Source organism: Delphinus delphis, chromosome X (assembly GCF_949987515.2).
Source record: "Delphinus delphis chromosome X, mDelDel1.2, whole genome shotgun sequence".
NCBI lineage: Eukaryota > Metazoa > Chordata > Mammalia > Artiodactyla > Delphinidae > Delphinus > Delphinus delphis.
Genome location: NC_082704.1, coordinates 89096404 through 89168492, shown reverse-complemented (window position 1 = coordinate 89168492; position 72089 = coordinate 89096404). Strand labels below are relative to the sequence as shown.

Sequence of the window (72089 nt, the reverse complement as noted above, 5' to 3'; positions counted from 1 at the left end):
TGAATTTGGTAAAGTTGCAGGATACAAAATTAATATACAGAAATCCATTGTATATTCTTCTTCCTTTGTCATAGCATGCCTGATAATTTTTGATTGGTTGTTAGACATTGTAAATTTTACCTTGTTGGTAGTTAGATATTTTTGTGTTCCTCAAAAAAATTTCAAGCTTTGTTCTAGGATGTAATTAAGCTACTTGAAAACAGTTTGATTATTTTAGGGCTTTGTTTTAAGCTTTGTGAAGATGAGACCTGAGTAGCCTTTAGTGAAGGTCTAATTTTTATTTCATGATTCAGTCAATATCCATGTTATTACTCTCTCTGATGCCCTGTGAATTATGAGGTTCTACTCTCTAACTAGTAGGAACAGAAACTATTCTTGACTCTGTGAATTCTGGAGATTGTTCCTTCTCCTGTTTTGGGATTGTTCCATTCCCCAGCCTCTGGTAGTTCTCTCATGCACATGCATCGATCAGCTCTCATTTGAAGGGACCCTATGCAAGATCTCTGGAAAACTCTCTTTGGACCCTCTCTTCTTCAGTATATGTCCTGAAAACTCAACACTAAGCTTCATTGGGGTTCTCCCTCCCTGCATTGCTGCCAGGAAATTCTTTCTGAGCAGCAGGCTCAACTTGCTCAACTCATTTGTTTATCCTCTCTCAGGGATCAGTGGCCTCCACTGCCTGATGTCCAATGTTTGAAAACTGTTGTTTTCATTTATTTTTTTCTATTAAAATTTGTTCTAAGTCCCTGTTATTCCATTTTGAATGGAAGCAGAAATTCAAAATAATAATATTTAACATGCATCATAAAGGTTCAATTATTAAAAGCTTTTTTTTAGATGAGGCAAGAATTCCTTGACAGATCAATAAATCTGTATATCATTGACAGGTAGTCATGTAATGTGTAATAAAGGTGGCACCATAAATCGGTGGTCAAAAAGAGGAATTAATCAGTAAAATGAGCTGGAAAATTACTTAGCTATTTGGGAACAAAATCAATTATATCCTCACCACACAAAATACTTGAAATAAATTTCAGTTGGAGTAAAGAATGACCGTAAATCAAAACCAAGAAAATACAAACAATACAAGAAGTAAATACAAAAAATAGACATGAATATTTATTTAATACTTCCATGCACAGAATTTCTAAGTTTCAATTTAAGACTGTGTTTGGAAACACATCTGATTGATAGAAAGAAAAAACTGCATGTCGAGAATTGTTAAACACAAATGAGAAAAGTTGAGAACATTACTTTCAACAAACATTTATACACAACACGTTAATAAATTTTTGTAAATTAAAGAGAATGGAAATTAACACAAAAATAAATATGATCTCAAAATATAAATGAGTCCATGTTATGAGTATATAGTCCTCAAAATTCTAAATTCGATTACTAAGTAAGCTTGTGATAAACTACTGAAAATGGTAGTAATCAAATAATTGCAAACTAAAAGTAAATATTACAATATTTTTTTACCTATCAAATTAAAGAAGATTAAGAAAAGATGAGGGCTTCCCTGGTGGCACAGTGGTTGAGAGTCCACCTGCCGATGCAGGAGACGTGGGTTCGTGCCCTGGTCTGGGAAGATCCCACATGCCGCAGAGCGGCTGGGCCCGTGAGCCATGGCCGCTGAGCCTGCGCTTCCGGAGCCTGTGCTCCGCAACGGGAGAGACCACAAGAGTGAGAGGCCCGCGTACCGCAAAAAAAAAAAAAAAAAAAAAAAGAAATGATGAAACCCAAAATTGGCAAGGAAGGGGAAATGAAATGCGTGTTTACTATATTGCCAGTGGAAATAAAAATAAGAATTATCTTTGTGAAAGCAATTTTGCAATATTTATCAGCAGTTTTAAAAGTGCTCCTCTCTTCCTATTCTGTAATTCCACTTCTGGGAACCTATCCTTAGCAATAATAATTCTAAATGCAAACATTTATTTGTACATGAAAAATTTCAAATTATAAAATAATGGAAACAGTCTAATATTGATCAAATAAATGATATATCTAAATAATAAAATAGTATTGCATCATTAATAATGTTCACAAAGAATTTAGAGACGAAATATAGTTGCTAAGTTTAAAAAATAGGAAGAAAATCAGATATATAGTAAGTACTCAACCATGTTAAAATTTCATGGAACTAATGACCAGAATGACATTCACAAATATGTTATCATCACTGAAAACAGGAATATAGGCTACTGTGTTTTCTTCCTCATACTTCTCTGTATTTTCCAAATTTTCAATGATGAACATACATTATTTTTATAATCAGCAAAAAGTTAACACTAAAAAATGTCCTCAAGATGTATTTAAAACGTCTTACAGGGTCTGTTTTAAAATGATCTCATGCTTGGTGTCCTCTTACAGATAAAATTTGAAGATCTTCAAATTTCCTGATCTAGAAATCATCATTATTGTCAGTGTTATCAGGGTTTTCATCATCCTGGAGCTGCTGTTAAAACATTACTAGTGATAAAATGTTTGGGCAGTAATTGACTTCTAAGGAAGTAGAGTTCTTCCCTCATGTCCTCATCATGACCTACTTCATTTCTATTCTTTGAGCTCATTTACTAGTCTGCAAGGTCCCTGAGAGTAAGATCTTTGTCAGAATCAGTTCTGAAATAATGCAGCATTAGAAAGAGATGAAGTGCTATCAAGACCGTGATTTAAATTTACTAGCTATGTACAACTGGAAAAACCAATCAACTTTTCTGAGTCTCAAGATTTTTACCTGCAAAATGGAGATAGGGCTTCGCTGGTGGCGCAGTGGTTGAGAGTTCGCCTGCTGATGCAGGGGATACGGGTTCGTGCCCTGGTCTGGGAAGATCCCACATGCCGCGGAGCGGCTGGGACTGTGAGCCACAGCCGCTGAGCCTGCGCGTCCGGAGCCTGTGCCCCGCAACGGGAGAGGCCACAACAGTGAGAGGCCCTCGTACTGCAAAAAAAAAAAAAAAAAAAAAAAAAAAAAATGGAGATAATAAAACCTACTTCCTAGAACTACGAAGTGTTAGAAATTGTAGATACAGAAACCAATCGCTTAGTAGGTATTCAATAAATTGGAGCTATTATTATAGTTATTAGTAGTAATATGTTGTAGAGTAAAGGCTAAATAGACGTTTCTTACTGACTGATGGAAGGGATACACATTGAAATCATACAGTCACTTACACTCTTTGGAAAAACAGCAAACCAATCTTGAGATACATTGTTGCACATTATTAGTTACATACTTGCTCCTCCTAAAAGTAATATTTTAAACAAGATGCTTAGAGGGGCAAGGTCTTCATCCAAAGAAGGCACTTTTTAAAAAATCACTTTATTGAGGCAAGATTAATATAGAAAAATCTGTAGATATTTAATGTATACAATTTAACGCATTTGAGAAAAAGCACACACCTGTGAAGTCATCATCACTATTAATGCCATAAACTTAGGCATCACCTCTGAAAGTTTCCTCCTGTACCCTTTGTTTTCTTCTTTCCTTTTGTCATAAGAGCACTTAATATAAGATCTACCTTTTTAGAAATTTTAAAAGTATATAACACATTATAGTTGATCATAGGGTCTATGTTGTAAAATCGATCTACAGAATTTATTTTGTGTAACTGAAACTTTGTACCATTTGATCAACACCTCCCCACTTCTCCCTCCATCCTGTCCCGGGCAACCACCATTCTATTCGCTGCTTCGACTAATTTAGGTGAGATGGTGCAGAATTTGTTTTTCTGTGTCTGGCTTGTTTCACTTGGCAAGAAGGAACTTCTAAGAGCACAATTTAATAGTGTAATAAGTGAGCTAGGGAGTGATTTGGGAGCAACAGGAATGGTCCTAGAATAAACTCCAATCTTCCTTACTTTGCCTATGGGTACGGTCATAAATATAATTATGAAACCGTGAAATTTCAGGCATAGACAAAATCTTGAATATCTTTTCCACCAACACTTCAGAGAGGAAAACCAAGACCCAATGAGCTGAAGGAATCTCCCCAAGGTACAATGTCAGAGGCAGGACTAGAAGCCAGATCAGGCTTTGTGGTTCCCAGTCTAACCTTCCCTGATACTGTATTTCAAGATAAGGAGGTGAGAGAGAGGGAAGATGGTTACAGTGGTGATGGTGATGCTGCTAAAAAAAGTCCTACATGCATAATGTCTTCTCTTCACCTTGTTTTGCAGAGAGACACTGATTTGCTGTAGCATGGTGTTATGGGCTGAATTATGTGCCCCCCAAATTTATATGTTGAAGTCCTAACCTTCAGAACCTGAGAATGTAACACTATTTGGAGACAAGTTCTTTAAAGAGGTAAATAAGTTAAAAATGGGATCATTAGGGTAAGCCCTAATCTAATACGACTGGTATCCTTATAAAAAGAGGAGGTTAGGACACAGACAACACAAAGGGACTACCACATGAGGACACAGCGTGAAGCGGCCATCTGTAAGCCAAGGCAAGGCCTCAGAAGAAACCAAACTGCTGACACCTTAATCTTGGACATCCAGCCTCCGGAACCGTGGGGCAGTACATTTCTGTTGTTTAAGCCACCCAGTCTGTGGTATTTTACTATGGCAGCTTGAACAAACTAACATACATGGCAATTTTGTTCCTTTTATGAAAGCAATTATTTGCACTAATTCTTCTTGCTGAGTAGAACTGGTCCTGGTCACTCGTGCCCTTCTCATGGGGGAATTTTTTATGACTGAAGGCATGGGAGAAAGGAAAAAAGTGGAAAGATGAATCAACAAAGGAATTAAACCCTAAGAAAGTAGAAGAGGATAGAGAATGAAGTTGATTAAAAACTGACAGACAACATAGGGAAAAGACCACCATTGTTAAGTGAATTTTTCTTGGGTTTAGGAAAATTTCCTTTTGCTCACAGAGATTTCAATGCTGATCTAAATGAATTTCCCTCCCTTGAAACCTTCCTTTCACCCACATCTTCTTAATCATTGTATTTAATTACATAATAACTATACATTTTATGGTGATTTTGCAAGTGGAAAAACAGGGCTTCCATGGTTCAGTGAATATGAAATTGCAAAAAATCCTCATCATACTTGTACAAAATAGATCACATCAACTGAACTATAGCAAGATATTCATTTTGATTTGCAATGACATGTCATATCTAGAACAAAGAAGCCTGTGTCACTTGTGTGCAGACAAACAGCTTTAAGTTGCAAATAAGTGTGTGCTCATTGTGAAAGCAGGTCACTTTTGGACCATTGCATTTCACCAATTAACTGGATGCCTGCCCACTTATTATTTACCTCAGAGATAAGATTTATGCCTCTTGCTCAAATCAGGATATATTTGTTTTTTAACACGTTGATTACAGTTTAACTTATTGCTTGCTTTATTGTTTGCTCTCTTTCACAAAGATAATGATGACCTGAGAAAGAAAAGATAAGTAGTGTGTACTCAGATAGAGACTTGTTTTAGCTTGAAAACCTTTTACAAATAGAGTTATTACTTTTTTAACCTACCTATTTACATGTCCAAGACTTTGTAAAAATGTCTGTACCTTTTATTCCCTATTTACCAGTATTTTAGCAAGAAACATCGAGGCCTGCAGAAGTAAGGTGCTTTTGTAGGGTGTTGTAGATGATTTTTTACTTTTAAATTGTGAGTCCTACTTTGTCATCAAGTGATTTCTTCATGACTTAGACACAACATATATCTCGCGGTGACTCTCCAGTGACTGATTATATAAGCCTCGATGACAAATTTATAATTATGAAGGGTTTTTTTTTCAGACAGAGAAAATGCTTCTGGGATAAGTCTCTTAAGGCTAAGATGTTATATTTCTGGCTTTTTCTTTGAGATCATTTAAATTAAAATTGATGTGGAAAATGGTATGTAAAATATTGTCTGGTGATTTCAAATAGCCTGGGTTCATTAGAACAGCAAAAATACTTACTAAGAATTTATCAGAACCTGAACAAGGTGGTACCTACCAGATGAAGCAAAGTAAATTTAATCTGCAGCTTAATTAAAGAGTAAAATGTTGTGATGATCATATGAATCATATATTTTCATAAGAAAATGTCCACAGAAATCTAGGCCATAATAAGTGATAGTAAAAATCTATTTTAACTTTTGAAATATCCATGAGAGAGTGACGATTTAGTCTGAGTGAGGTTTGGGTGCCAGGAAATTGTATGCACAAAATTTAGATTTAATGATGACTCATTGGATGGCTTTATGTAACTCTTGGCTTTAGTTCCTTCACGCCATGGAGGGAATCACAATTTCTTATTTTCTCACATAAATTTTGGTAAATGTCGGTTTAAGAAATCAATCCACCAACTCAGAATATTTTATTTGGGGCCTTCTAGGCACATGTGATCCCTTTGTTTACATGAGCTTTTTCAGAACAGATGCAAAGGATGATTAAGAATAAGCAATTCCCAGGTTTCGGCACCAAAAAAAAAAAAAGAATAAGCAATTTGCATACAAACATGATGAGGTGGTCTTATTTCCAAAAGGCATTTTATTTTCCAGCGTTCGGGGGCCTGGAATTATGAGGCAGGGGAAATATAGTTCCAAGTGCTCAGACAGAAGTAAGGCATCTGCTCTTTGGGAGTTAAAAAGAAAATCTTCCTTTTTCTTACCACAAGGAGGATGCTTTCTTGAAGGACTAAAAAACCACCAAACAGCCTTTATTTAATGTTGGATTAAGTGCATTCCGCTGGGAGACTGAGACAAATTAATGACACTATGTCAATCCTCGTAGTTAGCAAGGAAAGCAGTCTCAACTATTTTAACAGAAGTTTTGTCAAAATTTAATATCCGAGCGCCTTTATTTGCAAAGTCTCTGCTATCTGTTATAGCTGTACCATCCAGTTATTTAATCTGTCTGCAATCACTACAAGCATAGGACAGAGAAAGACTGATAGATGTTGATAGATTGATAGGTGTGGAACCGTATATATAACTCTTGTGACAAATTGCTCTGTTTTCAGTTCATACATATGTGCAAGGCTATTATGAAAATACACCAATTTCCTCTTCCAAAACATTGTCAAAAGGTAAAGGCAAAAAAGACTGTGCTGTCTATCTCTCTACCTTCATCTAACTTCTGAACCTTTCTTCAGCTGCAGGTTGTTCTCAAACTTCTCTGAGAAACCTTTATGTGACTGTACCAGTTAGTTTTTGCTACCCAGCAAACTACTCCAAAATTAAACGCTTAAAACCACCATTGTTTTTTTTTTTTTTTTAATTTTAAGGCACACAATGTTTCAGACACTTTTTATTTATTTATTTTTTGCGGTACGCGGGCCTCTCACTGTTGTGGCCTCTCCCATTGCGGAGCACAGGCTCCGGACGCGCAGGCTCAGCGGCCATGGCTCACGGGCCCAGCCGCTCCGCGGCATGTGGGATCCTCCTGGACCGGGGCACGAACCCGTGTCTCCCGCATCGGCAGGCGGACTCCCAACCACTGCGCCACCAGGGAAGCCCCCAAACCACCATTGTTTAATTTGTAATTCTATGGACTGGCAATTTGGGCTGGGACTGGCTAGGGAGGTCTTGACTGGGCTTCATTTGTCTAAGGCGGGGGTCAGCAAACTTTTTCTGTAAAGGGTCAGATGTAAATATTTTAGGTTTTGTGGGCAATACAATCTCAGTCATGATTACTCAACCCTGCCAGCATAGCGCTAAAGAAGCCATAGATAGCAGTGAATGAATGCACTTGGCTGTTTTCCAATAAAACTTTATTTACAGCAAACAGGCAGCTGTCCAGCCAACCTCTGCTCTAGGGTCAGTTGCCTGTCTGCTGTGGGCTGGCTGGTCTAGAATGGCATCAGCTGAAATGTCGAGTGCTTTTCAAGCTTCTGTTTACATCCTGTTTGCCAACTCCCCATTAGCCAAAGCAAATCACAAGGCCAACCCAAATTCAAGAGCTGCAGAAATAGACTACCCCTCTTGGTGGGAGGGGAAGAATTTGTGGCTATTTCTGGTCCTTTAGCTCACAGCCAACCATAATTCACTTACCTAATTTATCGTCAGAAATATATACTAAGGAGCCGAGACACAGCTGGGGCTCATAGTAGGCAGGCACAGTCAGGCTGCCTGCACTGGTCCTGAGTGCCACCTCTGCTGGTAGAGCTGGAATTCACAAAATCTCTTAGAAGGATTCTCCTTCCTAGGATGAGATCAGATGGCTCTGGAGAGATTGCCACCCTATGCGTCTTATGTGCATTAAGTGACCAAGTAGCGTAACCTGAGAATGAAAAAACATCAATTCCTACTGATAGCATATCTTTCACCATTAGAACCACTTCTTTGGAGTTAACAAAGGGAGGTGCCTGTCCCCAGGAACGCCCAATCAAAGTGCAGTCAGGCCAGCAGAAAGGCCAACTTATAGCTCAGATTTACTACCTGCCATCTTGCCAAGACCCTTATGACCCCAAGGGCACCATAGTGTCTGCTGGCTGCTCTCACTGCTCACAGTGCTTTCATGTTGTTCTATAATGGTCTCTTTGTGTCTGTTCTGTTTTCTCCTTGTCTTTGAGAGTAGGAGCAGGTCTTATCCACCCAACATCTGTTGAAGGGCCACTCAAATGTAAATTTGGGGTGCTGATGTGAGTATGACGGAGGGGAGAGAAAGTATAGGCACAGAGGGCACATTCTTAGGAAGGTAGATCTTAAGGAGGTGTTGCTCAGGCCTGTTAATGGCAACATGAAAACATCTCAAATCAAGTGCATCCTGTTTCATGGTTTGCATGGAGGAAGGAACATATCATTAACTGGGTGTCTGTCATTTTGTAGGCCCGTCTTTAAGAACCTGGCTTACATTCCCTCATTTAGTCTTCCTAAAAACCCCTTGGCATACGTATTATTATGCCCATATTTCAGATCAGAAAACTGAGGCTTAGAGAAGTTCAATCAATTTCCCAAGGCCACAATTTGATCAGAATCAAAACCCAAAACACGCTCTCGCTCTGACAACTCTAACTGCTTCCTCCAAGACTGGAGAAGTTATGTGGGTGTTTCTTCCATCATATTGTCTCATTCCCTCAAAGCAAACAGCATTAACTTTCCAAATGTTTGATACCTAAGCTTTCCTTTACACTTTGGTCTGATGAGTTTTCCAAACTGCCCAGTGATGGTCAGAAACAACAGCAGTTTGAGTTTGGACACATGACACACTCTCTACTCTGTGTTCAGAATCTTGTCATCTCTTGTTAGAATTAAGAGAGATCCTAAGAAATCATCCATCTTGCCTGGTGCTCTCTTCAAGGACGGGAAATTGCCTCAACCTCTCTCTAATTGCTATGTTCTTCTTTACTCAAGGATCCCCAGCAGAAAATCCCTACTTTTTCTACTGCAGTGTTTTTCTTTTCTTCCAGTGTTTTCTTCTTTTGAAAGAAAAGAATTTCTTTCTAATGAAGATCTAAAGTTATTGCACTTTTAACTTAAATCTCTTATTGTATTTCTGTCTTCTAAGAAGACATTTTTCTTCTAAAGAAAAATGACCCAATTTATCCCCATAAAAATCCTACTATACATTTAAATTAGTAGTAATTATGCCTTCGGCTCCTCTACATTCTTCAATTCATTTTTGGCATCCTTTAGGAATAATAATCCTGATCACAATCATATATTTTTTTATCTTTAGAGACTCCTTATTTACAAGGACCAGACTGACAGTCATAATTCCACCTCTTAGGAGATGAGCCTTTGGACTTGATCATGTGACACAATGAAAAGAACAAGGAATTTGGAGTTAGATATTCTTGGTTTCAGCCCTGGGTCAACCAATGATTAGCTTATTTACTTCTGAGCCTCAGTTTTTCCTTCAATCTATTTTATTCGTTCTCTTTCTTTTTGGAGGGAGGATATATTTTGACATTTGGGAAGTTTTATGTTTTTGTTGGAACCTAGTATATAGTTACGGCAACAAACGGAATAATGCCCTCCCCCAAAGGTGTCCATGTCCTAATTCCTAGAACCTATGAATATGTTATGTTACATGGTAAAGGGGAGTTAAGATTGCAGATGGAATTAGGGTTATTAATCAGCTGACTTTAAGATAAGGAGATTATTCGGGATTATCTGGGTGGCCCAATGTAATCACAACAGTACTTAATAGTGGAAGAAGGAGAAAGGAGAGTCAGAGGGAGAAGGCACATAGGATGATGGAAGCACGGTCAGAGGAATGCAATGTGAGAAGCACTCGACTCACATGACTAGCTTTTGTGTGTGTGTGTGTGTGTGGTACGCGGGCCTCTCACTGCTGTGGCCTCTCCCGTTGCAGAGCACAGGCTCCGGACGCGCAAGCTCAGTGGCCATGGCTTATGGGCCCAGCCGCTCCGCGGCACGTGGGATCCTCCCGGACCGGGGCACGAACCCGTGTCCCCTGCATCGGCAGGCGGACTCTCAACCACTGCGCCACCAGGGAAGCCCCAACATGACTAGTTTTGAAGATGGAAAAAGGGGACCACGAGCCAAGGAATATGGTATCTCTAGTAGCTGGAAAGGCAAGGACACGCAGTCTCCTCTAGCACCTCCAAAAGAAACGCAGCCCTAGCATCACCTGGATTTTAGCCCAGTGAGACCCATTTTGGACTTCTGACCTCCAGAACTGTAAGACAATAAATTTACTTTGTTTAAGCTGCTAAATTTGTGATAATTTGTTAAAATAGCAATAGAACACCTATACACTAATGTCTTTATCAATACCCTTTGTCCCTTTTTATTTATACTGTCTACGATGAGCAATTTTTTTTAAAGATGAAGATTTTTTAATTGAGAAGATGACTTTTTTTGGCCACACCCTTCATTGGAAGCAGAGTCTTAACCACTGGACCATCAAGGAAGTCCCTACAATGAGCAATTTTGAAATTAGCTCATAAACACTTTCTACCCCCTCTTCCCTCCCCCAGGATATAATTTGGATCCCAATTTATGTATATGTAAGGCAGTCAGCAAATTTATCATACTTTCTATGTACTCTCTCCTTTCTCATTCATGCTTTGAATACTACATTCACGTGGTCGGAGATAACCATTACGAACTATTTTCTCCCCTTTCACCACGATTTTAGTCTTAGATCATGTATTGGTTTTCTGAAGCTTATTTTCTAGTAGATTTGTCAGGAAGGGCTCATGGGAATAATATTCTCCAGGTTCTTGTAGATTCGCAACAGTCTGCCTGTAGCCTCTATATTTAAAGGTCAGCTCGGTTGCTTATCAAAAAACCTTGGCACACATTTTCTTTCCCGTAGTGTTATAAATATGCTGACTCCATTGTCTTTGGGCATAAATAGTCTAATGTCAATCTGATTTATCTCCCTTATCAGTGACATGGCATTCTAGCTTGAAAACACCAATACTTTTCTTAGAACATGTCTTAATGCTGCCTGTTCTGGTAGATTATCTGAGATGGCTTTTTCAGTTTTTTTCATTTTACTTCAGGAAGGTTTTCTTGAATTCGTTCCTGAGCTTTGCTCTCTCCCTTACTCATTTCTTTCCTTGCCTCTAGCGCAACCGTTTCTATTCATGTGGGCCTTGTCTTGGAAGGGCGCTTCAGTAGGTCAGCTTTGAGAGTTCTTAGGGCCCACACCACTCCAGCAAAATTCTACCGTAACGTGGTTCCTAGATTGGAACCTGGAAATATCCCTTCTAGTTTTGGCTCTTCTCAGGTTGACTCCTGAGTTTTCCAGGCTAATAAATCGATGGGCCATTTCTGGATTATCTGTTTCTTGGGGTCACTGAAAGTTACCATCCTTTTCCTGTCTTTCGCCGTGCACAGTGGCTGCTTCTTCACCAGTCTTGTTGCTGTTGGTGTTTTGTCCCAAATCTGTTTCTCCTTCGTGCTTGATGAAGACACCTTGCCACTTGGCTTTGTTGTAGATGTTTCTAGATTTACTATCTTAGTTGCTCTGTAATTTTTGTGGGTGTGTGAGAAGACTCAAAAGGTAGGCTGCTGCCAGCACTACTACCTTCCCAGAATTCCTTTCGGTAAAATGAGATTGATAAATGATAGTAATAAAACCTACTTTCCTATGCCACAAGGTTGTTACAGAAATCAAGTGACATAATGCCCATGATGACATGCATAAACCACGGAACAATCTACACACGTTATTTTGGATCACTCGTGGGAGAGACTACAGCCCTTTCATCGCTCAGACTACCTCCAATGCAGCATCCACCTACCAGACATTAACAAGCTCACTTTCACGAACACTGATTACAGTGTCACACGGAGGTAGGGTGCAATCAGACCCCATACACTGAAATCAAAACTCCTGTATTTCCAGAGGATTATTGCTATACTATTAAACTATACACTGGAAACAGGTGGCAAGTATTATATTTAACATCTTAGTATTCTAATCCTCAGTACAATATTCCAGAAGGAAAATCTGACGAAGAAGAAGAAGAAGAAGAAGAAGAAGAAGAAGGAGAAGGAGAAGGAGAAGGAGAAGGAGAAGGAGAAGGAGAAGGAGAAGGAGAAGGAGAAGGAGAAGGAGAAGAAGAAGAAGAAAGTCTAAATAAAATAAATTGGTTGAATAAAAGGAACCCATGGGAAAGGGTAAATTCATATTGCCATGGTTGGATTTTCTCAGAAACGTTCCCAGATTTAAAACTACAGCTGTACTACATGTAAAACAATGAAATTAGAATACTCCCTAATACCATACACAAAAATAAACTCAAAATGTATTAAAGACCTAAATTTAAGGCCGGATACTATAAGACTCTTAGAGGAAAACATAGGCAGAACACCCTTTGACATAAATTGCAGCAAGATCTTTTTCAATCCACCGCCTAGAGTAATGAAAATAAAAACAAAAATAAACAAATGGGCCCGAATTAAACTTAAAAGCTTTTGCACAGCAAAGGAAACCATAAACAATACAAAAAGACAACGTTCAGAATGGGTGAAAATATTTACAAATGAAGCAACTGACAAGGAATTAATCTCCAAAATATACAAACAACTTATGCAGATCAATATCAAAAAAACAAAACACAGCCCAATCAAAAAATGGGACAAAGATCTAAATAGACATTTCTCCAAAGAAGACATACAGATGGCCAACAAACACATGAAAAAATGCTCAACATAACTATTTATTAGAGACATGCAAATCAAAACTCCAGTGAGGTATCACCTCACACTGGTCAGAATGGCCACCATCAAAAAATCTACAAACAATAAATGCTGGAGAGGGTGTGGAGAAAAGGAAACCTTCCTACACTGTTGGTGGAAATGTAAATTGGTACAGCCACTATGGAGGTCCCTTAAAAAAATAAAAATAGAGCTACCATATGATCCAGCAATCCCATTCCTGGGCATATATCCGGAGAAAATCATAATTTGAAAGGATGCATGCACCCCGACGTTCATTGCAGCACTATGTACAATAGCCAGGACATGGAAGCGACCTAAATGTTCATCAACAGAGGAATGGATAAAGAAGATGTGATACATATATACAATTGAATACTACTCAGCCATAAAAAGGAATGAAATAATGCCATTTGTAGCTACATGGACGGACCTAGAGACTGTCATACAGAGTGAGGTAGGTCAGAAAGAGGAAGACAAACATCGTATAATATTGTTTATATGTGGACTCTAGAAAAATGCTACAGAGGAACTTATTTGCAAAGCAGAAATAGAACCACAGATGTAGAAAGCAAACTTATGGTTACCAAGGGGGGAGAGGGGATGGGATGAATTGGGAGATTGGGATTGACATATACACGCTGCTATATATAAAATGGAAAACTAATGAGAACCTACTGTATAGCACGAGGAACTCTACTCAATGCTCTGTGGTGACCTAAATGGGAAAGGAATATAAAAAAGAGTGGATATGTGTACATGTATAACTGATTCACTTTGGTGTGCAGCAGAAACGAACACAACATTGTAAAGCAACTATACTTCACTAAAAATTAATTAAAAAAATAAGAAAATAGAGAGTGGACAGAAAAAGAAGAAGAACTATAGCTGTCAACCCCTATAGTTACTGACAGCAATTTACTTTTTAAATGATAAAAAAAAAGGGCTCCATGGAAATACCTAAAAGGAGAAAGATAGAAGTGAATGAGTTCAATAAAAATATGGAAATCCATTTTAAAGATGCCAGAGGCAAGGTTTGGGTACAGAAAAATAACGAAAGCATGCAAACATATTACAGAATAACAGAGCTCTTGTCACTTTCCTGCCTCCTTGTGGTAATTATCCTGAAAGGTCAGAGAAGAGTTTTCTTGACTATAGGAACTAATTTAAGGCAATAAATGCTGTTTAAAAGGCAGTTGAGGGCCCTGGAGAACAATACGTGTGAGTCAGCAGGTCCTGGAGAGGGCAGAGCAGGCCACAGGAGCTCACTCCTCAGGACCTTTCCTCCTGCCCTGCTCAGGAAATCTGAAAAAAGCCCAGTAGACTTGCCTTGCTGGCCTCACTTCTGCAGCCTCCAATCCCCACAGTCCACCTCTCCTGGCAATCAAGTCCCTTTCCTCTGCACTTTGATGGAAAGTCTCTGGCCAAGGTCACCAAAGATTCCCCATAATGCCACCAAATCCCCCAGTCCTCGCACAATCCTTGGGTGGGTGATGCGCTGCTGACCACCCCCAGATCTTCGCCAACCTCCACTTCCTCAACTGTTTCTTTCCCGGTTTGGCCTCAGCATCTCTGACTGAAACCACTCAGGTGTCTCCAGCAGTTCCCTCTTTCCTACCTGCCCCTTAAATGTGGTTGGTCCCAGGGTCCCCTGAAAGGTTTGTCTGTTTGTTCTCATGGCTTCCACTACCATTTCTGGGCTGAAGACAGCTATACCAGTGCCTGGTTCTGGTCTCCATCTTGCCCAGCCCAGCCAAGCATTTCTTTTTTTTTCTTTTTTATAAATTTACAAATTTATTTATTTATCTATCTATTTATTTATTTAGGGCTGGTCCATACCCACCATCTACTTCCTTTTTTCAGGATCCTGCAGTCCAAGAAACTATCCCTCTGCCCTAAATCACCCCAGGGCTACGTACCAGACAACTAGGGACCATCCTTACAGCCCAGAGCCTGCCCAAATTATTCAAACTATTCAATCCTAAGCCTGCTCTGTTTGTCTGCCCTGCCTTGCTCATTCCTTTTCACAAAAAACACAATAAAGGCTCTTGCTTACATTTCCCGCTCACTCTTTTTGCCTCCTGACTGACTCTGGTGCTTCCCCATGTGGCCCTGCATGATGTGGAGGGCATCCTGATTCTAGGGATCTGTGAGTAAGAACTTATTCCTTCATGGCAGTCATTTCCGTGTCTGCATGTCTTACCATACTTGAGTAAAACAAATCCGAGGAACATTTTAAAATGCAGGGCCTTGGAACTTCCCTGGCTGCCCAGTGGTTAGGGCTCTGTGCTTCCACTGCAGGGGCATGGGTACAATCCCTGGCTGGGGAACTAAGATCTTGGCATGCCGCATGGTGTGGCCAAAAAGAAAAAAAATAAATAAATGAAACAATAATAAAATACAGGGCCTGTGAAACTCCTGCTCAGATTTTTACAGCCCAGAATTTCTGACTAAGAAACCTCAGCTAAACTGAACTGGTAAATGTCTTCCCTTTGTTCAACAAAGTAACACAAGGAAAGTATTAAAAGCAAGAACAGGGGCTTCCCTGGTGGCGCAGTGGTTGAGAGTCCGCCTGCTGATACAGGGGACATGGGTTCGTGCCCTGGTCCGGGAAGATCCCACGTGCCGCGGAACAGCTAGGCCCGTGAGCCATGGCCGCTGAGCCTGCGCGTCTGGAGCCTGTGCTCCGCAACGGGAGAGGCCACAACAGTGAGAGGCTCACGTACCGCAAACAAACAAACAACAAAAAAAGCAAGAACACTTTGGGAACGTTCTGTTTGGACAAGTGTAGCGACAAGTGTTGAAGGTTTGCTCCAAGGGGGCTTCTCTTTTCTTTTTTTAAAGATGTTTGAAATGCTTAAGAGAATTTGATCTACTAAATTTTAGGAAAGTTTTTCACACTAGATTTGTGAATCTGCCTTTGTAAATGTGAGAGAATCAAATGTATTAACTTTGTAAATGTAGTTTGAAATATCTAAGGTAATTCGAGTAATTAAAGTTGAAACTGGTGTTAAATATTGAGGAGAATTTGATATGTCAAATTTATGAAATAAGTGCACATTAATCAAATAAACAATTTAAGTGATGGTCCTTTTTCTTGTACAAAAATCACTAAGGTTATAAATATAACTTATAAGTTGAGCTTAAAAGCTTAAAAATATAGGTTTTTATATTTATTACTTTGATAAATTTAATAGTTAGACACAAGTAACTATAAGAATATTTTTCTGTGCATGAAAAATCAGTAACACAACATTTTTCAAAGGCTTCACAATGCACCTAAAATCAAGTCTAAAATCCTTAGCACAGTGCAAAGTTCCTGGAGAGGCAAGTCAACTGCTGCATCCCTTTCCTTGTCATCCCCATGCTTCTCCATCCTCTGCCTCACTTCCCAAACCTAGTCTCTGGGGCTACCTATCGCTGGCTGCCAGCTGCCCTACCCCCTATACATGCCGGGGCCATCTTAACCTTCCTCCCCATCTGGCTCTCTCCTGCCCTTCCTTCAAGTCCCAGCTTGAATGTCTCTTCCAACCAAGCCCCTTCTGAAACAAACTCGTATGATATTCTGTACTTGGCAAGTAAAAATCCACATTAGAATTCCCACCTATGTATTAATTGCTTTGGGCTCCCCTGGACGCTCAGGGGCTACTTCTTGGGCAGAAACAACCTCCTCCGAGTGGTACCGTTTGGCCAGGTCCCCAAAAGGTGTTTTCTAAAGCAACAAGCAAGTTCCTTGTCTTTTGAAATTCAGTAAGAAGGCCACAAGTGACACTTCAGACCCCCAGGATGAATCTCCAACAACTGATGTTTGAGGCAAGGGAATGCGAGCCCTCTGCCTCATATGACCACACCCTCCCAATGCAATGTCCCCCTACCCAGTCTTTCATCTGCTGCAAAGTTTTGGCCAAATCTCTTCTCTTCATCTATGAAAGATATCTGATGATTAGCAGGGCCATAATATTCTAAAGAAATGGAAATGGTACAATTGTATAGAAAAGAAAAAGAAAGAGAACCTTGACTCTTCACTGCATTCACACACAAAAAACTTTTGGGGGATGTATTATAAACACAAATGTAAAACCTAGAACTATAAAGCTTCCAGAAGAGGACCTAAGAGGATATTTTCACCACTTTGGGACAGGCAGATTTCACACATAGGACAGAAACAGCCTTAACCACAAAGGTTTGGGGTTGTTTAGGTTGTTTATTTACATAGTTCTTTTATTCTGCCACACTGGTAAGTGTTATATGATATACTTGCCAAGCTGATATTTGAAATTCGATATTTGATACAGCCCCTTTCATTTCTAAAACCCCCAAATCTTAAAAAGTTCATACTTATTAACATCACCAGAAATGTTATCCTAGTGGATCCTGGATCAGAGGGAAAAAAATATTGTTATAAAGGATACCATTCAGATAACTGCTGAAATTTGAGTATGGAGTGTACAATTTTACTCAGGTCATGTAAGAGAATGTCCTTATGAAATGCATGATGAAATATTTAGGAATATAGGGATATTTATATGCCATTTACTTTCATATGATTCAGGGAAAAAATACATATGACAGAAAGAGTGAGAGAGAGAGAGAGACAGAAGCAGAGAGCAACAGTGAGAAAATGTGGCAAAATATTAACAACTGAGGAATCTAGGCAAACAGCATATGAGTGTTTTTTGTACTTTTCTTGCAACTCTTCTGTAAGCTAGAATTTGTTTTTTTTTTTTAATTTTAAGAACTAAAAAAAAAAAGGTCTTGCTGAAATTGAATTGAATCCTGTCTCCAAAAGACTCCCATCTCTTTGGATCTAATTCTGTCCCTTATGTGATCTTTCTGGACAGACTGATGTTTTTCCACTATGATAGCATTTCAGACATCAGAATGATGGTATCATGACTCTCCCCAACTTTTTCTCACCCGGTAACCTGGATGGGAACTTCACTTCCTTCCTGACCTTTACCCTGCCCTGCTCCCTAGATCTTCTTTCTGCTCCACTCAGGGCAGATATAAACACACACACACACACACACACACACACACACATACACAAACACGCATACCCACAAGTATATATTCTAAGTGTGGCGTCCTACTTTGGGAACCTCTGTCAGCTCCCACATGTGCAGAGCCGTCCATGGGAATGCACAAGGAGTTATTTTCTTCCCTGCATAAAAAACCTCAACAATGTCAAAGGTTTCTCAATGCGACCGTGACACAGCCTGTCACCCGCTGCATTGGCAAAGAAAAACTGGAGCGCGAAGTATTGTCTCTTTTGGCAGGACTATGAGACAAATGGAGCCTCAGGAACTCACAATGTGTGGAAAAGAGAAGAAATGACATAAAAGCCTGCCGTAGAAAGGTTGCTATGGTGTGATGTGTTTTCTCCCCCACCCCTCTTTTCAGAGCCAGAAAAAAAATGAATGATGGTAGGTTTCACCAGTTCTTTCTTAAGTGAATGAATGAGGCTTTCCCGAAGAAAACTGGCTCACAACATGAATGGCTCCATCACACAATTTGGCGACACAATCAGACATTAGACACCCAGATTGTTATAAGCTCTAGCCAATGCACAAAGACACAAGATGAATCTGAATTCTGAGGATGTATATTCACATTTAAAGTACTGACTGATGGCACGGATAGCGTGAGACCTGCCTAGAGTAGTCCAGTACATTTAGCATGACCAAAACCTTGCTATAGAAATGAACACCCCAGAAATGTATTGTTACCACGATACCTCAAAACGTGTTTGCGAGGGTGTTCCCAGGGCCTGGCAAAGGAGGTTTGAAATACAGCCAGATTCTTGAGGTCCCTTCCACCTCCTTGATTCTGAGCACAAAGGGTTCTTGCAGACTCTGTGTTAACAGTAGAACGTGAGCACCATCTAAAGGCTACATACCAGATGTCTTGCCAGTGTGAACGTTGCTCGAAATGCTGTTTGCTATGATATATAATGCTTTGGGGGATTGACACTGAAAAATCTTGCCTACCTAGAATGATGCAGTGGGCCACTACCACAGGCTATATGTCTGGGATGGTTATATTTCTGGAGAGGTACATGTTATCTGTAGTGCTTGCCTGTTTGAAAGAGTAGGCCATGGTTGGTTTGGTTTTTTTTAATTTTTATTGAAATATAGTTGATTTACAATGTTGTGTTAGTTTCAGGTGTACATATATATATATATATATATAAATATATATATATAAACATATATATATATATTTTTACATTCTCTTCCCTTTAAGGTTATTACAAGATATTGAGTAGAGTTCCCTGTGCTGTACAGTAGGTCCTTGTCATTTATCTGCTTTATATATAGTAGTGTGTATACTTTAATCCCAAACTCCTAATTTACCCCTCTCCCCCCTTCCCAAGAGTAGGCCATGTTTATCAGAAGCTCTATTGGCTGAGTTTTACCCAAATCCTTTGTATTCAAAGCCAAGTGAAGTCTGACTTAAAGTTTCTTTGGGAAGTTTCCAGGGCCCCGGTGGTAAGCTGGAGTCCCCAGATTACCTAGAAGTTACTAAGGACCTATTAGAAATTGGAGCTGGTCTTAAAAAGACTTGAGTGGTAGGAGGTTTTTAAAATAGATTGACCTTAGATCCTGACCCTCTGATACAGTCCTCCAATGCGAACGTGACTTCTGAGGGTCAAACCTTGGTGTGTGCGGGGACAGAAAATGGATACGGAGCAAAAAGAAAAAGAATCTTAAGCTCAGTAGACAGAAATCTGTGGTTAGTTTGCCTCTGCCCCTTACTGGTTGTGAGATTCAGGGCAAATCACTCAAGCTCTCTAAGCTTTGGTTTCCCTGTCTGTAAAATGCACCTAACAACCAAGTTGTTGAGAGGATTAAATTAGAGATTGTACTCATCGTGTCTAGCCCAATACTGGATGCAGCATAAGTATTCCACGAATGATGTCATGGGCTTATTATTTTAAAATCAGACTCTCCCGTTTGAGGCAACACAGTGAACAAAGAAAGGCTTAAGGATCTCGTGCATTAGCACCGGGCCCCCGCAATAGATTCGGAGTCTCACATCTAACAATGCCCACCAGGTTCCTCTGACACACAGCCCAGGCTCTTGCTTTTGTCTTTCAAAATGGCCTCTCTGCTCAGCGCTTCCTTAGTGTCTGCCGTCGGCTCTGCCTTTCCCCTGCACGATCTTGCTTCTGCTTTTAGCACAGGTGGTTTTGTTGTCAGGGTATTTGAAGTTTTCCTTTGATGGCCCTGCAACTAAGCAACTTAATTACAAACGAGCACTCGGCCTAAAAGCCTGTATCGCTCCGCTCTCTTTTTTCCTCAGATACCTCTGGCATATAGCCAGGGCCTCGATACACAAAAGCAAAGGGTTGGCTGACCCACCCTCCCACCACCGAACGACCCCCATCCCTTCCCATCCATCTGCTGCCTTTGTTAGAAGGGAAAAGAGGAAGAGTGAGCTAGGAGGAAAGGATCATGAAAATGTAATACATTTTTCATGAAATGTAACATGTTTAACCTTTTTAAAAAAAAGTTCTCAAAATGAATGATGTATTATCAGCGATTCATTCTGTTCCGAGTTGGGTCAAAGCAATATTTTAATGAGCTTACTTCTATGTTTTTCTTTTTTAAAATTAATTTTTATTGGACTGTAGTTGATTTACAATGTTGTGTTAATTTCTGCTGTACAGCAAAGTGAATCATTTATACGTACACATCTATCCACTCTTTTTTAGATTCTTTTCCCATATGGATCATTGCAGAGTATCCGGTAGAGGTCCCTGTGCTATACAGTAGGTTGAGCTCACTTCTATTTTTAATCACTTATATAGAATATCACCCATGTACAACTCTTGAAAAGAAGAAAAGGAAACATGGATAAACTCAACAAGTAAAAATATCAGGTTTCTCAGTGGTGAAAGTACAACAGAAACAGACCGTTTAGAAATTCCTTTACCTTGAGAATAGGTAAGTGTTAGAGCAAGGCTCTGTGTGTGTGTGTGTGTGTAAAGGATATTCATGATATGGGAAGAGATCTTCATAATCTGATCTACAAAACTGAGTATTGGAAAACGTGACTCACTCTGGATCACACGGTTGGTGGTGGAGCCAGGAATGCATTTGGGTTTCCTGACTCCTAGGATATTGTTGAGCAAAGCCATGTGGACAGTAAAGTCTCTTAAATGTCCAAGTAACTATTGCTTGTGAGGTTCTAAACCAGTTCAACCATAGTTTGTTGCCTCAACCTCTTTGATCTTGTCCTTAGACTTGTCCACCATATTTGCCCTTTTTTTCACAGGGATTTCAGTACATATATTTCCAAAATAATGTATGGTTGGAATTGACATGCACTGTGACTATAAAATAAGCACCAGATTTCAAAGACTTGGTATGACAAAAAGAATGTGAATGATCTCAGTAATAAATTTTCATATTGATTACATGTTGAAACGATAATATTTGGGATAGATTCGATGGAGTAAAATATGTTGTTAAAATTAATTTTACCTGTTTAAAAAATTTGTTTTAGTGTGGCTACTATGAAATTAAAAATGATTTATGTGGGGAATTCCCTGGCGGTCCAGTGGTTAAGACTCTGTGCTTCCAATGCAGGGAGCGTGGGTTTGATCCCTGGTCAGGGAACTAAGATCCCGCATGCCATGTGGTGTGGCCAAAAAAACCCCAAACAAACAAAAATGATTTACGTGGCTCACATTACAGCTTCAGTCATATAGAATTGTAATTTTCCAATTTTAATTGGATATTCTACTCTTTGCTCAAATCCAATATTTGCAACAAGTTTCTGGCTCTGGGTAAATGACTGCTGTTTTGGCAAAATAGAAATTAATGCAAGAGATAGATGATTTAGATATATTAAGCTGTGCTAATCAGTAATTGTGCTGTTTTGGGAAAATGTATAAATTGTGATAATCCGTAGTTGTACTATTCTGGAAAAGTAGAAATTAATGTAAGGAATAAATGATTTGGATGCGTTAATTTGTACTATTTAATATAATCCTCCCTTCCTTGTGGTGGAACATATAGTCCCTGACTCTCTGGTGTCCTTAAATTTAAATTTAAATTTAACCAAAAATGTGCCTTCATGAAGTTCTTCCAGCAGGCCACTACTCAGAACATACTTCAGAATAGGCTCATTAACTCACAGCTGCAAGAGTTATTATTAAAGGGGGGTGTGAAGCAGGGGGAGAGAAGACAGGGTTTTTGAGCATAATTGAATGATGGGAGGAAGAGAAGGCTGTACATTATTTTAGAATAAATTAATTTCCCAGAAAAATATTTTAAAACTTGCACATTTCATTGCTTTAGTTGTTTTCATCTAAGCCTGATTCATGCATGGAGGAGGGCAAATAAAATGATCTAATAAGTGTCTTCTGTCACTAGAATGAATGTAATTTTAAGGCAGAATACACAAACTGAAAATTAAGTTGTAAAATAACAACCAGTTCTGATTTATTTCTACCAATTTAGTACTATAACCTTAAAAATGAAAACTTTTTATCGTATAGTAATATAACAAGAAATGTTAAAAATGCATAAATTTTTGCTGGGGAAAATTATGGATAAGAATAATGTTCGGCTTAACCAAAGCTCTATTAGAGAAGTTACAACTTGTTTGAACTCTGAATGCATAATGCAAATGGTTGCTAATACTCATGAGTGCTACTCAGTGCCAGGCATGGTTCTGGGTTTCTACACATCATGTATTAACTCATTTAATCCTCATAATAGAACCATGAAGTCTATACATAGACTCATCCTATCTTACAGATGGGAAATCCAAGGCACAGAAAGGCCCAATAGCTTGCCCAGGAGTCACATGGCTAATAAACAGCTGAGCAAGGGTGTGAATTCAGGCAGCCTGGCCCCAGAGTTCATGCTCTTAACATGCAGTGATACGTGTGTTGAGCACTATGAATTAGCGGGTAAAAGTGGGCAAACAGTTATTAAGAAAGCCTTAGAATGTTGGTTTCAACAACAATAATGAAAAATTCATTTTCATGGTTCATGAGAGACTGTCATGCAAGAAGAATCAAGAATAGAGCACTGGCCAATGGCGTGAGCATTGGTTGAAAAGTCAGGAGACACAACATCAAAAACATCTATAGAATAAGAGAGTTGGATGACATGCCTTCCATGTTCCTTTTTCGGACCAATGATTCCGTTAGCTATGGTTTCTCATGGCTTCTTCCAATGACAGTTACCTAAAAAGTCATGAATCACAAATGAAGCTGTGTAGTTTAATAAGGGCAGGCAAAGGATACTGTTCCTATGTGAAGAGGAAATAATTGGATGGTAGTGTTATAGAAAAAACACACTGCTGGTGTAGAACAAAATTGAAGAGGACACATTGTTAAGAATTTAGTTACTTAAAACCATATGCAGGGGGCTTCCCTGGTGGCACAGTGGTTAGGAATCCAACTGCCAATGCAGGGGACACAGGTTCGAGCCCTGCTCCAGGAAGATCCCACATGCCGCAGAGCAATTAAGCCCTTGTGCCACAACTACTGAGCCTGTGCTCTAGAGCCCGCGAGCCCCAACTATTGAAGTCCATGCGCCTAGAGTCCGTGCTCCACAACAAGAGAAGCCACCGCAGTGAGAAGCCCACGTAGTGCAACGAAGAGTAGCCCCTGCTCTCCGCAACTACAGAAAGCCCACGCACAGCAGTGAAGACCCAACACAGCCAAAAATAATAAATAAATAAATAAATAAATAACCCAAAACATATGCAGGGTTTGGAATGTCAGCTCTTAGAAGGAAAGATCTTTGCCTCTTTAAGTTTATTTCCACTGCACATATGCATGGACAGTTACTTTATATACACTTTGCGATTATGATGGCAATATTAGGTTTGGTGATCATTTTGAAGATAATGAAGAATTCTAGGTACCAAAAGAGAAAGTCCGAGTGATTAGAAACCATAAGAATTTATTCATACTATCTGTGAAGTGGGGATAATATTAACCTCAAGGTCTGTTGGGAGGATTAAATGAGATAAAGCAGAGAAAAGTGCTAAGCACAATGCCTGCTTCATTACACTCTGTTAATCAAGGTTAAAAATGATGATGATGGGACTTCCCTGGTGGCGCAGTGGTTGAGAGTCCGCCTGCCAATGCAGGGGACACGGGTTCGTGCCCCGGTCTGGGAAGATCCCACATGCCACGGAGCGGCTGGGCCTGTGAGCCATGGCCACTGAGCCTGCGCATCCGGAGCCTGTGCTCTGCCGCAATGGGAGAGGCCACAACAGTGAGAGGCCCGCGTACCGCAAAAAAAAAAAAAAAAAAAAAAAAAATGATGATGATGCCGATGACGACAGTGATGAGGGCAACCATGATGATGACAATGACATGCCACACAAGTCAAACTGCTCCAAGGGAGCCATGTCTAACTCTGAGCAATTTTACAATAAACCATTTAATTTACCATGTATGTGTAACACTAGGATATTGAAGCTATTCAAAAGATGACAGCCAAATACAAAAGGGTTTTAAACTCACAAGCACAGCTTTGGTTTCATATATAATTTGAAACGTATTTATTTTCTGCAGAAGTTTGTATTTGAATAGTACATTCTCTAAAGTTCTATTGGGTCAAGGCCCTGTATGCTTTGTGTCAACAAGCTCTTTGCATTCTGGAATCGTAGTTTACTAATGAGAACTGACAGATACCAACACAAGATGGTTTGGTGGTCTTTTCCTTCTGTCTTCAATCTTTAGAAAAAAGAAAAAGAAGGTGTTTGGGAATCGCAAAGAAAGCACAGACTTTAAGATCAGAAGACAACCTCTGGTTTCTTATCCCTGAGATTTTTGTAATAATTAACTTACCTCATAAGGATGAGATACCATCTGTGCGAGTGCTGTACCAATATAATGTTATTATAGAAAGTCATAACTCCTTACTTTTAAAATGGCCACCTTAAAACCAAGCACACAAGATTGCCGGCTTTGTGGGTTATCTCTGTATGTCACCAGTGCACTTCTCATAGTCATCTCTCACCCTCTCTAGGTTGTGCACATATGAAAATCAAAGTTATGGCTTTTTCACCGCAGTATCTCCAGCATTTAGCATTCTAGTTGACACATAGTAGGTGCTGGTACATATGTTTAAGCTATGCATTTAGAGGAAGCAGAAACATTGATTTGAACCCTAAATATTCTTGGCCACTTAAGAAGACAAGATGGCGTAGATGTAATCGCTTCCTTTTACAGGTCAATAAAATATGTAAAAGTTACTGTTGCAGGTTTGGTTCCCAAGAGTCAGAGGCTGAGATGGAACTTGCGATGCAGGGTATTTATTAGGGATCATCACCTGTGGAACACAAGGAGGGAAGCAAGTGTGGGCAGGAAGAGAGGTAGAGCTGACACGCCTCAGCCAACCCAGTTGGATGGCTCTGGAGAGAGAATTGCCCGCTAGAGTTGTCTTTCATCGGACTAAGATAGCCAGCCTCTTATTACCCTACCTACATATCAGTCACTGAATGTGAGAGCCACCCCTGGAAGAGTATGCCCTTGGGCAAGGTGACTCTGCAGCTGAGGCAGACCTGGAAAGGATTGACAGCTGAGGCAACAAATCCTTCCCTGGTGCGTGCATGTCCATGTTCACCATGGTCGCCAGATTTTAAATGTTCTGTCTACCACGTGAGAAGATGGCATTAATATTTGAGGGCACAGCGTGTCTTTAATCAATGAGAAATTTGGAATTACATTCATAATTGAGTTAAAGAAATTACCCATGTTTTCATAGATTTATGGTAGAATATACCAAAATATTTCATTAATATAGCGAAGACTCGCGGGCAAACATTGATTTGTTGGCATATGACGTCATTTTCTCATGAACTATTGTCCGTCAGCAAGTAGTTGCTGGGTACCTGTTAGCACACTGAAACAGGCTTAGTAATGCCTGTTTCAATGTGCAAATAGTCCTCCTGTGGTGTAATGATACAGCTATGGGCAGAACCTCTCTTCCCAGATCCAAGCTTCTCCATTATTCTAGCTCTGGAAGGGAATGGGCTTGTCTGTCTACCAGGATGTGGCTCTGCCCTGGGGTCATGAAGAAGGCAGCAGAAGCAGGATATGGCTTCCCTTTCCCATCTAAGCCTTCCCAAACCCCTTTCCCCCAGGCATTTGGCATGCCATCTTGGGTAGCTCTCTTGCTCGAGTGTGTATGTTTCAACGGGGCCTGAAGAAGTGACCAAAAGCAAATCTGTACCTTAATTTCTCCAACGTCACAAAGAAGAAATCAACTTCCTCAAACAGTTCCCCAGTCATAATGTGTAGGCATCCTGTTCTACCTAATACAAAATAATGTGTTGAGTGGATTAGCAAACACTTGAGTTTAGCAGAAAGCCAGCTGCTATTTCCTCAGGACCAGGCGTGGTTGATTTGTCCTTCATTCTAAACTTCTGGGGAAAGTTCAGGAGGTTACATGAATAAAACCGAAGTGATTGGTCTGAGAAACTGAGATCCCAAGAAAATCCGTTCAGCCCATAAACTTCTCCATTTTCCACTATACTATTAACTCATTATTATTAAATGCTTATGAATTATGAGGGCAAGATCAGTTTACAAGAGGCTTGCCCTGCACCATTGCGGATTATCACACAGAGTTTTAAGATGTAAGCTACTGAGATTATAAGGTATTTTAATTTCCCTTTATTCATGCAGAGCAAATGGGGAAGACATTCCTTAGGCATTCCACGAGTAGTGTTTTTAAATGATCAATGTTTTCATTTGGTTCTCTCTCAATCCTTAGGGGTAGACATTAACATAAGGCTAAATATGTTTAATTTTTGAAAGATATAATGCAAATTCCATAGTAACTTAATATCCAATAATGTCTAAATTCTCTCAGTTCCCAGGGCTATTTTTAGGTCTTTAGGAAAACTATAACTCTTTTTCCTCCTTCTCAGCCTTGATATGCCCCCATTAAATTTTTTTCTAAAATAAATTTATTTACTTATTTTTGGCTGCTTTGGGTCTTCGTTGCTGGGCGCGGGCTTTCTCTAGTTGTGGTGAGCAGGGGCTACTCTTCGTTGCAGTGCGTGGGCTTCTCATTGCGGTGGCTTCTCTTGTTGCGGAGCACGGGCTCTAGGCGCATGGGCTTCAGTAGTTGTGGCTCGTGGGCTCAGTAGTTGTGGCTCACGGGCTCTAGAGCGCAGGTTCAGTAGTTGTGGTGCATGGGCTTAGCTGCTCCGCGGCACGTGGGATCTTCCTGGACCGGGGATCAAACCCGTGTCCCCTGCATTGGCAGGCAGATTCTCAACCACTGCGTCATCAGGGAAGCCCTGCCCCCATTAAATTTTACTCTCTCTCACTGTACTCTTTTCCAGCCCATTCACCATAATCAGCATGCAAGATCCTGAGAAAAGCGGGGCTCCTTTCACTGGCAAGGGGAAGGGAAGAACCCATGGCTGCAGAGAGCAGGAAGTCTGGGTTCCAGTTCCAAAGCCAAGATGACGTGTGTGACTCTGGGCAAGTTCCTGGATTTCTGCAGGTCTACATTTGCTCATCTATTTAGCGAGAGAGGAGAATGGAAGCTTTTTAATGGCCCTCCCAATGCCACCATTCTATGATTCTCTAATGTTCCAAGCATATTCTACTTTTTGCCATGGGGGAAACTTTGACAATAGACCACATAAAAGAATTTGAAGGGAACACTTTCTATGGCTTCAAGAGAATTTGGAACATAATGACTCATATAACTGCCCCCTCCAATCCCAAATTGGTAGTAAGGAAATAAAGACTGGAGTTTGGGACATATGACTCTCAAAGCAAATTGAGTTTTCAAAGCCAGGAAGAGATATTTTAAGGCTAGAAGTATTATTTTCGCTTTTCGATTAGTGACATGAAAGAATAGCTATAAATGTGACCAGCAGTTAATACTTTCATTATTGGTTAAGAACTATAACCATTTAACTTTAGGTATTAAATTTAATTCTTTTTTTATAGCAAAATTTCTCTTCATGTAATGGTCCAAATTACCATTTCACATTTGCCTTCAGAATGGGGAGAACTTCCAATTTAGTGGACTGGCTGGCTCTGTCACTATGAAGGTTAAGATCAAGGTCAAGGTTTAATAGTATTAGTTTCATTGTGTTCCAAAGCCACAGATATAAATTTAATCCCAGAGATGATGGTGTGTGAATTAATTTCCCACAGGTTGGCTGTACTAACAGTGGGGTGCACCATCACCTCTGGTGAACCAAGACAGCATGGTGTCAAGGTTGCCTTGGAAACTGAGTTGCCAGTCTGGGTTAGTGTTGAGATGCCTGCAGTGGATATAGCACTATGCTAGCACCATGAGTATTCTTGTAAATGCTCATGCGTACCATTGGCCCTGGATCACTGGACGGTCAATGACACAGAAACCATTGTTTGTGAGCTATTTGTTTTCCTTCTGGTTCTTCAGACTTCATTTATGGATACTTATTTTCTTCTGAGAATAGTGGCTAAGGGAGCCAGAATGCATCAGATTTTGTGCTCATTCAGCAAGCTAAATTCTGAGACTAAAGGCCACATTTCATAAGCCACCCCCCCCACCCTAGTACATTGATTTCAAAAAAATGCCTCCACCGTGCATTCTGAAACCCGATCTCCCTCTATTTCTGGATCCCCCACACACACCATAGGGGATGCGCTGTAGTAGGATGTTGAGTAGGAAAAAACAATCCTTACACCGTCAAAATTTTGAAGATACTCTCTTTTTATTTCAAAACATGGGAATAACTCAAATTTTGAGCCTCAAGGACCAAAATATATTTGAACCAAATGTTCAGAAGATGAGCCAGGCCACCATTTTCGGCAGCAAGCTTCCCATGGACAGGTGGATATTAGAGAATGATGCCCACGACATGGCTAAAGCTATAGCACACCCACAAATAGATTCGTACTTGGTTGTCTAATTTGCATGCATGAATATAAAGCATTCTCCATGCCACTAGTACATATATGCCTTTTTCAAAGTCAGTGCAGGATCCGTATTTGTGCAGGTCTTTAAAAGTCTGCTCCCTTACAACATGTTAACATAATTTATCTGAGAGAGCCTCAAGATGACAATTCTTTAAGCCACTTTTACTTCCCCAAAGTCATTTCTGAATAATAATGATGACTATCAGGAGTTCCAGCATCACATAGGAGAATCTGTTTGTTAGTGATTTTAATGTCCGTTAGCTGGCTGTGAATGAACCTGGCTAAACATATCCACATGCTCGGTGCCTGGAATTTGAAATTGGTAACCTTTAGCAACAATGGCAACCTTAGACCAAATGACAAGATAAAAGAAAAAAAAAAAGAAGAAAAAAAAAAAAGCCAGAGGATGTCCCAGAAAGAATTGGGCTTTCCTGCTTTCCAAAGCAAATGCTTCCCTAATCTGCGCCAAACAGTGACAGCCTGACCCACTCTTGCATGGGGGCCTACTTTTCCCACTAATGCTGAATTGTTGGAAACCCAAACAGCATTCAGCGCCAAGGGGGAAATTGCCTGAATCTGAAAAGGAACCAAAAGAAATTGTACCAGGGAAAGGAGATGGGAATGGAAAACAAGTTCCCAGAGTATCTCTGTCAACAAGCATGTAGAGTCTTTATTACTAGAATACGCAGAATCCCGTGGGAATTGCTACATATTTTTTTTTGGCCTTAACTCTTCCCTTGCCAGTCCTTCCCTGGCTGGTTGAACTGTTTCAGCGAGGGGGAGGGACCGTCCCATCCAGAAGCCACTCAACAGCAGGCCTCAGGAGCTGCACTCCTCGCAGTGACAGGAGAGGATGTACCGGTAGGTGGCCGTGAGTCGCATGCCCCCAGAGCAGCGCAGCCTCAGTGCCTTCAGTTTGGACGTCTGGGGCCGGCAGCAGTGACAGGAGGAACGGAAGGGCTGCTTGAGGACAGTGCTGAAGGAGACCAAGGGCTCGGAGCGTGACGCCTGGCTGCAGTGCCCCTCGCACCGGGCCAGGAGTACCATCTGGGGAGAGAAGAGAAGTGGTTACCCCCACTGGGGAAGCCCAAACTTTAGCCAGGTCCCACAGCATCCTTTAAAAGGCCCTAACACTCCTGGCTGGATGAGTTCCTGCTGGAGAAGACCAGTGGCTCTCAACCCTGGTCACACATTGGAATCACCTGGCAAATTTGCTTTTATTTTATTTTTTCCCTAATTTTAAAGTTTACTTTAAAAATGTAAATGTCTCTCAATATTTAACAGGTAAAGAAAATATGATATTGGTTTATTTTACGTGGTTGTTCTATTTTATTTTTATTTTCCAAGTAATACTGCTTAAGAATATTTACACACCTACTTTTAAGTCCACAGTTTAGCACTCTTATTTGTATGGCTTTAAAAGTTATAGCACAAGATCTTTACAGTAAGGATTGGGGAAAAAAGATTCATTCAAAATGAAGCCTGATATAATATAAACATGTTTTTCTCTGTACTTTATTTTAAATACATTAATTGTTAAATGATGCTCATCTTTTTTTTCATCTGGTGGTAAAATACGAGTGCAAATTTTTATCAAGATAAAGTTTACCACAGATATAAATGAATTTTTCCAGTTGAAAATGGCCCTTCAGCTGCCATTAAATGAAATTTCCCAACTTAAGTGAAAAAGGATTGGTAGCTGTCATTATAAGCAAAAATATAAAGTACTATAGCATCACCTACATTGCTGCAAATTCGCTTTTAAAATGTCAACACCCAGGCCCCATCTCGGACCAAGTGAATTAAAATCCTTTGGAGTTGAGCCCAGGCTTTCGTGGTTTTCCAAGCTCTTTAGGTGATTCCAAAGTGTGCTGAGGGTTCAGAACCACTGGACACGGCCCACCACCACGATGTGCAAATAAAAACCAAAGAACAAAAGAAATTTCTACTGACAGGTGGTAGTCTACCGTTGGACCCATGCCAGTTCTCTTAGTCTGAAAATGTAGACAGTCATTCCAAATTACCATCAGGGGGTAAATAAAGAATGACTACAGAGAAAAGGAATTTGCCACGTGCAGAGAATTACTAAAGAAAAGGAATATGGTTTCTGAAGAAGAAAAAGAGGATAACTAAGTGATATTTAGGAAGAAATATTCTGGGCACCACAACTTGAAACAAGAGAGTGAACTAGAAAAAGGGTATGTTTTGGGACCTGGAATCACACTTCTGGGCTTATACGCTGAAGGATCCTGAGATTTGTGCAATTGAGTTTTCAGTCATTTAGGGCAAATACTAGGATGCATTCCTTCTGACCACCTCCATTTCCAAATGTAGGTTAGGATGACAATAAAGCTTGGGTTGAAGTAGCAGAGGTTGCATGTTCTTTATAGTGGCTCTTAATGTGGCTTTAGTAAACAGATCCTTTAAGGATCTGGTGCGAACTACCAAAGTTACCCCCCAAACAGTGGACATAAGCACACACTTTATATTTTGCATATAGATTAAAGGGATGGAGCAGAGGCTCATTTATGCATCCCATACATAAATGGTTTCTTGGGAGTGGCAGTCATGGGGCGGGTAGGGTGGGCAGCTTGATTCATTAAGCTATACAACCCTATACATTGAGGCACAGAAGGTGGGGGAAACCTGAGGTTATTGGTGTATGTTTATGTGGGAGGGTCTTCCTTGGTGAGCTTCATATTAAGTGATAGCGAAAAAGTTGCCCTATAATTCCAGAACCCACAACAAGAACATAAAAAGTAGAACTACTCAAATAAAAGATTAAAAGATACATAAATATGCATGAAACTGTTTGACATTTACCTCATGGTATTTTAGGAATTAGCAATTATTTTTGAATCTCACCAGCTATTAAGTCTGATATCATCCTATAGGACAGAATTTAATGCCCAAGAATTAAAAGAAGGAAATGGCCTGCCCACCTTTCCAAAAGGAAGAGAAGATGACTTCTGGTAATTATAGATCATTAACATCATTATCTGAAAAGATGCTGGGATGAATCCAACAATCTCTTAACAACCAACAAGACAATATGAGATATTAGGAAATTACTAGCAGGGCTTGGTGAAGAATAAGTTGGACTAGGCCTACTGATTTATTTTCTCTGAGAGGCCACAGAGGCAGGGAGAAAATGGCAGCTGTAAGTCATTTTGATTTTATTAACGCTTCAATTCTATCCTGCCTGCCCTTCACATTGATACGGAAAACAGACGTGATCTGAAATGGGTTTTGAGCGATTTTGCCATAGGTCTATATTACACAGGCCAGTTCTTGGTGCCCGCCCCATCTCTCTAATGAGAGAGAGAGTTCGAGGTCTTCCCAGTCCCTTCTCACCCTTGCTAGTGTGTGGGAATAGTTCCTTGACATCTCACTTTGGAGTGACGTTAAATTTGCTCATCTCTAATGTGGATTATCTATTAGGCAGATTAAGCAGTTCTTCAAAGAATCACCTCCCCAAATGGAGTCTTTAGAGATTCAGTTTCAGTCTGGATGGGTATAGCTAACCTGTGCCAACAGACTTCATTCAGAAGGGCAGAGACATGGCAGTGCATCGTACCCAAATGATACACGTACAGGTGAACCAAATGCTGACCTTGAATGACCAGGCAACTCGCACTGTCCATAACATGACCAAGTCAGCAATCTAGGGCCATTTGTAGAACTAACCTAATAGTGATTTCACTAAAAGTCTTCAAGGTCTCAAGCTCTGCCTTCAGCTCATCCTGAAGGACAAGGACTCCAGCACTGAAGACTCTGGGGCCACCTCCAACGGGCCCCTCTTCCTCAGGAGCTGGACTTTCTGGGCAAGGAAAATGCAGAGACATGTACAATAAACACCTTCAGTGGCTGCCACCAGCCTTCAGAATAAAATCCAAAATCCTGAACAGGCATTAAGGTCCTCCATGACCTGGATTTCACATATCTTTCCAATCTCACTAACAACTATTCTCATTCTCATCACCCACTCTCTATTTGGATCAAGCTTAATTACTTAGGAGTCCATGGAACTGCCCTGAATTTCCCTGTCTCTTGCCTTTGCCTTTCCTTTCTCAGGAATGTCCTTTTCTCCTGGCTGTACTTAATGAAATACAACTATCCTCCATTACCAAATTCAAATGCCCTCTCCTCCAAGAAGACACCATGAAATGATTATCTGGCCCTTGACGTTCTCAACATACATGCAAATCCCCTCTCTGGGAGATTCCCAGTACAGTTGACCCTTGAATAACATGGGAAGTCAAGGGCACCAACCTTCCGTGTATTCCAAAATCTGCATATAATTTACACTTGCCCGTCCCTATCTGCAGTTCCACATCCGAGGATTCAACCAGCCACAGATCGTGTACTGTGGTAATATTTCCTATTGAAAAAAAATCCGCATGTAAGTGGACCCGTGCAGTTCAAAGCCATGTTGTTCAAAGTTCAACTGTATATAGATTCCATCTCTATCTAGCCCCGTTTTGTGTGTGTGTGTTACAGGAGTCAAGCAGGGAGTTTGGAAGATAAAGATCCATGAATGAGTGTCGTTAGGAATGGAAGGTACAAATACCTGCTTCCCAGATTCACTCTTTTTTAAAAAAATGTATCCATACATATATATGAATCATTTTTTAAATTAATTAATTAATTAATTTATCTTTGGTTGCGTTGGGCCTTCGTTGCTGCACACGGGCTTTCTCTAGTTGGGGCGAGCGGGGGCTACTCTTCATTGCGGTGCGTGGGATTCTCACTGCGGTGGCTTCTCTTGTTGCGGAGCATGGGCTCTAGGCACGCAGGCTCAGTAGTTGTGGCTCGTGGGCTCTAGAGCGCAGGCTCAGTAGTTGTGGCACAAGGGCTTAAGCTGCTCCACGGCATGTGGGATCTTCCTGGAGCAGGAGTCGAACCAGTGTCCCCTGCATCGGCAGGTGGACTCCCAACCACTGCGCCACCAGGGAAGTCCCCAGATTCACTCTAGCTATTCACATTTTAGTCCTGGCCACGCCTCACCTGTATTACAGATTTAATGAACAACTTCTGACCTCTTCCAGACCAGAGCTTCTCAAACTGTAACGTGCATGTAAGTCAGCTGAGGATCTTGTTAAAATGCAGATTGTGCTTGACTAGTTCTGAGTGAGGCCAGAGATTCTGCGTTTCTTGTAAGATTCTGGTTGATGGTACTGCTGTGCTAACATCCACACTTTGAGCAGCAAGGCTCTGGACCCGTTAAAGTTTGAGAGGCTCCGCTCTAGACGCATCACTAGATAGTGATCATTTCGCTAATAATAATGATGGCAGCTAACATTTCTTGAGCGCTTACAACATTTAATCTCAGTTAATTCTCATAACAATCCTATGTGAAAGGTACTATTATTATCTGTACTGTTATTACAGATGAGGAAACTGAGGCTTTAGAGAATTTGAGTAAATTGCCCAAACTCACATATCTGGTAAAACGCAACGCTGAAATCAAACCCAGATCTGTCTAAAACCAAACCCCTGGTCTAAGCCACTATAATATCCTGCTTCTTGATATTAAGATGCTTTCCTGAGGCATGTGCCAACTCACACCCTACTCTAATCTTCTTTGACCTGCCTCTGGGAGTTGTAACCATATCAAAACCACACGAGTCTGACCTTTTTCTTATGGGCTTCTTGGGACACATCATCACCACCTCCATACTTAAGCACAACTGAATCTTCTAAGGACCATGGCAGTCCTAAATAATATCTCCTCCACTGTCAAGACCCTCGCCCGTTGCTCCATCCCCCAGGGATTTGAGGACTCCCAGCGATTCCCAGCAGTTCATTGGATGATACCACATACTCTCTAACTCCTTAACCAATTCATCGTTCAGTTCAATAAAACTTTGACACCTTCAGACATCTGTTCACCTGCCGTAACACATTGGCCCCCAGTTTATGGTCAATGCACATTCCTCATACGTGGGTGACTTGGCTGTATTTTATTAACTGCTCTGCATTTTGCACTGCGCTTAACTGCTCTTAATGAAGACCATACACACTACTCCACTATCAAATCCAGAAATGAATTTTTTTGGACAAAGAACCCACATGGAGCTGCACCACTAGAAGAGTGTGTTCTCAATAGGTGGTTATTGCTCATACAAACTTCTATTGACTTTTCACGGCTCAGGTGGGTGACAGATACATGTCATCTGCTTTTGGTCCAGTTTAATTTTTGCTATCTTATGTTCCCCCCCAACAACTCTCTTGATGCTAGGAAGCTAGGCAACTTCTCCAGCAGACCCTTTGTATCCCCCCAACCTTGGAGTCACTTGGCTCCAGTTGGATGTGATACCTAGTTCCATCTAATATGAACAGAGCTGCTGGGTTCAGGGTATTTGCTCAAGGATAGACTCTTTCACGTTCAATCTGATTTCCATGTGCTGAGGCTAAGAGTAATGGAAGGTCCTTGGGTAATAATTAAGGAATAGTAATGATGATGCTATGTAACATGTATTGAACGTTTACTAGGCTCTAGGCACTGTGCCAAGCCCTTCACAGGCAAGTTAATACTTAACAACTGTTTCAAAAGGTAAACCCTCCCCACTTTACAAATTAAGAAATTCAAAGGCAGAGGTTAAGTTACCAGCCTGAAGTCACATAGCTGTACGATGGAGGGCCAGGATTCTGAACCGAGACAGCAGATTCCTGAGCTCTCTCTCCGAACCACGGTGCTATACTATTAGGCCATGAGCGTCAGCCTTTGAAGCCTTCGAGTTTCATAAGATGCTAAAGTCAGTCAAGGGCAAGTTCAGGCTACACTGTGAGGGTTGTAGCCAGCTGTGATTCCTGGGTCCAGACCAAGGACTGCACCCGGAGACCTCAGGCTCCTGCTGTCTCTAGTGACCTACCACAGTTCTTAGACAGTTAGGCCTTTTGCTGCAATACACAACTGTCTTCTGAGTGAGAGAAAATCCAAACACAGATGGTTTTCATCACCCCTTGTTGAAAGACTTGCCATCTCCAAAGCCACTTTCCTTTCCTGTCACGTGGAGCCCCTGTGAATTCCTGGCTCAGGCCATGGTCTCCATCAATATCAGAATAAAGACCCACCTGTCCCATCCTAGAATAGAGTTTTGGCTGTGGTACCTCAATCGAGTGAGAAACATATTTTGCCTTTTTCTCAACAGTGAATACTGTGCATCCCTTATTCCACGGCACCCCTTGAAGCACCCCCCCTTTCTCCTCAGGAACATGATTCACCTCTGCTTCTCCCATTCCTCACTTCCCCAGCACCCTCAATAAATGACTGCTCAGCTCATCTCCAGAGAGCCAGGTCAACCTCCAGCTAGAATCCGGTCCCTTCACTCTGGTTACAACTCATACTGACCTGAAGAGACCTTTGCACACAGAATGCTTCCCTTCCCTCTCTCCTCCATTTACTTGTAAGCATTATGAGGGCAAAAACGTAGTCTGTGTTTTCTTCTACGTTTGTGCCTCAACTGCCCACCACGGTATACATTTGTTCCTTTTTTAAAAAATATCAAGTCGGGCTTCCCTGGTGGCGCGGTGGTTGAGGGTCCGCCTGCCGATGCAGGGGACACGGGTTCGTACCCCGGTCCGGGAAGATCCCACGTGCCACGGAGCGGCTGGGCCCGTGAGCCATGGCCACTGAGCCTGCGCGTCCGGAGCCTGTGCTGCGCAACGGGAGAGGCCACAGCAGTGAGAGGCCCGCGTACCGCAAAAAAAAAAAAAAAAAAAATCAAGTCATATCTGCCCACTAGTCAACTGTGTTATAAACTCAATACTCCCGACTCCCCTCGTTTCTCCTACCATGCTGTGAGCTTCGGGGGCAGATGGCTTGAGGATCCTAAGCAGCTCCTCTCAACCCTGAGGCTCAGCCCTGCGCCTGACAGGTCCCCTCTCCTCAGGGACTTTCCCCAGGCTTTGTGCCCCGACCCCTCTTCCTCCTTCTCTTTTGGGGCCACCCCGCTAGCTGCTCCTGTGGCCCTTCAGGGTTCAGACAACCGTACGCCTTGGCTCTTCACTCTCCTGGCTCGGGGCCACCCTCTCCTACTTCTCACCCAACTCAGACTTCACAGGCCTGCCCAGCTGGCTCGCTTTCCCAGTCTCGGTTCCTGAAAACCCCTCCTTGGCCTGAATCCAGAATGCACCCCCTCCAATCCCTCCTTCCTCCGCTCACGTGGGGAGGGAGGTCAGACGGCAGGATCTGTTTCTCTCTGACTTTGATCCCCCCTTTTAGCACCCAGCACAGTGGCTTACATTTACTTTGCCCTCCTGCGTGCTCCCCCAGCCCTGCCAGGTTTCTGTGTTTAACAAGAACCTCAGTGAGGTTCATTTTCCTAATCCTTTAAGGCTATAGGAGATCCCAATAGTTATTGAGGTTTCAGTGGTTGACTAAAATAGAAAAGTGAGTCTAAACACCTGTCCACTTTATAACTTCATCATCAAGATCATACTATCATCTATTAATGTCTATTATATGCCGAACGCCAGGCTGGGTGTGTTACAAATATTATCACCAATACCCATACCCACACTTTTAGGGAGACAGCATTAGCTCCATTTCACGTGGGAAGAAACTGAGGCACTAAAGAATGACTACACTTCCCCCTAAGTCACCCATTTGGCCAACTGTGGAGCTGGAATTTGAAACCAGGTCTCTCTCACTTCAAAGCCTGGGATCTCAGTTCCCTTGAAGATTCCCCAGATATCTCATTTCCACTAACCACTGACTCTTTGCTTGTTTGCTTTACCACCTTTACTAAAAAATTCAGTGAAGATTGTCAATGAAGCTGCCGCTCTTCAATCTTTTGTACCCACTCCTAGGAGGTGTTACCAATGAAAGCCACCAGGCGCATCCTAATCTGCGGCCACACTGACCTCCTTCGTGGACCACTGTGGCCAGTCTTTTCTGCCTGACTCCATCTCAGCACTTTCCTGAATTGCTGGGAGATGGGAGAAAGGTCCCCGGGTCTGGCCAGATGCAAGTTCAGATAGTCTCATGGAAGGCTCCCAGAAAAGCTTTCACTACTATTTTTATTTTTCTACAAAGATTGCTGAGTGTACATCATCATTTTCAACAGACTGGGAGTTGAGCCTGGACTTCTAAATAGCGGCTCCCATTTGCAGCAACATGAATGGACCTAGAGATTATCATATTAAGTGACGTAAGTCAGAAAGAGAAAGACAAATGTCATATGATATCACTTATATGTGGAATCTTAAATACGACAAATGAACACATCTACGAAAACAGGAACAGACTCAGATATAAGAACAGACTTGTGGTAGCCAAGGGGGAGGAGGTTGGGGGAGGGAAGGATTGGGAGTTTGGGGTTAGCAGAGGCAAACCATTATATATAGAATGGATAAACAACAAGGTCCTGCTGTATAGCACAGGGAACTATATTCAATATCCTGTGACAAACCATAGTGGAAAAGAATATATATATATATATATATATATATATATATCTGAGTCACTTTGCCATACAGAAGAAATTAACACAACATTGTAAATCAACTATACTTCAATAAATTTTTTTGAAAATCATAATAAAAAATAAATGATGGCCCCTACATTCTATTTGCATTCCTCCAATAGGAAGAGCCAAGTGAAAGATGAATGAATTGAATGAAATATGAATTGAAAGGTGCGTGCTCTGAGGCAGACATTGCCACTCCTGGGCTAAATGACATCGAACAATCTACTTAATTCTTCTTTCAGGTTTCAGTTTTCCTTACCAATAAAACGGGAATGATAACGCTTTCCATCACAGGTTTGTCAGCAACGATTAGATCATATAGTATGAGGTGCCTGACACCTATTAGGTGTTCAAGCAGATGCTCTCCCTTCCCTGAGCCTGGGTCACATTCTCGCCTTTATCTGTCTTCCCGAGACCAGACACTGGATAAATGGGAGTCAGGAAGCATTAACAACTGACAGGCAAACAGTAGTAAATAATGGGCTTTGAACCTCACGTTGAGGGGAGAAGTTTTGCAGAGAGGAAAAATCTACCCTAGTCTCCTCTTTGCAAAAACCCCCATTGGTTGTTTTTGAGACACAGGCTACATGTTTTATATCCCAAGTCTGTAAAGATGAACAATTTTTCTAAGTGAAACCCATTAGAGAGAAAACCAGCCTGAGTCTGTGAGAGTTAAGAATTATAGAATATCTCAAAATGAAAAACAGTTTTTGTTCCCGGATACATAGAGAAAATCTAATCCAGAAAAGGTCTGGGTAGTTGAGATTCTGCCAGGCATATTTTATGGCCAAGGAAGAAAGGTTTATAATTGCAAGCACCATTTACATAAAACTATTGCTATATTTGGGATAGTTTGGGATGTTTGAAAACAGATTGTTCCCATGAAATTACAAACATTTCTCTACAATCACAATTTTGCTCTATTTATCATGGTATTCTGGAAGAAACAGAGGTGAACAAAGGTAAACTAAAGTCTGTTTGTAGGACTCATGCTCAAGCACTGTGAGTTTGTTGGGTTTGAGTTAAGGCTATATCTTCTTAGACCTTTCCTTAACTAATGTGATAATTGCTAAGGCGCTCCTCCATCTTTTCATCAAATCTTTCCAGATTGTTCTTTAGTTTTCAGAGATGCTCCAATTTTCCTGTTCCTTCCTATCATCACATGAACACTTTCTTTGAAATAATTTTATTTCCTTTCTTTTTTAAACATTTTATTTATTTTTGGCCAGGCCACACGGCGTGTGGGGTATTAGTTCCCCGACCAGGGATCAAACCTGTGCCCCCTGCACTCGAAGTGAAGTGTGGAGTCTTTTTTTTTCTTTTTTCTTTTGAAGTGAGGAGTCTTAACCACTGGGCTGCCAGGGAAGTGCCTGAAATAATTTTTTTTTTTTTTTTTTGCGGTACGCGGGTCTCTCACTGTTGTGGCCTCTCTCCTTGCAGGGCACAGGCTCTGGACGCGCAGGCTCAGCAGCCATGGCTCGCAGGCCCAGCCACTCCACGGCATGTGGGATCTTCCCGGACCGGGGCACGAAGCCGTGTCCCCTGCATCGGCAGGCGGACTCTCAACCACTGCGCCACCAGGGAAGCCTGAAATAATTTTATTTCCTTTCTTTTTTTAAAGAATCGTGATTATGGAGGACAACTCAGCAGAAGGAGAAATCATCCGTGGAATAAGAAACACTATATATGAGTGCTCTCTATAGGGCGAGTGGAGGAGAAACTAATAATTGCTCTAGGCAACCTTACCTCAGGCCTACAGTTTCTGAGCAATCAGTTAGAAAAACATGTCCTATCTTTTTTTCTCAATTTGTTTTATATTTTTTCCTAAGAAGGGATTGCAGGCTTGCAAAAATTTATCTATTTACTCTTTTTTTTTTTTTTTTTTGGTTCGACAAGTACAAATAAGAGCCAGGAAGTTTGGGTTAAAGTGAGTTAACCCAAATTCTGATCTCCCAAAACTAAAACAAGCCATCATCATTGAGCTATAATCAGAGAAGTTATGGAAATTTTAAAGGCAGACAGAAGTTGTAATGTTTTTAAATGGAGGGTAGAGCCATTAACTTACATGGTCTCAAGTTTAGTGGTTGATATTTCCAAAACTTCTTAATTATACTGGTAATTTAAAAAAATATTTGCCATATGAGAATATAGAAGTGGTTTTAGTCTCAGGACTGGAAGTGAAAATCTCTGAGGTTGGGCTAAACAAATTCTTATTTACCAAATGTGGGCAAATTTCATTCGTGTGACTGGGGGCAGTGAGAGTCGTGAGAAGTCTGCTTCCGAGTCTATTTTTCCCTACTGTGTGCCTCCCTTCTGGGTGGTTCAGGTGGCGGGCCACTCTTGGTGGCCTTTGAAGTATAGTATTCCTTCATACACCCCGTCTCAACACTGAGACATCACTTTTGCCTGTGCCAAAAGACACACAACCTACTCCAGACAAGAATGACGTGGATATCAAGGTAAAAATGATAACTTATCAAAATGCCATTTCTGTTTTGAAACCGTTTTAACATAAACATGGCAGGTAGAGAAAGGCATGGACCAGGAAACACTTTGAAGAGCGCCCCCCCGTCAAGAAGTACGTTTTACTGCTCAATCATATTTCTTGTATTTCCTTCCCCTTTATTGCTGGTGGAGATAGAAAGAGTTACGATAACCTGTAGACGCCATTTTCTTTCTTGAAAAAGGACACCACTGCTCATCATTTTCACAGCCAGGGACGAAACACACCCTTGCAACCTTGTGCCTAGCAACAATTTTATCGTGAGAAACTTCCAGCCTTTCTTAGTGACTTTGAGAAGCTGGCTGGGTGTGTACATGGTCAGTTAGGCAGCTTTACCGACAAAAGTTCAAAGCACGGTGGGAAACCCTAAAAGGATGATTCTCTGGCAAGCCCTGTGGGTCAGCCATATAGTTCTCTGTCCCTTGTCAAAGGAATAGGGCTTCTCTCCTGTTTCTGGGAGTAAGGCTACTCTCACAGAGATCTCGAGCTTACCTTGGAGCTACACTTGTACAACGGGTGACTGATAGAATCGACATAGTGGTGCCTCATGCAGCGTCGAGGATCGGAGTCCATCATGAATGAGCTGTCTGTTTTGCTGTCTGTATCTCCCATCAGCGCCAGCAGGGAGAGCATAGAAAAGGATGCAGCTAGTACATGATTTCTCATTGTTGTAAGGGAAAACTTCTCAAGAGGAACAGCAGAGGGAGGCAAAGGACTAAAAATTGGAAATGCCTTCACCTCCTAGGCTCCAGTTCCTTTCAAGGAAAGGGCAGGATCTGGTTGGAGCTTTCTGGTTGTCATCGTCCTTTGTATGCCGGAGTTTCGTCTTACTGTTTGCACTCGCAATCCATCATCACTGTATCTGATGCACAGCTGGAATGAAAACAGAAATTATTTTCCCCAGAAACGTTTACCCAGAAAAACTAATGGAACCCTGGAGGTAATCGAGTAGAATTTTTCCATGTCATTTTGAGTGGAGAGTATTGGTTTCTAGAGTGTCATTAGCATAAGCTATCATCCATTTCACAGCCCTCCCCCATAGCTTATGGTACATATTTATAATCATTTGGAGGTGTACACAGTGGTTTAATGGAAGCACTTGTTGACTTTAATTGCTGGAGGATAGTTTGACCCCATAGTCAAGTGGTTCTGGCCAGAGCATAACTCGATTGGGTGCTTTCAGCCTTATCCCTGGCTGGTGGGGACAAGAGGGTCTATTCAGTAAGCTTTGATGTCAATGTCAGCTTACAGGGCTAGAGAGAAGGCAGGTCAGCACTAACAAGCACACGCCACGTCCCACAGGAAGGAAGTACATTTTCCACGTCCAAGTCCCATCCACCTAGTTTTCCACTTCTATGCTCTGGGCTTATCCTGTTTTTGTGTGAAGCCCCGTGCCGCCCAGCACCAATGATAAGCTGCATCGGAAATACACATTATGCTAACTGGCCTCCAGCACGGTTAAGGCAACACATGTGTATTTGCCAACAGACTCACGCATTTCTGAAGAGCCTTTGTAGCCCAAGCGCACGTATAATTTGAAAAAGTAAGTGGTTGCTGGAGCAGAGACTTATCATTAAAGTGGGATCATGCCATATCTGACACTTGCCTTGTTCTTTTAAGCATATACCTCTTGGACAAAGGACTTGGGTCCAGAATCTCCTCAAATCACCTCACTAACCCCACCCCCCAAGGCATGGCCAACACTATCACACCAGCAAACAGAGAGCATCAGAAATATTTTCAAACATTTCGGAAAATTGGGGGACTTGATGTTACATCTAAAGCAAAAGGAACACAATAATTAAACCTTCAGAAAAACTTTCAAAGTTATTTCAGATAAAAGTTTGATTATTTTGCTTCATAGTACAACCTTTTTTTAAGCTTGCTACGCATGGACAGTCTGAATAAACAGAGCAAAGCACTGATAAGATGAAGAAGTTCAAGTCCATATAAGTCAATTCGTTTTACTCTAATATAGTGGCCCCAGACCCCCTTAACCTCAGTTTAGCTGTCTTGCGAGTGTGGGGCAGGGGACCCCAGGAGGAAAAGGGTGTGTGACATGGGGCTGTTTCAGAGTGAAGCATCCCTGGCCATGGCAAAACTTCAGCATGTGTGTTTCAGGGAAGCCCTGTAAATTGCAGGAAGAGCAGGGAACAGTAATGAGGGGACCCACCTGGACTCCAGCACTTCCATTAATTAGCTGGGGGACCTTGTACAGGTCATTTAAGCTGTTCATTTGTAGAATAGGGGAGTGGGAAAAATGGTGTCTGCAACCCTCTCTTGCTCTAAAATGCCAACATTTTAGATACTTATGGATTCAGTTACTGCCATGTCCATATGCAGAAGATAATCCTACAGTTGAGGACACCATATTTTCATGCACCTTTGCACCACTGTCCTTTATGTACGTGCTAATGGCAATATTTCATTAAAATTGATCAAACCTGTGCCCAAAGCTCCAAATCAGCAAAGGATGCAGAAGAGCATTTTTGTTTTCATTTCAGCTGCATATTCTAGGTTTTCCTCTGCACATTGCATTGAACCTCAGCAAGACTTCAGCTCAAAGAGCCAGAGCTTTCTTGGGTTCCATGTTCAGAGGCTGCAATACTGCCGACCATTTCCTGAGTTTCAATATGACTGTATTTTCCCAAATGGTTAACTGTCTCTTTGAAGCCTTAATTAGTCTCCGAAAGAGAATTTATTAGATTTCTCCTTTCACCATTCCAGTTCACAGATATTTCACCCAGGAGTCAATGGCAAGAGGATGAAGGGGAAAAGCAGACATTCCAGTCCTGACTTCCCTCTCCACTGCCAGCAACTTCTTTTAGGAGCCATGGCCAGGGGGTATGGTTAAATGAGCAAAGCAAATGAAAGAAAAGCATGCATGGCATGATGGTAGAAACAAGCAATGACATTGACAACAAAACCCTATATATATGGTTGTCTGTGTTGGCATTTGCATTTATTCCACAGAAAAGGAAGTATAATCGGCCCTTAAATGTAGAAGATGGGCACCCTCACTCATCTAAGAGAAATGAAAATTAAAGTACTTTGAGACACTTTGCTCAACCAGTCAGAACTCTGATCATGCACCCTGTTGGCAAGGCTGTGGGAAAACAGGACTACTTTGGAGAAAGTACAGTAAAAATTGGTACAAATTCTGTAGAAGCCAATTTGGCAATATCTATTAAAATTGAAAATCTGTATAATTTAGACCCAGCAATTTCACTTCGGAGAACTACCTTACATGTGAGATCACACAAGCATATGGTTATTCACTACAGCATTGGTTGTCATGGCATAAAATTGGAAACAGCACAAAATTTCCATTAGTAGGGGACTGGTTAAATATATTACACAACGTTCATACATTCGAATACTAGGCAACTCTATAAAGAAGAATGCAGAAGCTCTACTGATTTGTGTTAAAACAAGGAGGGCTAAGAATATATATTTGTGTTAATTTGTATTTACATAGAGAAGCTCTGGAAGGATACTCAAGAAACTGTACAATTAGTTACCTGTGGGAGTTGGAGGACAGGCATGGGAGAAAGATTTTTCGCTGTATAACTTTTTTTAATTTGTAGATGTCTGAACTTGTGAATGTATTGCCTGTCCAGAATTTCATTAAAAAATAATACTTTCTCTTTTCAAATCAAAGCTTGGCTTAAAAATAGTAATTAAGTTAATGGATGTTTAAAGTTTGTGCCAGTTTGAGTATTTTAATAGTATTAAACTTTTATTCCTTATAAATATGGGAAGACATGCTAGTCTCTTAGTCAAATATTCTTCCAGGTGGACCATTTTGTTCTTGTGCACTACTGCCACCTAGTAGCAATGTTCTGAATTGCAAGCACAGTTAAAATTTTTTTTCCTGAAAGGTGAATAAAATAATTTTGCAAGCAAATGTTATGACATTTATACTGATAAAGAGCTAGTTAATGTCCCACAGAATGTAACTTTATTATCTGATTTTCTCTTTAAAGATGATAAGCTGAACCCAGAAGTAGTGATAAAGTATAAAAGAATGACAGAAGAAATATTGCTTCACCACTAATAGGAAATAGATTTTTCATTTCGACACGCTCATAAAGCATGATACTTTTTGTTCAGTTGTTATATTAAACTCTGAAATGAGAATGCCAGCAGCAGTGTAAATATGCCACGGAAATCACAGAACCCTCGAAGCATAAAGGTATGATCCTTGCAACATAACACTGAGATTTTTGCCTTGTGTTCAAATTGAATGAACCAACACTGTTGTGTTGAAGAAGAAATGAACAGAATGCTCAAGAAAAAGAGTGATGTTAATTAAGTCAAGTTGCCTTAACATTGTGTTGGTCCGGATGTGCACAGGAGAGGCTGTGCAGAGTGCCCAGGGAAGCACTCACAAAGGGGAAAATCAAGAATGAAGGAAGTTTTCGTCACTCGAGATCCCCATTTTATGGCAGCCTAGGGGTATCTACGTCTGTCTTGTAGGAGCTTCTGTCATTTTTCTCAAAATTAAATTAATTCTAACTTGCTTTAATTTTGTGAAAGCCATGTAGCATGAAAATCAAATGCTGCCTATTAAGACTTAGAACCTCAGCCCAGCCAGCATGGATTGAGTGAGAAAGCGACTCTCTTGTTGAACTCAGTAGACCTGGGCTGCTCCGTGCTCTGGGGACAGTCTCTGAGACATGGACTTGGCCAATGTACAGAGCCCACATTCTAATAGCTCCAATGTGGAGCCTCTGCTGGAGGAGAGGCACGTAGGCTGGCGTGCCCGACTTTGGAGCTACCCTCCAAACGATACCAGTGGAAAAGAACAACTGGTGCCCAGATTTCCCCACCTGTCATTCTCAGCGAAATAATATAGCAGAGCTTACAGCAGACCCAGCCTCCTGGGTGAGAGATGGTGTTGTATCTACAAATCAGCTCACTCTTGGGCTGACCTTCTGCCTGGCAAAGGGTAAAGTGCTGGTTTCACACAAGTTATTCCAGCAACTGGCTAAGACAAGTGCCAAGTGCCAAGAGTGGCCTTATTCTCGCCCTGCTTGCCAGACAAGGGAGGGCCGTGCTCAGTGTCCGTATTTCCCCTGGGGGCTGTTTTCAGTATAATACATGCAGGTATTACCTCCCGTGGCTTCTTTCTACAAATATATATTTAACACATATTCACTGAGCACCTACTATGTGTCTCCTTTTGCCCTAACAGATGAGACTCAAGGGTCAGGGGAAAAAATAAGTCCTATTCTAGTTCCCTCTTCCAGCTCACTGCATCCACAAGCAAAGAGTCTTGGCCCGCTGTTTTCCTGGGCAATTTTTTTAGACACGCTGATGAACTCATTTAACATCTAATTCATATGCAACATCCTTTGCTTCATTCTAAGAAGATCAAGTTAAGCAGATGAAATATAGTGACTTTGGAATGACATCAGTGTGCCAGACAGAATTATTTGATATTTACTATCATTTTAAACAATCATATCAGGCATGAGTAAGGTAAAAATGGCAGAAGATAAAGCCTCTCTCAAAGGAATTGCACACACAAAAAATCAGAGATTTAAATGTAAAAGAAAGCTTGCCACTAGATAACACTTCATACTGGGATTAAAAAAGCAAGAAACTCAAAGTCTCATCAGAGAGTGTGAAGTGCTAAGTAGCCCCTTCCCAGGAACTCAAAGAATTCCAACTGGAACTAGTCAACTAGATGCCTTGGAGAATAAGTCAGATGCCTCTTCCGAAGGCACTTAATTTATAAACTGTAAACAGCCTGTTGGATTTTATAAAGCATCCCATGTGCTCAATGAATGGTTTTTGATATTATTCCTATCTGGCAGCACATCAGTAGTGGCCAAGAAGCCAAGCCTGGGCTGCTCCAGAGGCAGCCGTCCTGACCACACACACTGCCAGCCCTCCAGCCTGCCAGCCCCTGGTATCTCCAAGGATGGGCAGCCACAAGGTCAGTGGGGAGGGAGCAGCTCCTGCCCTTGTCATCTCACGGTGTCTGTTCTACAATTAGAGGTGGCAGAGCATAGGAGGCAATGCCTGCTCCCATAGAGCCATCTTAGGAGAAGGAGGACTTCCTTGGGATTAAACAACTGTTCTCCAGTCTGGGATGGTCTGTTTTCTCCCAGCCTGCATTACTAGGCAGACATGGCCAAACTCAGTGGTGATGGTGATGGAGGAGGAAGATGGGAGAAGCAAAAGGGAAGGAGAAATAGAGCCCAGGGAAGAAGCAATAAATCACAAGCCTGGGGTAAAGAAGGGTGTGAAAAAGAAGGACTGGGAATAGAAGTAATTTCTGGCCAACTGTCAAGTGGCCCTATCTGTGTGTGTGTCCATGGATTGAATAGTTTTACTGTCTGGGGCAAGACTGGTGTGGGAGGACTGGACCTAGAGACTGACTGAAACTTCAAATCCTGATTTTTTCAGGAAATCCAGAGAAACCTCTCATTGTGATCCAAACTCCCACTTCCCTACAGGTTTCATCTCTTCCTCCCCAACCCATTTCTAGCCTGTGTTCCATGTCCCGGTGTTTTGCATTCATTTGCCAGAAACATTGGATAACTATTCCACAACCTTCTGAAACCAGAAGAGCATTCTACTGCTGTCTGCTCTGGTGGAAGGAAGGCTGATCTGAGGAGCCGCAAGCTCTGAGCCCTCCCTTCCCGTCATTGGCTGTGTGATCTTGAGCAAGTCACTTGTCTTCTCTGGACTCAGTTTTCTCATTCACAAAATGTACGGATTGTTTGAGATGTTTCTATGGTTCTATCCATTTCCAACATTCTCTAACTCTACCCAAGCTTCTCAGAGTACTCGCCTGCTTTGGGGCTACATGTTCCCCGAAGAAATACTACACAAAGAGTTCCTTGTTTACTCAAGAAGTTAACGATCACAGAAAAGTCCAAACAAGTTCTAATGTGGTGCCTAAGCCCCTTGATGAGGCTGTATTGGTGGCCCGAAATAAAAATAGCCCGTCATAACCAGTTGACTTGGTGTTTGAATGTACCAAATATGGTTTATAAATTAATAACATGTTGTTAATAATAGGAAGCAGTTAGCGAGGATACTTAACCAGTTCTTATTTCTCTTAAAGCTGTCGTAAAATTTGTAGCGTTTCTTTCCAGTCTCCACCAAATGGGGAGAGGAGAAAGCGAATAGTAGTCAATCATGGTAGAATTAAACTTCTTTCAGTTGGTGATGATGAGGATATAAGCTGAGTTCAACCCTCTTGCACCTTTCCTATGAATGACCCTTATTCCTAACAGATTGAGCCACAGATCCTCATGCCCTAGTGGGGCCATTTATGATGCTCTTGTTCAGGATAGAAGAGGAAGATTGGTTAGAAGAGTTTTCTTCTCTGCAGATGTGGTTAAGAGCAAGGCAGTCCGCTTAGTAAAGCATCTATGGAACCTCTGTGCTAGGGTACCTGAAGCTCTAGGCTGGGACTTGGGTCGAAAAGAGTTGCCCATTGGGTACGGGTCTTGTTTCCTGTGCTGGGCTTCTGTGGGCTTCTACAGTTTCTACGGAAAGACTCATTCTGAGTTCTTAACAGTTGACATAACTGACTTTTAGAGAACAAACCTTGCATAAATTGGAAATGACCGAGCTTGATTACCCATGTGTCAAGAAGCAGGATAGGGCTGAACTCTTTTCCTCTGGGGGTTTGGATTATTTCTGTAAATCTACCACTCCACTAAAAGCTGTGACTGATACGGTGATGAGCTGTCAGAAGAGGCTTAGGGGTGGGCATTCTGGGGTGCCAAAAATCAACAATAGCCCTAAACATGGAGTACCCTTCCATCCTTTCATCAATAATAGGGAGAGAGAAAGCCACAAAAGAGGTAACAGAAAAGACAGAAGAAGGATTATTTTTATGTTTCAAATCTGCCACTGCCCTTTCAATGACTTCAAATAGCAAAATTCCAGAAAGGGAAGGTTCCCTTCATTTCACCCACTGCCTCCCAGGAAGGGGGTTTCACATGAGGAATGAGAAACACTCTACCGTTTACTTTGTGTAAGACCCTTTGGAAGGAAAGCAGGAAAGTTCTGAGACACCCAACCCAGGGCACTTGGTCTCACAAACACATGAATGTACACTCTCCCTGTGGAAAAGAAAAGGTGCCCTGGTGTCCTGGGGACCCTGGTGTTGAGTTAATTTGACACTTGCTCTGCCACTGGACTGCTGGCCGTGGTATGGCCTTAGGAGAAGGCAGATAACCAATGTTAGCTCAGGGTACAAGCTCCCTTTTACCCCGGAGCCAAATGAGTATGTTGGCTTTTCTTCAAAGTGTCCAACAAAGTGTTTCCAAAGCTGCATGTGAATCTCCTTACCCACACTTTGGAATGATGGGTAGTGATCTCACCTAACAGCTGTAGAGCCCTTAGTTAGAAATTGGGCATAAACAATAGAGCAACTCAGTATTTCCACTCCGCATTCAATTTGCCTTTTCTGCCCAATGATGGGACTTGAATACTGGATTCAATCCTGTGGCAATTTGGAAGCAACACTTGTGGACACAGACTCATGTCAAAGGGGCAACGTTAAAGCATGGGAACTCTACTCGATGTTCTGTAATAACCTATATGGAAAAAGAATCTGAAAAAGAATGGATACATATATATATATATGTATATGTATAACTGATTCACTTTGCTGTACACCTGAAACTAACACAACATTGTAAATTAACTTATACTCCAATACAAATTTTTTTAAAAATGAAAAAAAAGCCAATCACATAAAAATATGTTTCCCTTATTGCTAATCACTATGAATTTATTGGGCTTTTGGTTTTCTGTTCGTATTTTGCTTTGCTTAAACCATACACACTCTGGCTACGTCTTTTGATTGCCAGTTCCCCTGTGACACTTCCATTCTGCTGCCTTTGGATTTCAGACCTCAACAGAAAAATTTTAATTCTGAAAAAAAGTCATTTTCCATAATTTGGGGGGGAATCACAGAACTATATGAAGTCCTTGAATACTGCCTCGCGCTTTAAAGAAAAATTGGACGTTAAGAACTGGATTTCTTGGACTCTTCACATCCATATTAAGAATGTGTGTTCCTCCATTTCACTTAGAGTTAAGGAAGGGGGATGTTTTCTTCACTGTAGGAGTTGACCTCCTTCTCTAATGTCAGGTAAAGGAGGCAACTTCAGAGTTCAAACCCCTCTTCCTGGGAGGGAGTAGGTGAAATTCAGGGAAGCTCCCCTTTCTGAAATTGTGCTATTTGAAAATCTCCAGTGGCAGACTTTAAACATCAGAAATAATCCTTCCTCCTTCTCTTTGCTTCTCCATGGCCTGCTCTTTGCCTGTTTTTATTCCCTATTGATGGAAGGATGGGAGGAGACTCCATCTTTAGGGCTATTGTTGGTTGGTGGCACTGCAGAAGGGTCGCCCCTGAGAATTTTCTGACACCTCATCAACTTTCTTGAATGTATTAACCTGTTGCCCTTTCATTTTTAAAGAATCTGGCAATGGGTTGGATCACAGCTTAAAAGAAAAAGTTGGGATTGAGCCCGGCCTTGGAGGAGAGAAAATGGTATGAAAAAATTCTTAGCTTTTGTAGAAAAACAAAGAGAAAAACATATCTACTGCAAATCTTATAGAACTGAGTTTAAACCTATAGTCCATGTTCATGTGCAGATTTGGACATGAGGGTGAAATGGACTCTGATTGGATGAATTCCTGATTCTAAGCGTGAGGGATATATTGCCTCCTAAAGTTACCCATTCTTTGCATTTTCTGAGTCAGTAGTCTTTCTAACAAGAAAGTAGTTGTCCCAGACTGTGAAGCCCATCCAGGGTGTTACATTCTGATTATTGAAAATGGGTCTGGGGGTGTGATTATAGGCTCACCCATCAGACTCTGAGACCCTCTGATGAGGGGGACAGTAAGCGTGAATGGTACCAAGCAAGCTATTGCCAGATACACAAGAAGAAAGCTTTGCAGATGTGAGAGCGTCTGGCATCAGAAAGAATGCCATCGGCGGAATCTTCCTCAAAAACTCAAATGTGTGGGTGTGTGAATTTGCAGCACGCAACCTGCGCAGCCAAGCCAGTCCCTGCCTCGCCCACCCCGCTGCACATGCACAGGGGTTTCAGCAGAACTCGCCACCCTTTGTTTTCTCCTGGACGCAAACATAGAAGTTTACGGTTGCTGATCTGAAGGGTGAGGAGTGGGTACTACCAGCTGGAATGTTGCCACTGGCAGGGGCAGACAGGAAAATAGGAAGGCTCTTAATGTCCTCCCAAAGAAAACCTTTGATGGACAAAAGAGTGGTTGTATTTTTACCCTCTCTCTTCATGCTGCCAGGCGTCTTTAAATAGATTCTCTAGCCTAGGGACTTGTATGGAATAATTCATATTAAAACCCAAGAAGTGGCAGAGGAGGGGAGTTGGTTCTTTCTTCTCTTTCTTTTCTTTCCTTTCTTTTTTTCCCCCTTCTTGTCAAGCTAACAGGAAAAGACTCATTTTAATTCAGCTGTGTTCAATTTTTCCTTTTGGGTCTTTTAATGAACTTTAGCTAATTCGGAAAAGACTACCGAAACCCCCAGGAAAAGAAAAGGACCAGGGACCTGTACTGTAGAGTGCTCCATAATACGTTTTGGTCCCGAGGACATGTGCAGCATCTTTTAAGGATGCTGCGCACAGGGGGTGACACGAAGCTCTTAAATGGGAATGTCTAATTGAGAAGTCCAGTTCCTTCCATTTGCAACTCATAAACCGATCTGTTGTTCTGCTGTTAAAAGAAAGAAAAAAAAGAAAATATCCTCTCCATCTCCCCAGCCCCATGCTGGGTTCGGTTCAACCCAGGATCCGTTTCTCCCCTCTCCCTCTCACAAAACGGGTTTCATAAAGACATTCAGGCCCACGCTAGCCAAATTAAAGGTCCCGTCTGTCCTTCTTTTTCCTTGGGAAGGGAAGGATGTGGGAAGGACAGAGAAAGGGGGCAGGGCGGGGCCCAAGGATCCAGGGAGCTTGGTTTCAAGTCACTTGTCTCTCTCCCTGAAACAGAGAATAACCACATTTCTCTTAATGTAGGCCGAAGTGCATCCAGGCGTTCCCATAGCACTCCCACCCCCGGCCCTTTGCCGGAGATGTGCGGGTCACTGTGATGGTATGTTTGTCCCTGCCAACCCGGTTCACTCCAGCCCTACTCCCAGCAGCCTAAAGGGCAGCCCGAGCCATGAGGCTGCTCCTCTCTGCGAGTGGGTTCAGGCTCGGGGCGCTCCAAAAAGACCCCCGATCCTATCAGCCCGGCAGAGCTGCTGCCAAGAATGACATCCTGGGAATACTATGGAGATGGGGAGACCTCATGGGCTGTTGTCCCCAGATGGAACAGGACCCAGGCTGTCTGGAAAACAGGCAGAGCAAAGAGCGAGCTCACAATGGAAGGAGCTCAGGCGAGGGGAAAAGGGGGCGGGGTGGGAGTGGTGGAGAGCAAAAGCAAAGAAAAGCCACATGCCACCCAGGAAGATTCCAGGGAGGGCGGGAGGAGGTGGTGGAGGAAGGACTTGCAGGAAACAAGTACCCAGACATGGCACTGCCAGTCTAGCTGGATTCTTTTCTGAATTAGATTATGCGAAAGAAAGAGGGGAAATATATAGCCTGCCAGCTGTTCAAAGGCTTACAACCTTGCTTTTATTGTCCGGGTAAGTTGGTGAGGTGGGGCATCAGAGGAATTCCAAACATACCATCCCAGAGAAATTTTAATATGTTCCACAGTGTCATACACGAAGAGGAAATGACAGCTGATCACAGCCAGGGCAGGCCACAGCAATCTGGGCCTCGGAGCTCACCCACCCTCCCAAGGCCCAGCTTCCCTCTTCTGCTTTAGCCCTTCTCCGTTCTGCCACCTGCCGTCCCATCCCTCCTGCTTCCACTGGCTCAGGCAGGGGGCCCGGGCAAAGTTGCCTTAGCTGACTGTCATGGGAGGAGGTGAGGATGGCCTGGAAGGCCGCTGGCCAAGAAGCTGAGGGCTGGCTAGGGTGAGTCAGGCCCCCCAGGGAGTCAGAGGCATTTTAATCCAACCACAGGGGATTATCTGCTGATAAGGACCAAATCAAGGACTCTGGTGATGCTGTCTTCAGGGTATTTCCCCCCAGTAACCTATCCGAGGCAGAAAACACAAGATCAGATTATTTGAAAGCGACACTGTTAGTGGCTCTGACGGAGACTTGGGTTTGGGGAACAACTTCTGGCAACTCCTTCCCAGGGGCCTCTTGAATTTAGGCCAGGCCCAGAGGTCACTGGTTTCGATCCTGGGGGTGGGACAAGTAAGTGGTGGGAGATAGTGACTGCATCTTCCTCCATGCATGTTTCTAATTCAATGATTCATCAAGTGGCCCTGATGTCAGTCGCTGAGTAGGTGACTCACAGCCATCCCCGATACAGACAGCACGTGGTCCTTTCCAAAGGGGGCTCAAGGGAGCAGAGGAAGAATAAACTGCCCCTTTTCTAGGCTTCTCCTACCCAGGAAGGAAAGATCCAGGCTCTGCTAGCTGTGAGTGACGTGTCCCCAGGATCCGGTGATAAAGGCCTGAGGGGAACCCCTTTATCATAAATGGAAAGAAAACCCACCGATAAGCGACAATCATTTCCAGTAAATCTGGGTACCAGCAGATATCTGAAATAGTTCTTTCTAACAAGGAACTCATTGACCAGTTTACCCACTGGCCAAGTCCATTTCTGTTCCAAAATCTAACTGGAGATGGCATACAGACTGAGAATTAGGGCGCAGGACAATGTCTCATTCACCTTTGCATCCATCAGGACTAGCATAAGTTATTGAAAGAATGATGGCGTGAATAATTAACCAATAAGAATAAGAGTGCTTGAATTGTGAGTTCTGAAAATACAGTAAAAATTGCCAGCCACCACTGGTGGCTGTAATTCCGAGAAACTCGCCACATTTTTCAAGGGCCGAGGAAAATAAATGAGTTGGAAATTGTTAAATGTATTGAAAAATGATTTATTTTCCCCTTGACGGTGTCATTGGAACATGAATTAAGATTGAAAACTCCACAGGCGTGTTTCCATCTGTGGGTGTCAGCTGCTTGGTACATGGTCATCAAGAAGGCTTCAGCCAGCACTCCTTTTACCTGAACTAAATGTATTTTAAAGTAAATGATGCAAAACATTGCATTTTGTGCTCAGACCCTCTCATATAATGGTCTGAATCATAGTTTAAGAAAACTGTTTTGGTTCGGCTAAATGCTTTGTTAACAGCAGTAGTTTTCAATTGTATGGCAATCGAATCCATGCTACCTTTTCAGCCTTTCTCAAATAAATAATGACTATCCCAAGGTTGTAAGTTACCTCATTCAAAAGCCAGACTCTCATTCGACAATGCTTGTTAGGTTAGTTATTAGAGAAAATCAGAGGAGTTCCCCCATAAACCAAGTTCCCGTTCCACGATGAATATTGGTCTCTAGGAACCCAAAAGTTTACTTTCAGAAGCCAGACTGGTAAGAAAAAAAAAAGGCCGGGGGCAGATATTTGCATTTGGTCGAAACGATTGAGAAGCATCTTGTAGTCCCCACTGCATTCGATAGACACCTAGAGCCAGCTCTGCATTTTAGGCATCTCTACATTTTCAAATGCACCTGGTATTTAATGTTATGTGTTGGAGCAATTCGCCAACGCCGGCTCCTTGTAATTAAAATACACTAATATCATACATGAAAAGAGACATGTTTCACAGCAACCATATCTGCTATTCATGACAGTTACAGAGCATAGAGCGCGGGACTCCCATCTTGCCAAATAGCTTCCTTTTCTGCACCTGAATCTCAGCAGAGAAGGGAGTCTACCTCTTTCTTGCAGGTTTATCTCAGCTCCTCGATTACAATGAGCCTCAGTTACAGGGTGTTCTGAGTCATTAACATTCTGTACACAAACTTCCCGTCCCCCAAGAAAGAGTTATGCCCAGGCCTCCTACAGCCCAATTGTTCATTTAAAGAGAGAACTTGTATTCAAGAGCTTGCAAGAACCCTCCGAATATTCCTCAGGTGTTTGTAGGAGTCATTCCTACAGGTCCTGGTCCCTGTGCTGGTTGGGAGCATCCTTTCCCAGTCACTGCTTGGACTGGGTAGCATCGGTCGGCTGCAGGGACAAGCTGATTACTAAAAATAACCCTCTGCAATAAGGCCAAGGCAAACAGCATGCATTTCCTCGGACTTTTTGCCCAATCAAAATCCTATAGTAAAGCCATCCTCCCCTCTCCCCGGCGCTCCTGACTGCATCTATGGAATTGAAGATGTTGCAAGTTGGGAGAAAGGTGCAAAGGAACAGGATTCTTGTAAAGCGTGACACAGAAAGCTAGAAATAAATGTTGCCTATTGTTTGAAGTCATTCTAAGCACTCCGGCAGAGCCCTGGCAGGAGATCAGCAGCATACATAAGTAGTAATAAAAGTAAACAGTGCGCTTTTAAACTTGCAGTCTTGCCCGCGTTCATAGTGCCCCCGTTTTAAGAGGGATGAGGGCAGCGGGGAAGATACTGGGGCTCCAGGAATCCATGTCGGCGAGTAGCTGCTTCTCAATCTCCTTTCACGGGGTCAAATATAAGAACCATTACAAAGTTACATCTAACTACGCAGAGTTTGAAAATCCAATCTCTTTCAGTCAAACCCAAAGAGATTTTCCAGCCTCTCTGTGAGGCTCCCCTGTCCTGTCACCGACTTCAAAGACCCGTTCATTTACAAAACACAATGCTAGCCCACTACAGATTAATGCAAATTCAATTAATGCAAATTTAAGTGGTATTTAAAGGTTGTCTCTTTGTCTGAGAGGAGGATGAAATGCTCCTTTTGGAAAGAAGTAATTTCCTAGGCAAGCCGTCAGCGCTGTTTTCCTGCTTACCTTGGGGGAAAACGCAGGGCTCCTTTCTCCCCAGACTTTTCTGAGAGCTAGAAAGAGGTCCTGTTACTTCCAAATGCTTTTGTTCTTCTGTCCCTCTGTCACATGGCTTGCCTTTTATATTTGCAACACACAAAAGTTAGGACTGTTGTTTAAGCGACACAGGGAGAGAGAGAGAGAGAGAGAGAGGCAGAGAGAGAGGGAGAGAGAGAGAGAATGTCAAATGGAAAAGTGCCATTGCAGTCATATATCAATCAGGCGTGCGGCCGCGGCAGCGCACTAGCAAATGGGAATGCCACGGAAATGTGAGGCGCCCGGTATCGGGGACTCGCAGCCGCTGCCCACCGCTAGGCTCCCTTCCACGGAGCATCTTACGATGCGAACGGCATAGGAGTAACAAGGGCGAGGAAGTCCCCCACCCCCTTCTTCTTCGTCTTCTTCTTCTTCTTCTTTTGTGATGTTATGGAAATAATAAGGGGCTAAATAATATTCGGGATTGAATTCGGGATTGAATTCTTTGGCAAGCATGTGGCTGCCCTAAAGAGGTTCCGTCCGCACGAAAGACACGGAAATACAGAGTGGCATTCTGCTTAACGATTCAGCAGCTGACCGGGATGAAGCTGAAATTCTCAGTAAGAGAGAAGAAACATGGGAATCAGAACTCCTTCTCGGGCGATGCTGTGGAAGCAAGTGCAAAACTCTGCCCTGTTTTATTACGGTGTGGGTGGGTGGTGAGAGTTCTTTTCTGAGTTGTTCATCCAGCAAATGATTTTTAGCAGCAGATCCATGATTAAATCCACGACAGTCCTGAAATCAGCGCCTTCTTCGGCATCATTTAGAATAAAACACTAGATCTGATTTAGACACAGTGACAAAGTGGGAGTCCTTGACTCCTCGAGTTATGTGAGTGTGAGAATAACAGGTAAAGCCAACCCACGACACCACAACTAGTAGAAAAGTGACAAAGGTAACTACGTGTGTGGGCTAAATGCCTGCTAGCTGGATAATACTGTTATGAGCTGTAGGAATACAAAGGGAAATATTTCCTAACTCTTGCCCTTAAAAGCTGCAAATGAAGACAGAAAACCATCAGCAACTTTTGTGGAAAACACAATGAACCATTGAACCATTTATAATTTTTTTTTATGTCAGATGAACCCAGCTCCAGAATATTTTTTTAAATGAACACTGATGAAGAATTAAACTGAGATTATAAAAAAGTGATAAATATGTCATGAAACTTAATTATTGATGCTGAAACCGTCAGGTTCAGCTAGATCATGTCATTTATTATTCATTCATAAATTGGTAATCACATTATTACTTTTCCACAGAACCTTTACTTCAGTCATTGATGTTTACAGGAGATGTCTTCAATTTTTCAGTTTGATCTCCACCCTTTAGTAAGAAGCCCCTTTTCTTTTGCTTTACCAGGGAAACCCTGTCCACCTGGGACCAGCCAGTCACAAAACAGAATCCACCTACAAGGATAAAGGATAAATGACAAGTTCAAAGCCTTGAAAGAAAACCTGGCACTTGGCCAATGATGATATTGGCCGAAATGTCTTAAAAGCAGAAGATCAAAAAGCAAATGGAAATTGGAGCTTAAAAATGGAAATAATCTGAAAGGGGAAATGACTTGTAGCTGAGTAAGAGCCATGGAAATAGTCATGAACACATTTTCTGGCTCAATTTTGTGGGTCAGATCGAGAGGGTGGATAAATCCTTTGGCCACCAACATTTTCAAATATCAGAGCTTGACGTCCATCAACATTTTCATTTCTCCTGATAATTTGTGTTTTTCTCTCAACATATGTTCACCACTCCACTCTGCTATCTTTTGCCTTTGGGTTCTCAGAACCACTCTATCTGCTCTGAAGTAACATGAAAAGGTGTGGTTCTTCCTGGTTGGAATTTTCCAGCCTCCTACAAGCTGCCCTTCTGCAAGGCACCACAGAAAGTGTAAAAATTGCAAACACATTGATTGCTTGGCCACAGAAGACAGGCTCTCTCCCAGATGGAGCCCCACTGCTCCCTCCAGCCGTTATTCTGTCAGGGGTGGCGAAGAATACCATCTGCTGCCCCTTTCAAGAGGGAGGCTTGCCTCCGCCTCTTGGGCTCCAGAGGACCTGTTTCTGAGCCTATCAATGGGTATCTGGCACCAGCAACTCTTTTCATCACATCACCGTGCTTTTCAGAAAGGTCACTGTGCCACATGTGGTTACTTTACCAGCCATTATTAACGTTCCTGAGAAAGAAGGACTCTCTTTACATTTCTATCTATGCCAAAGGGGATGAAAATACTCCTGCTGCTATTTCATATGCACTCAGGATGGGAAGAGTTTGGAGAAGAAGATGTCTATCAGCTGGATGGGAAATTCTTCAAGGGACCCTCCTGAGCCTTTTATTTCTGGTTCTGTTTTTAGGTTGCCTCTCTCTCTCTCGGTAGCTCTAGTGGATATTTACAGGGATTGCCCAGCATCCAAATACCCCCGAAGGGATGGGGAATCCCAAGGCAGGTGGGAGGCAGGATCTGAAGGGAGCAGGTGTTTCCTCTCCCCTCCTCAGAGCAGCTGGAGAGCCAGGCGTGCCCAAGCCTGGCTCACCAGATGTACCATTCAGGAGGAGTGGCCAAGACCTGCAGACAGTCAGAGGTTATTCCCTATGGGCACACTGGAATCAAGAGCCCAGAGGTTACAGCAGCCAACGTCAAGTGCAAGAGAGCCCAGCCATGCGACAAAGGGTGTTCCAGGGACACAGGGTCCACCCATGATGGCATTTGGAGCATTCTGGTCTTTTGGGCTGCATCCGTGTTTGTCACCATTTTATGAGCCTGGATCTCCAGCTTTCCTGGTGATTCTGTGAAGTACCCCCCATCACCACACCCACAAATCCTGCCAATAAATTCCTTTCTGCTTTAATTAGCTAGAGACAGTTTTTGCGGCTGGCAACCAGGAGTCCTGACCTGAACACTGCATTTTCCAAATTTAGGAAAATTAACATCATTAACATACAATTGGAAATGTAGCCTCTTCTTTCTAGCTACTTTTCCAAACAAACAAATGGTTTCAGATTCATTGTCAGTCTGCTATAGTCTCTGCTACAACATTTTGAAAGTAGAAAATTTCTAGGAGGGTACATAACAAGATACATATATATAATACGTACTTATCAAGACACCCACCAAAAGCCAATAACATTTGATATCATATCTACATGGATACAGATAGGGGTGTGGCGGGGATGTGTGTGTGTGTGTGTGTGTGTGTGTGTGTGTGTGTGTGTGTGTAAAATCCCAACACACCAGCACAGCCTGCTAGGCATGATTTACAATTATCTATGAGAATACTAGTCTCTACCATGCTCATGAATATAATAGTATTCATTCAAACATAGCTATTAATAATAATAGCAACTATTTCATGGGTGTTTACTCTCTACTGGGCTTTGTGACAAATATCTAGATGCATTATCTCTTTTAGAGAGATACACAGTAATCCTATAAGGTAGATACTATTATTCTTTATTTTGTAAGTGGAGAAACTGAAGCTCTGAGTGGACAGGTGATTTCCCTGAGGTTGACCAAGCAAGCAAATAGCAAATAGCAAATAGCAGATATGAGCCCTGGCTTTGCTGTCTTTAAAAGGCCAGGACTTAACCACTATGCCACTATGCCACGCTGCCCCTATTCAACAGAAATTCACTGAACTGTGCCTTTACAGTAATGCTCTATTATTTGTGGGAGATGCAACTAAAAGTAGGACATAGATCCTAGTGTAAGGAAGAAAGAGACTTTCACTTATGAAGACACTGCAGGGTATAACGTGGTCAGGATGGTTCATCCAAGACAACACCACTGGATCTTGGCTTTGAAGCCACAGAATGGGAACCAGAGGACGAAGATGAGTTTGTGGAGTGACACACAGTCAGACTTTTGGCTGGGCCTAAACCTATACTGTGGTGAGCCAGGAGGATGTGGAGAGCAGAGGAGGAGACAGGGTAGGAGCTGGGGCCAGATGAGGTTAAAAGAGAGAGAATAGAATGGGAAGGCAGTCTGAGACAAAGGAGAGGTTTTGTAAGTGGAAGAAGGCTGAGTCAGAGGAGCAAAGATAAGTAGCATGGCATACATTCATTCAACAAATATTCTTTCAGTGTTTCGTACCTGCCAGATGTCATTCTTATTGGGGTCCAGCATTGGATAAGACAGACAAAGTATCTTTGGTAATGGTGGAGGAGTATGTCAGTAAGGACACTTTCAAGGCAAATAACAAAAACTTGAATATCAATGGCTTAAAACATAGGGAAATTTATGGCACTCAATCAGGAAGTAATAGTTTTAGGGTTGGTACAGTAGCCATGGTATCATCAAAAACTCAAGCTCCTCCCACTTCCATCTTGCTCAACATTGTTGGCTTCTGTTCCCCTCTAGCAGATCAATTCATGGACGCAAGATGGCTGGTGGAACTCTAGAAATCACATTGAAATTCAGGAGTCAAGAGAGGAGAGAAGAGCTTGTTTTTTGTCTGCTTCTTCAGTCAGGAGGAAAGTCTTTCCAGAAACCCCAAGGGCTTCCCCTTGCATCCCATTGACCAGAACCTGGCCACATTCCCACTCCAACAGTAATCTCTGCAAAGAGAAGCACAATTGTCATGACCAGTCTGACCCAATCATGATCCACGCCCTGGAGCTGGGTGCATGGCAGACTAGACATAGTCAGATTCTTAGTGATGAAAGAGGATGAATAGTAGGAGTAGATAACCAGTAGTATCTGCCACAGTGAGAGAGACAATATAAACACCAGGTGACTTCAGAGTGTGACAAATGCTATGAGGAAAATGAAATAGTAATGAGCTAGAGAGTAACTGAAGTAGTGCAGGCAGAGGGGTGAGTTAATAGCGCGACCAGAGTTGGTTTCTCTGTGGACATGACATTTGCAAGTAAATGCTAAGGGCAAAGTTGGCAAGCAGAAATGCCAAGGTGGCTGGAACAGAGTGAGATGGGCAAGTGGTAGGAGATGTGGTCACAGATGAAAGCAAGAGTCACATATATTATGTAAAGCTTGATTGTAGGGAGTTTGGGTTTTTGTTCCTGGTTGAATTGTCTCGCCCAAATAAAATATTTTGAAGTCCTAACCCCCAGTACCTTAGAACGCAACCTCACTTGAAAATAGGGTTTTTATAGAGATAAATTAGTGAGGTCATTAAGGTGGGTCCTAATCTGATATGACCGGTGTTCTTATAAAAACGGGAACTTTAGACACAGAAACAGACATACACAGAGGGAAGATGTGAAGACACACAGGGAGAAGACGGCCGTGTGACTGGAGTAATGCATCATAAGCCAAGGAAGACCAAAGTTTGCCAACAAACACCAGAAGCTAGAAGAGACAAGGAAGGATTCTCCCCTGAAGCCATCAGAGAAAACATGGCCCTGCTGACACCTTGATTTCAGACTTATGGCCCCCAGAACTGTGGGACAACACATTTCTGTTGTTTAACCCACCCAGGTTTTGGTACTTTGATATGGCAGCCCTTAGAAACAAACACAGTTTTGTTTGCAAAAGGATGACAATTCATTGGTGGGTTTTAAAGCAATGATTTACATTTTTTTAGAAATTCACTCTGGTTCACATGTAGAGATGGATCACGGGCAGATGAGGAAGTGGGAAGTGACAAAGTGTGGAAGTAGGGAGGTCACTGAAGTCTCCCAGGGAAGAGAAGGCGGTGGCTTGCACTATGGTTGAAGTAGTTCAGGAGGAGTGGAGTGGACAGATTTTGGATGTACTTGGGGGTGTGTGTAGACTATACAAGACTTACTTCTGAATTGTTTGTGGGAGAAGACAAAAAGAAGAAACTTCAGTCTGATTCTTGCCCCATGGTGGACTAAGGGAAGCATAGGTTTTGTGAAGGTTGGGTCTGGAAGCACAGAATTCAGTTTGGAACAGGTTCAGTTTAACATTCTTATAAGACATCCAAGTTGGAATGCAGAAGAGATAATGTGATATACAAGTTTGGATTTCAGGGGCCATTTCAGAGCTGGAGAAAAGACATTTGGACATTGTCAACCTATGGAGGGTACTTATAGCTATGTAGCTGATGGAGATGCTGAGGAAGAGAATCTAGCTAAAGAGAGATGGGGAGCTAGGATAGAGCTCTGGAGGTCACCTATGTTGAGTGAGATTGAAAAGAAGAGATCAGAGCAGTAAGCGGAAAATTAAGATATTGGGCCATCTCCAGAAAAGCAAATAATAAGTTTCGTTTGTCTGTTTTTTAATTAAAGAAAGTCGTTACCTAAAAGTAGAGAAAGGAAACTATGGCATTAGACCTCTGCTTCTCAAATTTAGAATTAACTAGAGAGGGTTAAAATGCTGATGTCCAGGCCTCACTCAGGTTAACCAAAACAGACTCTTTAGGGCTGGAGACTGGGCATTTGATATTTTTAAAAGCTCTCCTCTCTTCCTCAAAAAATTAAAAATAGGACTACCATATGATCTGGCAATCCCACTCTTGGATATTTATCCAAAGGAAATAAAAACAGGACCTTCAAAGAGATATGTGTACCCTCATGTTCACTGTAGCATTATTCACAATAGCCAAGATATGGAAGCACCTTAAAAGTCCACCAATAGATGAATGGATAAAGAAGATGTGAGATATATATATATATATAGTTATATATATAGTTATATATATAGTTATATACTCACACACGTACACACACAATGGAATATTACTCAGCTGTGAGAAAGAAAGAAATCTTGCCATTTGGGATGACACTGATGAAACTTAAGGGCATTATGCTAAGTGAAATAAGTCTGACATAGAAAGACAAATAGTGTATAATCTCATGTATATGTGGAATCTAAAAGAGCCAAACTCTTAGAAACAGAGAATAGAGTGGTGCTTATCAGAGGCTGAGGGTTTGGGGAAATAAAAAGATATTGGTCAGACAGTACAAACTTCCACTTATAAAATGAATAAGTTCTGGGGATCTAATGTAGAGCATGGTGATTATAGTTAACAGTATTGTATTATATACTTGAAAGTGGCAAGGAGAGTAGACCTTAAACATTCTCACCATGAAAAAGAAATGGTAATTATGTGACAGGATGGAGATGTTAGTTAATGCTATGGTGATAATCATTTTGAAATATATATCATATCAAATCAACATATTGTACACCTTAAACTTACACAATGTTATATGTGAATTATAACTCAATAAAGCTAGGGGAAAAAAACAAAAGGAAGATGAGGAATATAAATAAATACATAAATAAAGCTCCTCTTACAACATCAAAGGCACAATCCATTAAATAATTAATTTATGAGCTGGACTTCATTAAAATTAAAACTCCTGCTCTGCAAAGGCAATGTTAAGAGAATGAAAAAAAAAAAAAAGCCACGGACTGGGAGAAAATATATGCAAAAGGCACAACAGATAAAGGACGATTACCCAGAATATACAAAGAAATCTTAAACTCAACAATAAGAAAACAAACCACCTGATTAAAAAATGGTCAAAAGACCTGAACAGACACCTCATTAAAGAAGATACACAGATGGCAAATAAGTATATGAAAAGATGCTCCACATTATATGTCATCAGGGAAATGGAAATTAAAACAATGAGATACCATTACATGTCTGTTAAAATAGCCACAATCCAGAACACTGACAACACCAAATATTGGTGAGAGCAACAGAAACTCTGATTTATTATGGGTGGGAATGCAGAATAGCACAGCCACTTTGGAAGGCAGTGTGGCAGTTCTACAAAACGAAACATACCCTAACCATATGATCCAGCAATTGCGATCCTTGGTATTTATCCAAAGGAGCTGAAAACTTATGTCCACACAGATATTTATAGCAGCTTAATTCATAATTGCCCAAAACTTGGAATCAACCAAGACGTCCTTCAGTAGGTGAATAGATAAACTGCGGTACATCCAAACAATGGAATATTATTCACTGCTAAAAGGAAATGAGCTATCAAGCCTTGAAAAGATATGGAGAATCTTAAATGTGTATTTCTTTACAATTTTGTATGTCAATTATATCTCAGTAAAGCTGAATTTTTAAAAAATGCATCTTACTAAGTGAAAGAAGTCAAACTAAAAGGTTACATACTGTATGATTCCAAAAATATATGACATTCTTGAAAAGGCACAACTATGGAGACAGGAAAAAGATAAGTATTTGCCAGGGGTTGGGGAGTGGAAGGGATGAATAGGTGGAGCACAGAGGATTTTTAGGGCTGTCAAAATACTCTGTATGATATTATAATGATAGATACATGTCATTATACGTTTGTCTAAATCCATAGAATGTACAACTCCAAAAGTGAACCCTAATGTACACTATAGACTTTGAATGATAATGGTGTCCATGTTGGTTCGTCAATTGTAACAGATGTACCCTCTAGTGCAGGATATTGATTCTGGGGGATGTTCTGCATGTGTAGGGACAGGGAAAATATGGGAACTCTCTGTACTTTCCACTTAATTTTGCTGTGAACTTAAAACTGCTCTAAAAATTGTCTGTTTTTATAAAAAACAACAATATGGCATGCTCCCTTCTTTCTGCAAAAATATTACCCAATTAAAGGAGACAGCTTCAGGAAAAGAAAAACAACAACTCCCCAGGCAATTCTAAAGCACAGAGTCAAGAACCAGTCTTTAGCCATTATAAAAGTACCCAGTCAATCAATTCAATAAACCATTTTATAATGTAAATTCAAGCTAATGAACCACTAGATATATGCTAATTTTAGTGAATAATCTTTTTTGGCATCTTTTCCACCATTTTATGAGCATCTTCAAAGTGTTGAGAGGACATCTTTTCTTACAACATACTGTACATCTCATCAAAGGCATAACTCGAGACAATCCTTGGTTTATAAAAAGACGATGAGAGAAAAAAGACTCTCAGCTCTAAATTTAAGCACCTTTTGAACTTTATAAAAATCACTTTAAGAGCCACATAGTTAGTGTCATAGAAAAACTAAGATCTTTATCTAGCCTTTTTCTTTTAAAATACATCCTTCTGTCCATGAGTTACTCCATAAGGATAATGAAAAATTATTTTATACCCAAAATTAAAAATGCAAGGATTCAAAGCAGTCCAAAGAACATTTGAGGAAAAAAGGACTTATATTTAAGGAGGCAACAAATCCTCTAACAAAATGTGTTGTCTTGCTTCATTATGGTTCTAAAATTAGCCCTTCTTTAATTAGGTGATAAATAGGGTTATTAAAATCATCAGTACCCTGCCAAATCGCTGGGGGCTCCTTGTTAGAGGTAAGGACCTCAATGTCCATTTTATTTCAAAGGTCTTATTCCTCACCCCATAGAACCTCTCAATAGTATCTGACACAAATGAGTAACTCTTCCTTAAAATTCATCCTTCTCTTAGTCTTCATCCTGTGATAGGATCCACTCCTACCATGGCATCCTTTCGTTCATGGCCTCAATTCTCTTCTAACTAACCCACCTGAGTGATTTATCTAGTTCATGGCTCAAATATTACCTCGAGGTCCATTTCTGTTCTTAGTCTACTTTCTGAACTTCAAAACAAGAATTTCCACTTATTCCCGAGAACTCACCATTTAAATATTTTATTGGCACCTCTCACTGGGTTACTAAGTCCAATTGATTACCGTCTCCTTTCATGTTGCTCCATGTTTTGCATCCTTAACTCAATTGCACCACAGTTGCCCCAGCCTGGAAAATCTTATTAGCTTTGCAATTTGGAGAAAGTTGTTAGCTTCTTACAAACTCAGTTACTTCATCTGTTTTATGGGTAAAGAAAAACAATTTAAGAGGCTCGGTGTGAAGGTTATTTGAGACATTGAACTGACACTGCTTTAGATTTCAAAGATTATTGCTCTGTGTCGTTGTTAGGCAAGGCCCTGCTGGAGAACACCTAAGGAAATGGTGAACTCAGTCCCAGCTATAAACAGGACCAAGGTCTTTGACTCCCATATTACGATGCTTATAAAACTACTGGCAGGCTGGGAAGTAATAACTTTCTCCATAGTGAAACAGAATGGTCTCAGTCATACTGGAACTTCAATTTCTTATGTTCTTGCTATAAAATAATAGACTCTACTGTCAAATCTTAACTTTCTCAAGTTCTTAAATTTCACAGGACTGAAAAATATTCCCTTCCTTTTGTATAAAATGTGACCTTCATTTAGAAATAAGGGATTTTTCATTAACTTTGCATGTCTCAGTGATCATGGACAAACTACATTCACTAGTAGCTCAACAAATTCATGTTAGGTCAGTTTTAATCCTATTTAAGGTCAATTTCACAGAGAAAGAATTATTATAAGAGTTTGTACTGACAGCTTGCAATTAATGTATGCTTTTGAAAGGATGAACAGTCATTGACTAGATGTTCAAAGAAAGATTTTTTGATCTTCCCCCTACACACAAATACATGATACTACTTATCATATTTGACACTTCTTTATCTTTCCCAAAAGAATTTTTTCACATACTGAACAGTTTGTCTTCCCCAAAAGTATGACTTTTTCAATTAAAACTTAATTTAAAAAACATATTTGGTGGTTTGAGTCTAGAAAAAATAACAAACTTAGAGGTATTCCATAGTTGTTCTATGCAATGAATAAAGGCAGCTTCATTTTATCCATTTACTTATTCAATCTGTATTTATTAAACACTTACTGAGTTCAGAAAACCCTGCCTTTCCTTACCTAATTGATGAATCATTATATTTTCAGAAAGATCCTCCAATTTTCCCAGATATCTGAGAAATGATTTTCAGAACTTTTTTAGTCCCACTCATTCATTTATTCAACAAATAATTTTTGAGCAGTGCCAAGCCCTGTCTTAGGCCTTGGAGATAGAGTAGCAAACAAGATGGACAAGGTCCCAGCTCTCATGAAGCTGAAAATCTATTAGGGAGACAGGCAATCTCATAAAGAAATATATAATATACTTTCAGGTGATGATAAGTGCAAGGACAAAAATCAGACAGGATAAGGGGATCTAGCATGAAGGAGAATGCTACTTTAGATTGGGTGGTCAGGAAATGCACCCAGGAGGAAGTGGTATTTGAACTCAGTGATATGGGTGAAGTAAGTCATGCAAGGGCTAGGAGAAGACCATTCCAGGCAGAGGGACAGCCTTGGGATGGGAGCAAGCTTAGCATGTTCATGATGAAGAAAGGAGGCCACTGTGGCTGGAGCAGAGTGAACAAGAGCAAGAGTAGAAGAAAATGAGATAAAGGCCAAATCATGTAGAGCCCCGTAGCCATGATAGGACATGTAGAGTGTATTCTAAATGGAATGGGAGGCCACTGGGGAGGTTAGAACTAGATGGTGACATGACCTGGTTCAAGTGTATAAAAGATGACCTTGGCTCTTTTGTGGAAATAGGCAGTCTGACTAGGAGGACAAGGCAGTGAAACATGGTTGAATTCTGACTATATTCTGAACATAGAGCTCTTGCAGAACTTGATAATGGATTGGATTTATCGTACGGATATGAAAGAGGAACCGACGACACTTAGGTTTTTGGTATGAACTGATGATTGATTGAGGTTCTCACTTAATTGAAATAGGGAAGATTAGAGGAGGAATACAGTGGATGGGGGTGCAGAATCAGGAGCTCTGATTTGGACATTATAGAGCACCTATTGTGCAACAAGTACAAATGATCTGCTGGCACATAGATCAGACCTGTAGGAACATCATTCATCAGGAAAAACTCAAGAAGACAGGACCAGGGCAGTTATGTGAATTCCCTGCTGCCCCTCACACTCTGAGGTAGCTTCACCACAGATGTCAGATGTGGGAGAAGGGTGTGACTTTTGGGATGTGGGGCTTTTAAGTTGAATGGTTAAGGAAGAAACAGGTTCTTCCCTGATATAATGAGGGGCCAGGATGTAACAGCAATATAACACAGTAGGACCGTGCTCCATCCCTATCCTGCCAGTCCCTCCTTTGGGGTGAGCAGGGAGCAGGATACAGTGGCAATTGGATACAGCAGAACTTTTTTCCATCCCTATCCTGCCAGCTCCTCTTCTGATGTTGTTGAAGTAAGAGAAGGATCCAAGGTACTTGTTGCAGCTGTATGATAAAGACAGCTAACAGCGGGATTTGCCTCATCATCGCTCATGATTGGAAAAGTACCAGCCTCTTTCAGGACATGCAGGGAGGGCTGTGGTCCAAGGCTTGTTGTTGACCAGGATTGATTGCCTTCAGCACTAGTCTTAGCCAATTTCTATGGAGATTTTCAGGAGGCCAATTCCTTCTCTACAGGGGATAATTCATGAGCAAATTAACACTTACCTCTTCATAAAAACTTGGATTGAGTTGGTAGTAGTGGAGTGGTAAAATGTGATTGGATTCTAGAAATACTCTGAGTTTAGATTTCCCAAAGAACTTGCTGGTGGATTGACTTTATGATTCAAAGAGAAAAAGAGCAATCAAGAAGGATGTATAGGTTTTTATCCTGAACAACGGAACACTGACAGAAATAAGGAAGGTTGAAGGAACGGGTAGTGGGGTGGAAGTGAAATCAAGAGTTCTGATTTGGAAATGCCTAATAGACAGCCAAGCAGAGAGGCGGACAACACTTGGAGTTCGGGGAAGAGATCTGGATGGAGGATATACATTTTGGAGTCGCCAGGATGTAGGTGCCTTTTAAAGCTGTTACTGAGTCCAAGCTCATATTACTCACCGCACAACAGGCCAATAAGTCAAAAGATGAGTTGTCGGGGCAAGGAATAGTGACTTTATTTGGAAAGCCAGCAAACGGAGATGGTGGACTAGTGTCCCAAAGTCAGCATTCGGGCTTCTTTTGTACTAAAAGGGGAGGGGGTGTGGTTGGTTGCTGCAAACTTCTTGGTACAGGAATCCTTTGTTCTGGCAGCTGTCCATGTAGGTCTGATCACAATGTTCCTATAAACTTCCAACAAGACAATTGTTATTTTCTGTTCTGCAACTTTTTATCTCTGTATGAATGAAAAATTGTTATACCTTTAAAGGTCAGAGCCCCGAGAATGGGCTATCCTGTACATTTCAGGCTCTAGGCAACATTCTTTTACAATGGTATAAAGCCAGCACAGGTAACATAGCACAAGGGTTAGAGCTGAAGGAATAGATCCAATATGGAGTCAGGTTTGTTCTCTGCTACAAAGCCATGGGACTGGATCAATTTAGGAGCAAATGTAAGAGAAAAAAGGAATGCAAACTGGCAAACTGAACCCTGCCTGGGTTATGTCAATATTTAGAAGCCTGGAGCAGGCCTAATGTCTGCTTCTCCAGGCAGACTCTTGGTTGCCTCCAGCAAAAAAAAAAAAAAAAAAAAAAAAAAAAAAAAAAAAAAAGAAGGAACATTCAAGCACAATGTAATCTCAAAATAATACCTGTGATTTACCGCATAAGGCAGGTCTGAGATAGATCTGAAGTGTCATTTTCCAAGGTAAAGGGGGAATATTTCTACAAATACAAAACATGATGAACATAAAATTTTAAAAGCATGGTTTCCCCCTTACTCAGCTAAGGAGAATTACCTGTCATTTAAATATAAAATTGACAAAATTCCATACTTTGCTTACTCTTTCAGAGACTTCAATTAAAATTATATAATGATTCCAAAGCTTTTTGAGCAAGGTTTGTTTTTCTTTTGAATGCAACATTTTATCCTATCTTTAATAGGGCTGTATTTTACTCTCTTCTCCCCCAAAGCTATAGAACTATTAAATTATTGGGCATTCCCCTCACATGATATGTGTATTCTCTGTTTCAAGTCTAGGTTTCTAAGACCAGTGTTTCAGTTACTCAGCAAATCATCAAGGAAATTTGAAAATGGCATTGACCTTTCCTCAACTTTTGGATCTAGAACCAGGAATTGGTTATGGCCTATGCTAAATGAACTAGACATTAAACCATGATTAGTAATGTTTAATCAGGAACCAAAAGAGTCTTGGTTGGTAGGAAGGGAGCAACAAATGTCCAACAGTAAAAATAAGGAACCTTTCTTGTCCCTCTTTGTTTTAGCTTATTCCCTCCCCCCAAAATAGAAAGAGCTCATTTTTTATAAAAACAATTACAACCTAATATATCGGATTTCAAAATTTGTCAGGAACTATATATGCGTGAGAATAGCCAAGAAATTTCTGGAAAAATAAACAATGAATAATAAAGGGTGTGGCAAAACATCTATTACTCACCCCATATTCATGTAATCTCCCACATTTCTCAGCCCCCTTGCTGTGGATGGGACTGTGTGACTAGTTCTGGCCAATGGACAGAAAAGGTGTCACTTCTTGGTCAAACCATTTAACATCCTGATACACACTCTTCACTTCTGTCTTCCCATGCTTCAGTGACCTGGAGGCCATATATTGAGATTGTGGCATCACAACAGGGAAGCAGCCTGTGCCACTGAATCTCCAAATGGAAGACAACTGGCCTAGAGAGTTGCCTGACCCACAGTGGAATTCGTGTGAATGTGAAATAAGTCTTTGATATATTAAACCATAGAGATTTGGGGGGTTTTGTTTTGCCATAGCATTATATACGTATACACTGATACAAAAAGAAACTTTCCTTAAAAATATGACTAAACAGATCAGTGAAATATAAAAGTGTTCATAAATAGACCCATGTCTATTTGGAAGGTTAATATGTGACATGATGGATTACCGGTGCCTGTCTCAGTTAACAAAATTAACCAAAATTTAGTGGTTTAAAACGACAACAATCATTTGTCATCTCTTGTAGACTTGGTGGGTCAGGAATTCCGACAGACCATCACAGAAAAAGCTTGTCTCCGCATCATGCATGATGTCTAGGGCCTCAGCTGGGCAGCTCAAGGACTGAGGGCTGGAGTCCTCTAAAGGTTTATTCACGTGCATGTCTGAGGCTGACGACGGTGGCCATGGGTTGGGGGCCTAGTTGGGACTGTCAGCTGGAACACCCACATGTGTCCTCTCACATAGCCTGGACATCCCCACAACATGATGGCTGGGTTTAAGCGTAAATGCAGCAAGAAGAAGAGCTATATTGCCTATTGTGACCTAGACTCTGAAGCCACACAGCATCACTTCTGCCATATTCTGTTGAACAAGGCAGTTACAAAGCTTTACCCGTGAGAACACAGGTAAAGCTTGAGGGAGGGAACACAGATGTTACCTCTTGATGGAGAAGTGTCAATAGCATATTGTAGAAGGGCACAACGAATGGGATATAGATATAGATATAATAGATATGAATATAGATACAGATAAAGATATAGATGTATAATGTATATATACACATAAATAGCAGCCATCTTTGGAAAATATAATCTGCCACAGTGCAAATGGTTGTTTGTTAAGGCTCGGATGGACCACTTTTGGACGAGCTGTATGTCCTCCTACTATAGAGATGAGAATAACAAATATATTCTCATATACAGATATTATGGTTTGAACAGATTGCTGAAACTCTAGCTAATAACCGTATAAAGAAGAGATGCAGCAGATAATCTTTTCTAAAATTAAAGACATGATTTTTGGTAGACTTTCCTCAAATTACAAACTAGTATATAGATTAAATTTCCATAACCATTATTTTATTTAGTTATCTTGTATTGTTGGAAATAATTTGGGTCCTTTACTGAGATATTTTTAATGTCCAAAGCCTTGAAAAATTCCAGGCTAAAGATATTTTTGTTAAATTGTATGAAGTAGAGCTTCAGGTTCTTATTTTCCATGTGTCTATGCACCATAGTAAATGAAAAACAATTTTCTAGGAGAATCTTGGCCTTGCCCATGGTTTTCCCATGTCTCACCTTAAAGCAAGGTTACTATGGCTTTCCATGCAGGCACACATTCTTGTTAGATGGTTCCTTGTTTTTCACAGAAGGATATCAACCCTACTCCCAGGCGATTGATCAATTGATCTCTGCCAAAGTATTCCAGCATGGGAGGACTAAGCGTCACAACTAATCAGAGAGCACAGTCTTAAACTCTCTGTTGCCCTATTTTAAACTGAATATTTGTCTGAAATAAACAGTGTCTAGCAGGATTACTTGAGGGATACAGAATCCACCCTGTAACAAGCCAGTACTGTCATTGCTCTGCCCACATGCCCTTGGATACCTCTTAACAGTGTGTAACCCCTCCCACAACTTTTGCAACTCTTTTTGTGAGGACTGACCTCAGGCCACCCGAATCACTTTGCCCACAGGCATTAGAGCAGGAATTACCAGGAAGTTTACATCACTCCCACCTTACCCTTGGACCCCACAGCC

General features: G+C 41.4%; 1 protein-coding gene across 1 annotated transcript; it reads right to left on the bottom strand.

Moving 5' to 3' along the window:
- Positions 1-28786: 28786 nt before the first annotated feature.
- Positions 28787-55900, bottom strand: NDP (norrin cystine knot growth factor NDP). The gene is made up of 3 exons (XM_060001895.1): positions 55820-55900; positions 41462-41842; positions 28787-30040 (listed from the first exon to the last, which is right to left on the bottom strand). The coding sequence occupies exons 2-3, from the start codon at positions 41633-41635 to the stop codon at positions 29813-29815; spliced, it is 402 nt and encodes a 133-aa protein (XP_059857878.1). The 5' UTR covers positions 41636-41842; positions 55820-55900; the 3' UTR covers positions 28787-29812.
- Positions 55901-72089: the final 16189 nt, after the last annotated feature.

Coding starts and splice junctions, on each gene's coding strand:
- NDP (XM_060001895.1), bottom strand. CDS start 41,635: ATGAGAAATCATGTACTAGCTGCATCCTTTTCTATGCTCTCCCTGCTG. Junction 30,041..41,461: donor TGTACAAGTGTAGCTCCAAG/GTAAGCTCGAGA, acceptor TTCTCTCCCCAG/ATGGTACTCCTGGCCCGGTG.